The following is a 72089-nucleotide window of genomic DNA, read 5'->3' as shown; positions in this document are numbered from 1 at the left end:
ATAGATATATGATTATATATATTTGCAGTAACCTGGAATATCAAAAGAATATTGACATTGAAATACGTAGTCACAAAATGATACATAGAGTATGTTAACATCTATGTAAATGTTAAAATGCAAATTAAGACCATGTGTTATTTATGAATAAATTATGAATCTATCAAGGAAAATTATAAAAGCATGGACTGGAAAGATGTACACCAAACTCACCATAATGGTTGCCTCAGAAAATAGGATGGGGGAGGGAAAAGTAGAAAGTTTATCTTTAATGCCCTAATTCCTTTATTTAAAATACATGAAAAGTGACTAAATACTTCTTAAATCTGAACATTGTACATATATATTTATTTCACTATTTTCTGAGGTATTCTATATTTTCTAAATTTCTAGCAGTAAACATAAAAATAATCATCGCTTTAATGATTTCTAAGGGGTTTTATGTTTGTTTTTACTGCATAAATGTAAGCACCCAGAATTGCTGCTGATTAGATTCAACTTTGATTTGCAGAGCACAGATCTGGTCAGTTCATGGTGGTTTTAATTTGCATTTCTCTTATAAGTGGTGATGTTGAGCATTTTTTCAGATCCCTGTTGACCATTTGTATGTCTTCTTTTTAAAACTGTCTATCGGCCCGGCGCAGTGGCTCATGCTTGTAATCCCAGCACTTTGGGAGGCCGAGGTGGGCGGATCACGAGGTCAGGAGATCGAGACCATCCTGGCTAACATGGTGAAACCCCGTCTCTACCAAAAATACAAAAAATTACCTGGGCGTGGTGGTGCGCGCCTGTAGTCCCAGCTACTCGGAGGCTGAGGCAGGAGAATGGCGTGACCCTAGGAAGCGGAGCTTGCAGTGAGCCGAGATTGCGCCACTGCACTCCTGCCTGGGCGACAGAGCGAGATTCCGTCTCAAAAAAAAAAAAAAAAAAAACTGTCTATCATGTCCTTTGCCCACTTTTTAATGGGGTTATTTTTGTTGTAGTTGTTGAGTTGTTTGAGTTTCTCCTAAGTTCTAGATATCAGTACCTGTCAGATGCATACTTTGCAAATATTTCCTTCTATTCTGCAGGTTGTATGTTCACTCTGTTAAGTATTTCTCTTGCTGAGCGGAAGCTTTTTCAGTTCCATTTGTCTATTTTTGTTTTTGTTGCTTGTGTTTTTGAGGTCTTAGTCTTTAATTATTTGCCTAGACAAATGTTCAAAAGAGTTTTTGCTAGGTTTTATCTAGTATTTTAATGGTTTTAGGACTTACATTTAAGTCTTTAATCCATCTAGTGTTAATTTTAGTATATGGTGAGAGATACGGGTCCAGTTTCATTCTTCTGCATATGGCAATTCAATTTTTCCAGCACAAGGATGCCCTTTCCTCGGTGTATGTTTTTGTCAACTTAGTAAAATATCAGTTGACTGTAGGTATGTGGCTTTATTTCTGGGGTCTCTATTCTCTTCTGCTGATCTATGTGTGTATTTTTACACCAGTATCCTATTGTTTCGGTTACTATAGACCTGTAGCTGTGTAATTTGAAGCCAGGTAATGTGACGCCTCCAGCTTTGTTCTTTTTGCTTAGGATTGCTTTGATTATTTGGGCTCTCTTTCGGTTTCATATAAATTTTAGAATTGATTTTGTTTAATTCGGTGAAAAATGATATTGGTATTTTGATAAGGATAGTAACGAATCTATAGATTTGGTCTTTTGCCCTTCTACCTTCTGCCATGTGAAGATGCAGCAAGAGAGCCTTCACCAGATTCCGAATCCTTAATCTTGGACTTTGCAGCCACTAGAACTGTGAGAAATAATTTTTTGTTCTTTGTTACTTAGTCAATGGTACTCTGTTATAGCAGCACAGAAGAAACTAAGGCAAAAATTGTGTCAGAAGTGAGGTGCTGCTATAATAAATAATGAAATTTCTGGAAGTGGCTTTGAAAGTGGGTAATAGATAGAGGCTAGAACAGTTTCTGAGTGAACACTGGAGAAAGTCTCTTTTGACAAGAATAAAGCATTAAAAGTGATTCCGGTGAGGGCTCATAAGAAGAAAGCCTAAATCTTCTTACTTAAGAGGTCCTGACAATGGAAACTATGCTGATGAAGTCTCAGATGAAAATGAGGAACAAGGTATCGAACACTGGAGGAAAGGTCATCTTTGTTACAAAGAGGCTAAGCTCTTGGCTGAATTATGTCCAGTTTTAGGACTTAAGGAGCAACTTAAGAGGAACAAACTAGAATATTTGCTGGAAGAAATCTCTAAGCACCAAAGCATTCATGGTGCCTCATGGCTTCTCTTAACTTCTTATAGTAAACAAGAAGGGAGAAATTGTTTAAAGATGGAATCTATAATTAAAAGGGAAACCATACATAAAGATTTGGGAAATTCTCAGCCCAGCCATATGTAAAGAGTGAAAAACCATGTTTAAGAAAGAAAACAAAGAATGTGGACAAGTGACCATTTGAGATTATAATGGAGAGAAGAAAGCAAAGTGTTATTCATCAGGATAATGGGGGAATGACCCCAAAGGCATTTAGAGGTCTTCAGGTTGTTCTTTCCATCACAGGCCCACAGTGTTAGGGCCTTAAGGGCAGAAAGATTTAAACACATGGATCCAGGGAGCCCTGGGACCTCAGGGCTTACTGCAATTGCTGCCAAGGAGCTCTGCTTTCCACATTCTGGCACCATGCCTTTTGGGCACTCCAGCTGTGGCTCAAGCAAGCCCAGGTGCAGCTCAGGCTGCCACTCTGGAGGTACAAGTGGTGAGCCTTGGCAGTGTCCACATGGTGTTAATTCTGCAGGAGCACAGAGTGCAAGAGTGTTGGAGGCACGACTTTTTCCACTTAGATTTCAAGGGATGATGAAGAGTCCCCACTAAGGCAATGCCAAATGCAGCTATAAATGTGGAGCTGCCCCCAAACCCCCAGTACTGTAGAACCACAAGCATGTAGTGCCAGCCTGGGAAAGCCACAGGCATGTGAATTCGATGCATGAAACCTGAAGTAGGAAATGCTTTCAGCAAAGCCATCAGGCAAGGCTACCCAAGTTTTTGGGGGGCTGAACCAACACCCTATTGTGTCTGAAAGGTGGGACATAAGACCAAAGATGAGAATCCTCAAGCCTTAAGATTTAATGTTCCTTACCCTCTTGGATTTTGGATTTACTTGGAACCTGGTACTTCATTCCTCTTTCCTAGTTCTCCTTTTGGGAATGTGTGAATGCCTATCCCACCAGTGTCTCTGGAAAATACATAATCTGTTTGACTTCACAGGCTTGCCTCTGAAGGAAAATTTACCTCAGCATGAATTATGCCCTGAGTCTCACCTATATTTGATTTAGATAAGACTTTGTGCTTAGACTTTAAAGTTAATGTTGGAATGAGTTAGACCCATTGGGGTGGAATGAATGTATTCTGTATGGGTGAGGAACATAAATCTTGAGGAGCAGGAAAATAATGCTATGGTTTGAAAGTTTTCTGTCCAATATCCATGTGTTGTCAATGTGACAGTATTGGCAGGCAGGGCCCAACGCCCTGATGACACTTCCTCCGTGAATGGGATCAGGTTCCCTTACAAAGGGGCTTCACAGAGGGAGTTGGTCCTCTCTTGCCCTTTTTCCTTCCACCATGTGAGACTGCAGGAAGAAAGCCCTCGCCAGATGCTGGCACACTGATCTCGGAAACCCCAGCCTCCAGAATGGTGAGAAATAAATTTCTGTTCATTATAAATTACCTAGTCTCTGGTATTTTGGTATCAGCACAAAATGAACTAAGATAGCAATGAAGGAAATAATGCTTTCATAATGGTTAAAAAATAATAAGGAAGGAAGCCCCCTGGGAAAGAGCATGAAATCAGGTACTAAGACTGAATGATTCAGAATGTTTAAGTTAAAGTGATCTGAGGGGTGAGTCCAAATGATATGGTTTGGATCCATGTTCCCACCCAAATCTCATGTCAAATTGTAATCCCCAGTGTTGGAAGTGAGACCTGGTTGGAGGTGATTGGATCATGGGGTAGCTCCTTCATGAATGGTTCAGCTCCATCCTCTTGGTGCTGTTGTCATGATAGTGAGTGAGTTCTTGCAAGATCTGGTTGTTTAAAAGTGTGTAGCACGTCCTCCCTCTCTCTTGTGCTCCTTCTCTGACTATGAGAAGCGCTGCTCCCCCTTCAACTTCTGCCATGATTGTAAGTTTCCTGAGGGCTTCCAAGAAGCCAAACAGATACCAGCATCATGCTTTCTGTACAGCCTATGGAGTCATGAGGACACTGAACATCTTTCTTTATGCGTTACTCAGTCTCAGGTATTTCTTTATAGCAATGCAAAAATGGCCCAATACACTAACCTTTCACTTTATACATACAAACTTCACGGATCAAAACTAAAATAAGTAATTCAAGCATGGTTACATAGCAGGTCTTGCAGATCTATGACTACAGCCCTCTACAGCAAATGTAATACGACAGGATGGAAAAGGGGACATTTACTCTTGAATCTGTGTTACTATAACAGGTCATTCAAGCTACTTTGATAGTACTTTCCATATATTAGCTAATCTGTTGAGGTTAGAAGGAATCAAACTTTCCATGGATATCTTATCTGCCTCAATCACAATTTTATATAATATAGATATATAGATAAATTTGTATAAGAGCTAAGTTTTTTTAAATAGATACCAATGAGATGAGTAAGTCCTATAGCTCAAGCAGAGCACTTATAAACCTGTGCTGTGTATTAAATTCTAATATATTTCCCATTCTCTTGCCTTCAAAAAAATCAAAGTTTAAGCTGGAAGCACCAGTTAGAGAACAGTGGCTCAAATAACCTTCTTCCATATCAAAAAGAGACTCATTAAAACTTTTGTCAATCTGCTTCTGCAAGGGAATTGACTGAGTGCACAGGAGTTCTTATAAAATCGTACTCAAGCAGAAGTGTGATGGTAGACTTCTGGAAGGATTACAGTCAATTTGATACTACAAGGGGCTCTCTAATCCCACCTCATTAGGATGACTTTTCTGCAAACTGGTATGTATGTAATCAACCAACTAAAATCAGTTACATATTTTCTGTGTTCAGTAAATATGTAAAGTTTTTACATATTTACAGTATGTATATTTCTTTACAGTATGTAAAGAAATATAACTTACACAGCCAGTATCAACTAGAGACAGTGAAGCAAAAAAGTAGTTTAACAGAAAAAAAATATTGGCAACTAGCTTAAAAAGAGAGTTGAAAGGTAAGCGAGGGGACAGGAGGGCAATTCAGAGACGAACAATAACAGACAGCTTCTACCGTCTTCTACTCCACCTTGAATTAGGGTTGGGTAAAATAAGGTTGAGACCTACTGGGCTAAATTCCCAGGAGATTAGGAATTCTTAGTCATAGGATGAGATAGGAGCACAAGATAAAGGTCACAAAGACCTTGCAGATAAAACAGCATGCAGTAAAGAAGCCAGCCAAAACCCATGAAAACCAAGATGCTGATGAAAGTTACTTCTGTTCTTCCTCACTGCTCATTATGTTAATTATAATGCATTAGCATGCTAAAAGACACTCCCACTAGTGCCATGACAGTTTACAAATGCCTTGGCAATGTCAGGAAGTTACCCTATATAGTCTAAAAAGGGGAGGAACCCTCAGTTCTGGGAATTGCCCATTCAGTTCCCAAAAAACTCATGAATAATCCACACTTGTTTAGCGTATAATAAAGAAATAACTATGAGTATACTCAGTTGAGCAGCCCATGCCACTGTGCCTGCTCTGCATATGGAGTAGACATTCATTATTCCTTTACTTTTTAAATCAATTTGATTTCACTTCACTCTGTGGACTCACCCCAAATTCTTTCTTGCGCGAGGTCCAAAAACCCTCTCTTGGGGTCTGGATTGGGATCCCTTTCTGGTAACACTAGGATGAGGTAGTCAAAGGAAAGAGGTTGTTCCTAGAGACCAGGAGCTGGCATCTCCAGGTAGTTGCCAAAACCACTTCAAGGACAACCTGCCAGGAGCTGGAACCATAAAAGAGACGCAGTCACACAAGACATTGCCTGATGCACAGAGAGAGAGATAAATATCTTGGTTTGTCTCCTACTCTCATCCTCAAGTCTACCCAATAATTACTGGCTGAAACTACCCTCAAGTCAATGAAAAATGTACTTTTTATGAGTTTTTCTCTTGCATTCCAGTTATCTATTGCTATGTAGCAAACTACCTAAATACATAGTGCTGTAAAACCACAACCATTGCATTATGCTCACAGAGAGGTGTGGCAACTACAGCTTGTCTGCTCCATGGTGTATGGGGCCTCAGCTAGGCTAACTGTAAAGGCTGTGGCTGGAGGATAGCCTTTCAACACAACATCTTCATGCACAGATCTGTGCCTGCATTGTGATGACTAAAGGACCAACACAGCAAGGACTATCAACTGAAATACCTGCAGGTAGCTGCTACAGCATTGTGGTGTCAGGTTGGCCAAATTTTAAACATAGTATTTCAGGGCACCAAGAGTGAATCTGACCAGCAAACGAGGCTAAGTCTACATGGTCTTTTATGATACACTGTTGGAAGTAGATTGTGGTTTTACAGCTCTGTGTTTTTGGTGGTATCACTTTTGCTGTATTCTGTTAATCAAAGCAATCACAAGCCTACCTAGATTCAATGTAAGAGAGAATGTAGGCTGCCTCCAAATGAGGATATAAAAGAATGCATAGACATATTTTAAAACAAATTCCTCTAGGCACAAAGAAAACCAAAATTCAAAAACTAGAACAAAATTCAAATAAGAATGCAAGGACTAAGAAAAAAATACTAGAAAAGAGTACAACAATGTACATCACAATGGACCTTGAATTATGGCCAAAAAGTAGCAAAGGCAAGGAATGTTTCATGAGATGTGCAGAGAAAAATCACTGAAAAGAGTTAACCATGGCTTCCAAAAAGCACTATCCAGTTTTCCTAAAGACAAAGTAGAAAATGATAGAGAAACCCTTTATTTCCCCCAAACTTTTACAGAGCAGGTCATACAGAAGTTAGGTACAAACCTAGGTGAATTCTAAACTTTTGCAAGTTAGTCCTTCTGTTTACCTAACACACATGTAATTTTATCTTCAGAAGTAGCAATCTGCACTAATAGTTTGACTTTCATCCTTAATATGAAACTACATCCTTTTTCTCCAGGTGTGCAGAACACAAATTGTTATGCAAACATGAAGCTCTCTTGCTTTATCCTGGCCCATCCTCTATACTCTTGATATTGGTTCTTTCTTGTTCTTCCCTCCTCCTTTTCCTTCTCTCCTTCAATCAACACACATCCTGACTTGCAGTCCTTTTAGTTTTTTGGCTTACTTTGTGTTCTTAGCCTCAAATTCCAGTGGAACCTCTTAGCCTAAAGCAGCTATTACAGTTTTTGTAGGATGTGGTGAGTCCAGCAGTCTTCAGTTACCACTTGTAGACCTCCAGACCTCTCTGTGGTGAGGGGAGGAGGACCCAGGCCATTCTCTGCCTGGGATAGATGACTAAAGCAAAGCACATGACCCAAATTAGCAAAAAAGAAGCAGAACACATGGAAAGAATTTTCTTCAAACAAATAAAAGTTTTTTTGGACTCTTCTTTTATGATTCAACTCTTCTGTTGTTCAGCTAGAAGTTGGAGTCATGGAAAAGGGAGAAATGGCTGGTGCGTGGATGAGAAAAACTTAGAAACTGAAATTGATCACCTTTGCATGAAGAAGATAAAAAATTAATGCATATTCAAGAGGTATATTCACATAGGTTTGTCATGTAATTATATATAATTAAATAACCCCTGTGCCCTCTGTTCCATTTGGGTTTCTATTTTGGTTAGCACAAAAACACTCATGACCACAAGACTCTTATTTTATGTGCAAACAGAGGGCTCTAGTGAGTGTTCATTTGTCCTCTGATTAACAACTATACAGAAATAGAGTAATAAGACTTGCTAGGAAGCAGCTTTCCACTCCATCATATATTGAAGGAAAATGGCAAATCTGAAAGCCTGCTACTAACCACCACAGTGAATTAGGAGAGGATGAAGGCTGGCATTAAGCGATTCCTTTAAATTCAGTAATATTTGACAGGTCTCAGCTGTTGGGAATAGCTGTGAACTAAATTATTGAAAAAAAAAAGAAATGATTTCCAAGTGATCATGTGACTTAAAGAAACTAGCCAAAGTTCAGCCCACATTCAGCTGTCAGAAACACACCGTCCACACACGGAATAAAGTGTGTAAATTCTAACTCTACAACCGAAGTCTCCTGCTTCTGATCCAAAAGTATTTCAACCCAATTCCTATGCCTTAAGGCTCAGGGTAGGTGTCAGAGTGGCTGGCTCTCTGGGGTGCTTTCTTCATGAGGCCAGATAGAATAAAGAGGAAACAGGACCACTGTTTTAACTCATTGGCTTTGTCTTTGAATATATGCTTTCTACTTTTTAATTTTCATTTTACATTCTCTTCACAGTGATAACCACATGTATTTAAATGTTCATTCCATTTGAGTAAGAGTTTCTTTGAATAAGAGCCATCTGTTTCATTTAATCTGAGGATGGGTATTTTGTGCCTGTTCCTCTCTAGGTAGAGTATTAGGAAGCCCATGTGTTGAGTCAGACCATGAACTACCAATTCCTCTGTGTAATAACAAGCAAGGACAGTAAACCTTAGCTCAGCAAATCAAATGTGCAACACCCACCATCACATTGAGTAGCAGAGGAGAGATACCACAAAACTTTAACAGAGAATGTAAATGTCATGAAGAAAATGATCTCCAGAGGCATTTTCATAATACGTAAATTCAGACAAGTTTATTAGAGCCAAAGACATTTACTTGATTTGACGTTGCTGCACTGGTCCCTAAGGGCAAATTACACTCATAAATTCTGAGTGTCCTTGCTGCCACAAGCACACTTTATTTTGCAGAGAATCGTTTGTGGACTCATAGCAGTACCATCACCGGACTGGAAATGCTTTGCTTAACTATTCAGCAAGGTTTCCAGAAGATTCTGTGACCTGGGTGTCCATTAAAGTTGGAGAAGCTTTGGCATAAGAAATGCACTCCAAATCTGCTGCCTGGAGGTGAAATGTAAATAAGTCCCCCACCTGCTGGTTACAGAAAGGGTCTGCTCACCTGTTAGAAGGCAAGCTGTAGACTAGAACAGACAGTTACATAAACCAAGGCCCCCTGTTAATAGTCACTTTGGAAATTCCCAAACTGTGAGTCGGATTAGTCCAGAAGCTGTGGTTACCAGGCAAGCTGATGGCCCAAACCACCTCAGAAAGATTCCAAAAACACACTCTGTGTCACTGTTTCAAAACAAAGCTAGTAATATTTTAATCCCCTCACCACAAGGGCATGTCTAATATAGCTTGTCATGAGGCCAGTGACTTAGAGAAAGGAATCTGGACTTCCCCAGTTCTATCAGCTCTTTGATATTGAAAAAATAAACTAAAATGTGTATCGGAACTGGAAGCAAAGGCAAGCAGTTTGAGCAGATCACAGGCCTGCCTCCAGCACTAATGATAGTTCAAGATCATTCTATGGGTTTTTAATGTTAGGCCTTCTATCTTGTTCACTTGATGATATCACCACATGCTTTGAAAATCCTTTTAAAAATTACCATTATTCTTTCATGGAAAAAAACAAACACAGCCGAAAATGATCCTTTTCCAAGGGATCTGAGGACTTTTAAACCCTGACTTCAGATTCATAAGTACCATGCTTTTCCTGTGTCTTTGGATCAGAAATATTAAAATTCTTCTCCAGAGACATTTTCCATTTTGTTTGTAGCAGTTTTATATTAAGAAATTAATGTTTGTGGCAAAGCCTGAGACAGTGATAATGCCCCAGGTAAATCAAGAAGGCTAAATCAGTGGTGATGAAGAAGGTTGACACTAATTTGGTTTTTTTCCCAATAAGCAGCACCAGAAATCAGGAAGAATAGCATTCACAGCCTCGCCTGAGTGTTTGCCCTGTGTGTAATTGGTCCTTGGGGTTGACTCACAAATGGAGCAATGACTTGGACTTGACTTTCTGGGTCTCCACTGTACCTTGCTCTGGCCTGATTATTCTGGCACTCTGGCCTCAGTCTGCTTACTCCTCACACTTTGGTGACAGTGGTTCTTTGACCACAAGTCAGGGAGAGTTCCCTCTTTCATCTTCAGGTCCCCTTTTATGGAAATTAGTTTTGGCTTCCATTCTTAAAGGATTTACCATAACTTTTCCTTTTAGTATTAAGAAATGTTTTAACAACCAGTGGTTTGAGTGTCTGAATCCACTCTCCAAAACAACCAACTCATTGCCTTCTGAATTAGTTTCTAGTTATTGAATTTGGCCCACTGCACTTCCATTCCACCTAAAGTGACCAACTCATTATGTTTGCCACTGAAATATCCTGCGTCCCGAGAAGCCCCTCAGTCCCAGGCAAAGCAGGACTTTAGGTCACCCTGAATACTCCTCCGCTTTTATCACTGTCTACTCCAACCCATATGTCTGATCTCCACTAACAAATACACACACTCTTTCTATGCACCATGGTGTCCATAATGTGCTGGTCCTCTCTCTTTTCCTTCCTCTCTCCCTCTTTCTCCCCACACTTTCTTTCTCTTTTCATTTTCCATTTCATTTGCTAACCCTTTCTCTATCCTCAAGAAACAGAGTGTGAAGGGGGTAAAGAGAGGGAAAAGTATGAAAACATTTATATGCAAGCTACATTAATATTGCTAAGAATAAGGTAATGTTGAAAGTATGATCGAAGTTATAAAAAAAAGAGCTAACATGTGTCTCACCAATCACAGTGGTATATTTTGCAGCAGATAAGATACAAAAAAATTTAGTGGGGATAAGGCTGAGGGTGGGGGAGAGGACATGTAAGTGTGATTTTTTTGTAATATTTCATCTAGGAGAATTTATACATGTTCTCATTTCATCTCCAGATAAGAAAAATGAGGTAGGTGTTTATAAAAATTTAAAGATGAGAACTTTGAGCTGCAGGAAAATTAAATAGTCTGCTGATGGCCATCAAGCTGATAAATGGAAGAACTGGGATTTTAGAACTAGATCTCTTAAGGAGTTACTAGTTTTATTCAGAAGATAGAGGAAAGAAAACATGAACAATTATGAATATGGAAATTATTTGGTAAATTTCCAGGTAGGTGAATCAATTCTGTTAGTTTAGATGTCACAGGAGGAAGCAAACTGCAGATGAGCTGGCAGAATGAAGGACTAGATGTCATGAGAGCCATATCTGCCTGAGTAGATTGGGGTGCAGTGGCATGGAAATGGCATGGTTGGAAGTATAGACACATCCTGGAAAAAGGACTGATGAGAGAAGAAGGGTACCCATGGTTGTCAATCTCAGGACCATCAGTGATGTGAGTTGACAGCATCCCTCCATACAGCGAAGGGGAAAGAGAAGTGGGATGTAGCACCTTTAAAAAAAAATTGCTAGATTCCTTGAATAAGATTTTTTTTTTTTTTTTTTTTTTTTTTCCCCAGACAGAGTCTCGCTCTATCGCCCGGGCTGGAGTGCAGTGGCCGGTTCTCAGCTCACTGCAAGCTCCGCCTCCCAGGTTTATGCCATTCTCCTGCCTCAGCCTCCGAGTAGCTGGGACTACAGGCGCCCGCCACCTCGCCCGGCTAGTTTTTTGTATTTTTTAGTAGAGACAGGGTTTCACCTTGTTAGCCAGGATGGTCTCGATCTCCTGACCTTGTGATCCACCCATCTCGGCCTCCCAAAGTGCTGGGATTACAGGCTTGAGCCACCGCGCCCGGCCTCCTTGAATAAGATTTAAAAAAAGAAGAAGCCACTGATGTGAATCTGTTAAAGTCTGGCAAGTTAAATATATATATCTGGAGAAGTATTAAACATGACATTACATATTTAACTTTAATAAGAAAAACATTTGTAAAAATGTAACGAATTAAGCTGTGGCCATTGGGATTAGTAAAAAGACCAAATGCCCTGTAATCCCAGCACTTTGGGAGGCCGAGATGGGCGGATCACGAGGTCAGGAGATCGAGACCATCCTGGCGAACACTGTGAAACCCCGTCTCTACCAAAAAATACAAAAAACTAGCCGGGCGAGGTGGCGGGCGTCTGTAGTCCCAGCTACTCGGGAGGCTGAGGCAGGAGAATGGCATGAACCCGGGAGTCAGAGCTTGCAGTGAGCTGAGATCCGGCCACTGCACTCCAGCCCCGGCGACAGAGCAAGACTCCGTCTCAAAAAAAAAAAAAAAAAAAAAAAAGACCAAATGCTATGGTTTGAATGTGTCCCCTACAAAATTTAGGTGTTGAAACTTAACAGTTAATGTGATGATATTAAAACCACGGGTCCTATTGTGGGGAGGGGTGAGGAGGGAGGGATAGCATTAGGAGATATACCTAATGTAAATGACTAGTTAATGGGTGCAGCACACCAACATGGCACATGTATACATATGTAACAAACCTGCACGTTGTGCACATGTACCCTAGAACTTAAAGTATAATAAAAAAAAAAAAAGGTGGCCCCCTTAAGAGGTGATTTGGTCATGAGGACCCCTTCTCTCAGGAATGGGATTATGACCTTTATAAAAGAGGCTTCACGCAGTGTTCTGTTGGCTTACCCTGCAGCTATTCTGCCATGTGAGGACAGAGCCTTCCTCCTATTGGGAGGATGCAGCAATAAGGTGTCAACAGGGAAGCAGGGATCAGCCCTCACCAGACAACCAAACCTGCCACCACCTTGAACTTAGACTTCCCAGCCTTGAGAATTGTGAGAATATAAATTTCTCTTCTTTGTAAATTACCCAGCCTACAGTATTTTGTTGTAGTAGTACGATGGACTAAAATACCAAAAGGTTGAAAAAACTTAATTTCAAATGTATAAATATATTAAAGTGCATCCCAAAACCCAAATGAAATATACCAAATTTATATAGCAGAATTTCTCATTGGCTTTTCTTTAAGGAATCTATTTTAAGAGACTTATATCTAGCCTAACCATAAATACATATTTGCTGAGCTTCTTTGCTCTCTGGTCTAAACAAAGGTATGGATCCAGGGGCGAGAGGCATGGCAGAATATAAGTTGTACAATCTAGTTAGGAAATCAGAACATACATAGGAAACCAATAGAGAACAGAGTAATACATATGGAACCTAAATATACTACTTAGGAAGTTGGACTCTCAAGACAGAATAGAAAAGATGGATATAGTATGCTAAAAAATCTTGGTATTGAAGAAAGTCTGATTTTCTTAAATATTGTAATTTTCTTAAATATTGTAAGCAAGTCCTCAACAATATTGTATGAACTATTTTAGAAAAATAATAATAAAATTTGAGTTCTAATTACCTGCCAAGAGTCATGCCAAGGGTTTTATATGCATTATTTAATTTACTTTTTCCAACAGTTCTAGAAAAGAGTGTCATTACATCCTTGTCTTTAAAGGAGACAAAATTTAGGAAGTGATAAGTTAGTAGTTGAGAGATAGGGGCTAACTTGTCCAAGACTGACCCCTGCAGCCTGGCTTCTCAGAAAGGGAATTTTCCTTCTGCAATGTTCTATGGGAAACCCACTTTGAGCAACCTTTAAGCCAATCGGTACTGAGCAACGCTGAAGCTTGAACCCCAACTCTCCCTCCTCCCACCCTCAATATGCCAGAGGAGAGGTTTATGCTTCAAGAACCAATAACACCAGTGTTGTTGCTAGCTTACTAACAAGAACACCTCTGTCCTAGTTCACCATGTAATCCACCTGCAATTTCAGCTTCTGGAATCTTAATGACAGCAGGATAGGAACTTGTGCCTCCCTCCACTGCCAGTCACCACTACTGAGCTGGTAGAAGAGGGGCACAGTTTCTGCCACATCATTTTGCTATCATATCCTGGTCCCTAATCACACCAGGAGAAGGCCAGTGCTTCTCTAACCATGCAGCTTCAGAGCTCCATGGCCCAAGGGTCAGAATCACTCTTGCAAAGTCAGAAATCAGGCTCTACCGAATCTTAGGTCACTGCCTCAACACAATGAGGCTACCAGGGGATATGAACACCTACTACTGATCCGAGGGCAGTGAATTTGTCCAGTGAGTGCTGCTCCTGCAGACCTGTGGGTAAGCACTGCTGAGGTTTTGCCCTAGTTTGTGCTATTGTCACTTACCCAAAGTCTCACCTTCAGTAATGTCACATCCAAGGGGCAAATATTCCAAATTGATGGTTATTAAATGAATTAGCAAATATAATCGAGATTGTTATTATCAATGAGCTGATAATAATGTTGATAAGCTGACATCCTTTACATTATTTACATAAACCTCTAAAGGCAGTCTAAGATATTTTCAACATGTCTTTACAAACAGAATCTGTGATTTAAATGTCAAAAACTATTTTAAAAGGCCATGATGTGTGGAATTGAGGGCTAAGATTATGTATATTTTTAAAACATGATCAGATCAAATAAAGGCTCCATTTAATGCCACAGTTCTATATGGGGAACCTTCTCCTGAATTTCAGTACTGCTGAACATAAGGACATCATGACCAGATAAAGCTGCCTTCATAAACCTTAAAATCTAGTGACAGTTCTTAGACAATAAAGAAATGGTTCCAATCTAGCGTGCTATGTGGTAAAAAAGGAGTGGTCCTGCATGCCATGAGGACAGAGAAACAGTTTAATCCAGACATGTCGGGTCAGGAAGAGCAGGTGAAAAAATCAGGGGCTCCTCACCTAGAGCCATGCACTTGGATTAAGACAAATATTACATCTTTATTTTCAATAACTAACTTAAACTTAACGTTTCCTTCTGTAATGACTGTAGGCAACAAACCACAGTAGCAGCAGAATCTGTGATCACAGAATAAAAATTATAACTATTTTCACATCACATCACAACTATAGGAAATAGGTCTAAACATTATTTACGCTTATTATCATGTTGAAATTAGAGAGGTTATTAGTTCCACCACTACATGGTGTTACTTAAAACATTAATAAAGATGCACATAGATCAAATTTTATTTCCTCTAGTATTTTGATAGGTTTATTTCAATAGGACCTGTTCCCTTTGCTTAGTTTCTTTATTTTATGCATTTAGAACACTACACTGGGAAGGATTCATCATCATGACCAAATGTCACATGGGTCTATGACGCCAAAAGAGTAAGAACCCTTGAGGGCAGTAGGTAGGTGCTTGGGGGACCAGGTAACGTACGGGATTGGAAGTGGAGGTGGGAAGAGAGAGGTTGCTTGTTTATGAGAAACAAATAAATGGTGTTCCACGCAGAGGGAACAAGAGTGTGCAACATCAGAGCAGCAAGCATTGGGAGAGACAAATGTCCTGAGTCTCTGGATCCTGCCAGAGAGGAAGAGCATGGAGGGAAGCAATGTGGTAAAGAGACACAAGATAAGCAAGGAACAGGTCCTGTAAGCTCTGAAAATGCATGCAGAGGAATGTAAATTTCATCTTAAGACACTGGGTAGTGAAAAAAGGTTTTGAAGCAAAATTTTCAAAATTATTTATTCCTCAATTTTTTTAAATGTTCTTTCCAAATAACTTTTTTTCCCCTCAATCTTGTATCTTCAATATTTGAAATGATCCTGTGGTGTAGAGTCACACATCTTCTTATACTACATACAGATGAACAGAGATAACAGAGCATTTTAAGTGATTGTTTTTACAATTGATTTGATCTTTCTTATGTACAAATGTCAACTTAAACGTGATATAAATATCATATCTTCTTTTTCTCTAATTTTACAGCTGCTCCTATTTGCCCATTCTGTGTTCCATCTCCCCCTCTTCTCCCCACACAGGGAGGGCTCTTGTGTTCCATCTTGACTTGAGGACATGTGTGTGGTGGCAGGGGAGGGTGCTGTGATGACGTCTGGCTATCCAGGAGCTACTATGGCAATAAGGTCTTCAATCTGCCTTTTCATTGCTTGCCTGACTAGCATTACTGTGATAGTTACTGCTCCTGACTGTGATCCATGCTTTCTAATCCTAGTCAAAGAATGATGTTCCCTCCTGTTGACTTAGATTTTTCTTGGCTTTTGCTGGCAACCTTCCCACAGATGCCTGACCATGACTCTTGCCCGATCTCAGCCAGGCAGTCAACCCTGAAACTCTAGACTACAGAGGTTTCTATTTCTACCCCATGACGTTCCTCTTCTATAGCTGTCATCGGCAATGGCTTCCACTCCATAATGAGACAAGCGGGAAATTGCAGCTGCTACTGCATCATGCCTGTTCACACACACACATACACATACACACACACACACACACACACACACACACACACAGAGCAGGTCACATTGCTAACAATATGCATCTCCCTCTTACCGGGATATCCTGAGAGGCAGTGTCTTCCCAAAATCTCAAATGGGAAAAATAGTAATGGCACTTGTTTTCCTTCCTTTAACTGATTGAGAAAGGCACCCTACAAGATTTGAGACAGGAATGTAAAGGCACTGCATGAATCTGACCTGCTGCTCTCCCTCCTCACTGATTCCCTTCTCTTTCCTACAATCCACACAGGCAGAAGTTCTGGGATGTTCCCATCCTATTCCCTTCTGGCTGGCATTTCCCGTCCTACCCTCCTTCCTACTGGCATGCTAAAGTTCAAGGCTGAACCTAACTAGTGAAACAACCTATGATTTAGGTAAAGCAGACATGACCTCAGTAAAAACTGTCAGACACCTTGGGAATGAGGACACTGGAGGATGATAGCCCGTGAGTAAATATTATAAAAATAATACTCTCAGATCATTTTTCCTTGAAAATCATTTCTTTCAGTGTGCTACGTAGAATGATCTTAGACTCCCAATGAGCCTAGTCTCCCAACGAGCGAGAGCACAAGGCTCAAACATCTTTGTGTCTTGTCCTTGATGGAGATTCCTGCTCAAGCCACTGGCTCAATGTTGAGGAGACAGAATGTAAGCAGGCAGATCTGTACACTTTTACATGACACCCATCACCTCTCCTCTCGTGTCTCTTTCTCCCCCCTCCTCTTTTTCTCTGTTTCCCTTTTCTGTTTCCCTAAACACCCCAGTTAACCCTTTCCCTGTCCCCTAGTCCTTGTCCACACAGGAAATCTGGTTCTAGAGAACAGTACTCAAACAGCCTCCAACTAAAATGTATTACATGTGGTAATGCGAAAAATTATTAGAACAGTTATTCTATTTAAAATATGACTCCTATTCACTGCTTTGGTTTCCCTGTCTTTGTGCTTCAGGCTAAATATTACTCAGATTTCTGCGAGGCCAGGTGCTTTCTCACCAATTATCTGAAAGGCTCAGAGAATGGTACTTACATCAAAGCCAGTCCTAATGACAAAGGACACCTGGCCACAGCAAACACAAGCATCTCTCAGCTCCTCGCTCCATTTGGCAAAAAGCTATTTCCATCTCAGTCACAACATAACAAAGGACTAATTGATGGGAGCATTTTTTCCATCTTTCAAAAAATAAATTGAGCCAACCCCACGAGCTCATCTAGAGGAATTAATTAGGGAATAGGAAATCTCCAAAGCCATCCTTAAATTGACATTGAACAAAGCCCAGGGAACAGATGGCTTTTCATCTGAATTCTTTAAAACCTTTAGCACTCTGCTAATTCCCCTATAGGAATGAAAAAAAATTGCTAAATGAATTTGAGCAAACCATTTCACCAGGTGTTCAGTTCCCCTAAGATTCCTTTTGCACTAAGAAAAAAAGAAACTACAACAGGTATCCTCTCTACTGATATTACCATAATTTCATTTGTACATGTGAGTTCTTCCCCCAGGGCTCATTCTAAACTTCCCCTGCATTTCTGACTACCAAGCTGGGGGAATGATTCTCTTAATTGGTGCAGCTGATCATGCACAACTGCTCAGAGCAGGAGGACAGTGTCAATACGCACAAAGTCGAGAATGAGGCCATTGTTCAAGCAAAATAGAAAAATAGAAAACAATTTTTTGTCATTTTGTTTCAGATATCTGGAGATTCCTGGGACAAGGGCTGATGTATTACCCCAATAGTTGAGTAGATTTTTTTCCCATATAAATTTGACATGTAGAAACATTGTGAATAAGAGAGACATTGCCTCTCATTTGCATAGTCAATAAGCTGTCCTATTGAAGCCTCCAGAAGGATGAACTGCTGGAATTTATACTTTATCTATTCAAAGGATGTCTACATACAATCCTCCATGATAATTTGGTAGAAAAGTTTGAAACATTTTTTTTCTTTTTAAAATTTGACAGATAAAATTGTATATACCTACTATGCACAACAGGATGTTTTAAAATATATGTACATTGTAGGATAGCTAAATTAAGCTAATTAATATGGCACATTACCTTACATAGTTGTCATTTTTGTAATAAGCATATTTAAAATCTACTCTCTTAGCATTTTTCAAGAATATAATACATTGTGATGAGCTATAACCTCTGTGTTATAGAATGGAGCTCTTAAATATATTCTTCTTATTCAACTGAAGTTTTGTAACTTTTTATCAACAGGTCCCCATTACCCTCCTCTAGCACCCCAGCCCCTAGAAACCACCATTTCACTCTCTGCTTCTATGAGATCAACGTTCTTAGACTCCACATGGGAGCGAGATCATGTGGTATTTGTCACATGCCTGGCCTATTTTACATAATGTCCTCTAGGTTCACCCATGTTGTCACAAATGGCAGGATTTCTTTCTCTTTTATAAGTGAATTGTATTCCATTGTGTATATATCCTACATTTTCTTTACCCAGTCATCTGTTGATAGACACTTGGGCTGATTCCACATTTTGGCTATTGTGAATAGTGCTGCAATAAACATGGGAGTGCAGATGTCTCCTGGGCATACCAATTTTCTTTCCTTTGGATGTGTATCAAGTAGTGAGGTGGCTGGCTCATATGATAATTTTATTTTTAAGCTCTTTGGGAATCTCCATACGGTTTTCTATAATGGCTATACTAACTTACATTCCCACCAGCAGTGTGCAAGGGTTTCCTTTTCTCAACAAAAGACTTACCTTTTGTTGTTTTCTTTTGAAGACACGGTCTTGCTCTGTTGCCCAGGCTACAGTGCAGTGGTTCAATCATGGCTCAAGCAGTACTCCAGCCTCAACCTCCAGAGCAGCCAGGACTACAGTAAGATGTGATCTCACCATGTTGCTCAGGCTGCTGGTCTCTAACAACTGGGCTCAAGTGATCCTCAGCCTCCCAAAGTGCTAAGATTACAGTTGTGAGCCACCATGCCCAGCCTTTGTCTTTGTGGTAATAGCCATTCTGACAGGTGTGAGATGATATTTTGTTGTTATTTTAATTGGCATTTCCCTGATAATGAATTATATTGAGCATTGTTCGTATACTTTAAAACATTTTTTCGTTTATGATACATTTTGTTTTACATTTTAGAATGAATAATTTTACTTGGGATTCTGATATTTCACTTGAATATCTGAACATTCCAGTATACGTTCCTTTGTTTTAAACAATTTCCTTTAAACATAGTTTGTACCCATAGCCTGAAACCATGCAATCAGGAAGGGTCTAAGGGGCCAAGGAAACTCTAAGATAACACATGTCTCATGTGTGCAAATTCTGATACATGAATTAAACATGCACTGAGGGCTGAGCACGATGGCTCACACCTGTAATCCCAGCACCTTGGGAGGCCAAGGTGGGAGGTTCGCTTGAGGCCAGGATTTCAAGACAAGGCTGAGCAACACAGCAAGACCTCATCTTTACAAAAAATAAAAGAAATTAGGCAGGCAAGGTGGCATGTGCCTATAGTCCCAGCTCCTCAGGAGGCTGAGGCTGGAAGATCACTTGAACCTGGAAGGTCAAAACTGCAGTGAGCCACGATCGTGTCACTGCTCTCAAGCCTGGGTCACAGAGTGAGACTCTGTTTCAAATAAATAAATAATAAAAATTAAAAAGAAAAAATATGCTCTGAGTAATTCTGTGGTGGAGGTAGTGAAGAAAAAGTAAGCCCCTAAAGGCAAGCCTCTAAATCCATCAGACTGTCCACTTTCTTTTCACCTTCCAGCCACCTGCCCATCAGAGCTACTATGACAGCAGTTGTCTCCACACCACACAACCTGGCATACAATCTCCCCAATCAACTTTACTCTAGACAAAGGTCTGACCATAAAGGTGTTCACTTTTATCATGGCAGACCTATGGCAATTTTAGAGCCAAGAGTCTTTTGTTCTAAAAGTAAGGCTATTAAGTGAAACTACTGGGAGCAGAAGTTGCACTAAAATTAAATAAATGGATACAGTTACATGTACACACATATATACTCAACCTATTGATTATACTACATCTTCATTCAATAAACAGTCATCACTCTGCCAGGAGTTAGGGAAAAATTAGTGAGTAAAATAGAAATAATCTATGTCCTCTTAAGAGTTCTATGCTGCTTTGGGAGAGACAGTCAAATATCTCCACATGTATGTAATTATGAACTATAACAAATTCTATGTGGATTAAAGGATAACACCGTATATAAAAGTAGAAACCAGTGTAGGCTGGAATGTCAAGAAAAACTTCCCTGAAAAATAAATTTTCAGACTGATATCAGAAAATATGAGTTGCCATTAACTGTTGTGAAAGTGATACAGGGTAGAACTCAAACCAGTGAGGGGAAACAGTGCAGGCAATGGCTCTGAGAAAGGATCAAGCTGAATATCCTAGAGGAATTGGAGGAAATTTACGGGACTGAAAGGAATTCAGCAAAGGTGAAGAAGGACCCTGGAGGGGTTTAAGACTGAAGGGCTTTGAGAGACAGTAGAAGTCTCTTGTCTTCGTTTGGGTTCCTCAGAAGCAGACCATGAGACAAAGGTTCCAGTTGGAGGTGAGCCCAGGAAACACCAGAGAGAAGTGATAGAGAAAGGAAGATCAAGAATGGGTTACCAAGCAAGTCACCACTGCGGGCACCTGAGCTTCCTCCAGCTGCCAGGGAATGGGGATCCAGTGAAGGGCACATACCTCAGAAGTATCTCACCCAAGTGGCAAAGCAGCCGGTGTCTTTACTCATTATTTCTCAGTACTCTTGGATTGAAGGGTATTGTGTAGGGGAGGGTGAAACATTAATTTCCCAGTACCTCGCAACAGCATGCCTATAGTTGAGCAGACTATGCTCAAAGTTCACCAGAGAAAACCCTCAGGCACTGGGAAGCTGGGCCATTGAGCATCACACAGGTGAGGTGGAAGGGACCTGAGCAGGTCGCTCATGTTACCAGCTGCATCACGCCAGGTCCACTCTTGTGTTCTCCTTCCTGCTTACAGAGCAGCACGAGTAACATCAGAAAGCAGCAGAATTTATATCTCCATTTTTATTATATTCTTCACACCCTTCTACATTTATATAAGGGTACTGCACTTTGTGTAAGTACTAAAGTCTCAACTACACCTATCTGCAGTAGGCAGAGGTTATCACTTCCATTTTACACACTGGAAAATTGGAAATTACTGAGGCAGGACAAACTGCTCAAGGCCATATATCTAAAGGACAAGCACCTATGATTCAAATCCAAGGCATTAGTTTCCACAGTCATTTTTATTCCCACCATACCATGGTGACACAAGTGACGTATGACAAGAGAGTCTACACATTCGATTAAACCTTAACCATACAATTGACTTAAGGATCCCTAGAAAAAAAGGGGTCACCATTACTTAGTATTCCTATTTCTAAAATGTATCAATTTTGAATGATAAAACATAATAGAATTAAAATAAAAGGTATACCTTTCCTCTCTATTACATTAATATTTAACAGATTTTAAGTGATGAGCAAGCGTATTAATTACGGAAAACAATGGAAGATAAGGAGAGGGGTCGAATACGGTTGAATTCAACACCATCTGAAAGTGGAGGACAAGTACATAAACCAACTCTCTTAGCATGAAGATAAATGTCGCCGGGCAGGTCTTATTATATTTCTATTAGACCTAAGCTTCTAGTTCTTCCGCTTCATAGGTGAGAGTAAATGAAACTGAACTGGGAGAGAAGTATGGCTTTCTGAAATTCTATCTATATATGAAAGGTTCGCCAATTCTCCTCAGATCAATTTCTGAAACACATGTTTGGGAAGCAGAAAATAATTTCTCAAGTGCAAGTATTGCAGGTCAAATGTCAGCTTCGGGGACAGAGGTTGTGTTTTATAGACGCATACTTTAATGTGATTCTCATACTCTGGTTTATGATTTGCCTTTTCAAAGTGAATATTTCCACTCTGTTGACCACAGCGCTGGTCTTGCTGTTGATTATGTGTCAAGTCTTGAACATCATCCCACATTGTCTGAAAAATGAGCCCTTCCATGGCTTTGCACTGTGCAATGAGATGAGAATGTAAAGAATAACCTGGTCTGAGAATGTCCAGTATTTAAAAAGGAAGAAGAGAAACCTGTAAGTAAGAAAGCAGATTTTTCTGAGTGCCCATTTTCTGAAGGAATTTCTGCTGACTTTGCAGCCCAGCACCACAGTTCCCAATAGGCCTAACTCCATTTCCTGCAATGCACCATTTCTACATAAGTGTTGTCTCAGAAGGGTGGGAATGTATTTCTCAATATGACAAAATATTTCTTTCAAAGGAGATACTGCAATAATAAGGATTACTGCAGTTTCTTACAAGAGAAATGTTTGATGTTGGGGTAACATTTTTTACCATGCTTTGTTTGCATATACTGTAAATTGTGTAGCACAATCTATTTTCAGTATTCTCTCCACCTGGCAGTTAAAACTAATGTCAATGTGGTGGGAGGAAACTTGTACCCCTGATAAATTTCAAAAGCCTGTCCCCCTTCCTGAGGAACAGCCTATAACCATGTTAGAAATTCTAATTCCTTTTTAAATAGTTTCACTTTAATTTAAAGAAAGCTCAGGCATATAATAAAATGCCCACTAATTATGGAATCTAAATTTCTCTATCAAACTCACATTGAGAATGTTACAATTGTATATTGGACCTATGAGAAATGCAGATAAACAATTTCATACTGGAATTTGCAGGCTACTTAATTTGAGTTTATCAACAGTTATTTATCTTGTTAAATATAAAATAATTCCTTCTAGTGGTTTATTTTCCTACTGCACCTTTGACATATTTGAGAATATTAAGTGAAATTATATTTATTTATTTAGTTAATTAATTATTTATTTTATTTTGAGACGGAGTCTTGCTCTGTCGCCCAGACTGGAGTGCAATGGCACAATCTCAGCTCACTGCAACTTCTGCCTCCTGGGTTCAAGCAATTCTCCTGCCTCAGCCTCCCAAGTAGCTAGGATTACAGGCGCCTACCACAATGCCAGGCTAATTTTTTGTATTTTTAGTAGAGACGGGGTTTCGCTATGTTGGCCAGGCTATTCTCGAACTCCTGACCTTGGGTGATCCACCCGCCTTGGCTTCCCAAAGTGCTGGGATTACAGGCATGAGCCACTGTGCCTGGCCAGGATATTTATTTTAACTTGTCCCAAATCAGCAATACATTCTGACTCCATATTTGTTTTCTTCAAAGTTTGTAGTAGATATAATGTTTGAGGGTAGTTTAATTTGATTCTAACTAAATACACATCAGTTCCATTTAGTTAAGTGAAATTAGAGAAGTGACACTGGGGATAACGCCAAAAATATATTTAACAAATTAATCCCCAGAGATGTTACTTGATCTCAGGTTCTTGTCCTACAAAAGACGAAAATGTTTCGTAAAGATATTACGTACTAAATCCTTGCTATTACCTGCAATAGAGGAACTCCTCAGTGGTCCTGGGTGGTCTACTTTTTCCTCTTTATACTCTTGTCCATGCCATGTGTCACGAATGTAGATATTACAGATGGAAATTCATAATGCTAAGAAAACAAAGATGACAGATGCTCTCATTTTGAAAATAAATAACAGTGCCTGCCATTTTTCAAATGTACTTTTACCTGTTTTTTGGGCAGATCGTTTTATTAAAAAAAAAAAAAAAAAAAAAACAATTACAGTTCTAGACATCCGTAGATATTTTGTGGTTTTGCCACTGGCCACAAACCACATTTAAAGAAAATTCTTGCGACTTTAACTGTCACTGATTTGGCGAGACTTTCAGCAAACAAATTGTTTCAGGACATTGACGTCAGTAAAGTATGGTGCGCTGGATGATGCGATATTTCTCTTGTAAAGAGTACTCAACATGTTGCTCACTCTTCAGTCAGATTTGGTAAACATTTTTACTGTTCTTAGAGACAAAAGGACATGTGAGCAAACTTTTAAAAATTGGAATTTTCAACATGATTATGGGCACTAACATTTTTCATTCATTGATGATTTTAAGAAGAGGATATAAATTATTTTTATATTGAAAGATATGAAACTCAAGCCTGTCTAAATGGCTTCAAATTGTTTAAAGTATTTACTGAAAGAAAATTAAGTTTGTAGAATTCAACTATTTTTCATTGAGCCAACTGTTACGTGATACTTAGAAATTTGTTTTCACATCTCTCATTTAATCCTAAAGTCCACCTTTTTGTAGATGTGTTATTACTTCCATTTTACAAATAAGGAAACTAAATGCCAGATAAAGATATTATATGTTAGAACAGTGGTTTTCCACAGTTACCTGCATATTGGAATCACCTGGAGAGCTTCAAAAATATTGATGCCTCCATCCTAGCCCTACAAATTATGGTTTATCTGGTCCAGAGTGTAACCTGGGCTTTGGAATTTTTAAGAGATTCCTAACTGACTCCACTGTGAAGATAAATTCGGAAAATCCTTGGTCACAAGCGAGAATCATGTAGTCTTTTATGTGGAAGTTCCTAGAAATTATTCATGTTCTACATTCCATTAAATGTAATCTGGGGTATTTATCAGAACAGTCTAAAAACTGAGGATACAGGACTACTATTCTCAATATCACACTTTCACAAGATTCTTTCCTTCTGGCTTAGTGATCACCTACATGCCTACTACATAGCTTTGTAATTATATATGGTCACAATAATGTCTAAATTTGATGAGTACTTCCTCTGTGCCAGACTTGACTTTACATGTGACTTTTCACGTGTTCATAATGCTGTAAGAGCATTATGAACTTACATTTACTATATATTCCTTTCGCATGTGGGGAGCCTGAGGCACAGACTGGTGCTGTAGCTTGCTAAAGGCCCCAGGGCTAGCAGAGTGGCAAAGACAAGATTCAGATCTAATCTGCCAGAATGTCTTGCCCATATTCCTGATCACCACACTGCCTAATATGACTTCTATATCTGTGGATGATAATCATAAAATAGTTTCAAGTAGGAGTGAGTTGCACAGCTAATAGTCAAGTGTTCTTGTAAAATCAATCATTGAGGCTATTTTGACTTAAATTTCTTTTCTAAGGCCTCCAGTTTTCCTTCATTCTGGCTCAGAAACCATAACTGGGTGCCTGATCCTGCTTCTTCCTCCCTTTCTCAAAATACCTTACTATGTTCCCATTGACTGTTCATTCATTTAACAATGAAAGAAAAAAATAGAAGCCAGTTCATGGAAGCTACTGTTATTTGGGATTTCTGTCACACACAGCTAATGTCTTAAAATTATTCACAAGAGATGAAATTAAATATAGACAAGGCTCAGTCAATACAAGGCACAAAAATTTCATGAAGAACTTTGAGAAAGACACCCACATGTCCATTAGCAGAGCAGCTGAGTAGAAAGCAAATAGGTCCCCTGTGAATTTCCCCACAGCACACTGAACTTCAAGAGCTTTTCCACTGTGTTTCATGGCCTATTAAATCCTAAATCAGTGTTTTAAGAAACTATATAGAAAATAACACAGACATATTTTCTTCTTAGGAATTGTTTGTGCGTGTGTTAATGACCCACATAGTATCTAACAGAATGGACTTCAAATCACATATTGTACTACTACACACTATACTCTATAATCCTGTGTGTGCAGAAAATTCAATGATATGTGAAAAAATACAGCAGTTTAATATAAAAGCTCAACATTTAGTTCAAGGACCTAGGAATGCCAGATAGTAATAAAAATCAACCTACAATTAGATGAATGGTGACTTATTTTGTGTTACTTTGAATACGAAGATAATATTCTACTAATAAAAGCTTCCATGCAGAATAAAGTGAGAGCTATTGAGATACCATCAGACTTTTCTTCCACAGCACTGTATAAAATGGGGCACTGGAGAAGTATTTTTAGAGTTTCAGGAGAAAAGTTTATGACCTAAGATTTCTAACCTCAGCCAAATCAACATTCATTAGTGAGAGCAGAACAACCTTCTCAGACACAAAATGACTCAAGAAGTATGCTACCCATTTATCTGTCTTGAAAAGATTACTCAAGGAAGTACTTCATTCAACCAAGAAATGAATCAAAACCAATAAATTAACTCAATTTGAGGGTATGTGTGGTTCAAAGGAAAAGGCAGTGAGTAATGAACTCAACACAGAGTTGGTGTCTGAGTAATTGTTATAAACATAGTTATGAAACTTGACAAACGTCAAAAACTAAATCATGGATGGAAAAGAACATATTGTTAAAAACAAATTAACAGCAATATCCAGTTTTATTTCAATAAAATAAGAAGAGTAACAGGACTGAGGAAGACGGAAGAAATAAAAGTATTCTAAACTTCTTATTCTGATACAGTAAATGAATTATGTTTTATCAATAATGTTTATTGATTTATTGACCCATTTAGCAAATACTTGTCCAGCATTTTCCTGTGCAAAGATCTGGCTCAAAGTTGGTGTGGCAGAGATTAACAAGCAGGACTGGCTCTCTATTCACAGTGCATACAATTTAATTAACAAATTAGGTTGTTTTTAATGTGAAAATAAAGACGGTAAAGATAGTATATATAACTTAAAATCACTATAGGGAGTAAAGAGTTAAGTAAGTTTAAGCAGTATCTCAAAAAACAGAAATAAAGATCAGATGGGAAACAAGGAAGCAATAAATGCAAAAATCATGAAACGAAGTTCATGAGAAATTTCAGTAAACTTGTATAGATTTGACATTTGTTAAAAGAAAGTGATTTTTAGATTACATTAAACTATTTTTAGATGTAAACAGGAGACACTAATAAAATGTGATGACAATATTTTCAGCAAAATAGATGAATGGGCAAACTATGACAGGAAACTGTAGACAAAAAAACAAAGACAGTGAATCAATACAAGAAAAAGTAGAATTCTAGGCAAAATTATTAAATTAAAAAAGAGGAACAATTTACATTGATAAAGGTATAGTTCACAGTGAAGAAGTAATAAACTGTTAGGCATCAGATAACATTCAAAATATACGTAAAACACAAATAATTACACTTAAGTAAATTAAAATTATACTTATATATCATTAAAATGATCTGACATTGCTATATCTTCATCAATGCTAGATACAACAGATAAAAATTATATTTAAAACATCAGATACATTTCATGATTTTTAAAATGAGCTGATTAGCTACATACACACACATCATACACATATTCATGAAACATATGTAAAAATCAATTCTACTGTAGTTCAAAAAAATCTTATTATATTCTAAAGTGTAGAACTTAGCCACATACTTTGATCATACCGAAATAAAACTAGAACTTAAAAAGAGAAGAATCACGGTTAAGACTCAAACTACTTAGAATGTTAACAAATAAATCTCCTAAGTAAATATTTGGCCAAATAAAAAAATCAAAGCTAAAGCTTTAGAGAATTTAGAAAATAACAATAATGATAATTGTTAAGGAATATTTATGCAAGGTTTTGTAAACCTATACTCAATAGAAAATAATATTTTAATAATAATATTAATATAAATAATCTAAGTATTTGATCCAAAGAGCTGGAAAAATAAAAATTTGATATACTGAAATGTAGTACATTTACAATCTTTAAAAATAATTATGTCTTTTTAAATATTATAACTTGATATCAAAATATTATAACTTTGTATATAATCACCCAAAGAATTGCGCATTTCAATAGTGGCTTTTATAACATTAAAGAAAAAAATATGTGGCTATTTCTCAGGTCAGTTTCAGGGAAATAGTTTTTCTTTTCCTCAAATTTGTTGGTTTATGATTTTTAAACCAAATTTGTCTTTAAATTTTATGTGCAATTTACAGCTTACTTTAGTTTACACCCCATTATCCTCAGGTTAATCATCTATTTTGCACTGTGTTTAATTTTTTTTTTTAATTTTTTACTCATAAAATTTAACTTTTAAATAAGTCATCAAATATTACATATAAAATATTATCTTACAGGTAAATTCAAAGAAAAAATTATGAGCAACCTAAATTCAACAGTAGATGACCTTTTCTAATTAACTTTTTTTTTTTTTTTTTTAAAAACAATCCCAAATGGACTTAGTGGCATGACAGTGCTCGGCTAGTAAATGTTTAACAGCCAGGACACTGTGTGTTGGGGGTGAGGAGGTGTGTGTGGTGGGCGGAGGGCACTGCTGATTTACAGCGTTTGCTACTTTCTGTGGTATAAAAAGAGTCTCGCTATGTCCAATTTCACGCTACCACCTTGAGGCTACTGAATGTAAAATTGGGACAAGATGCACAGAATTAGCTCTTGCTATCTAGTGCAAACACACCACTGCACATATACTGAATGTACGAGTACCTAATGATGGGTGGATGGATAGATGGGTGGAGGGAGGCAGGGAGGGAGGGACGCAGGGAAGGAGGGAAGTAGGGAGGAGATAAAATTGTTCCTTGATAAGGATACCAAATTAGCCAATATATTCTGTTGATTAGTTTTTTAAAAAAATTATTAAGCTATGTCTTTCAATGCCATTTCTGAGCTAATATATTTTATTGAAAACCTTTAAACAACTATTAGGGACCACTAAATTTTAGTATCAGGAATAAACAGAATTCTGTTATAATCAGATACGGGTTTGAAATAGATTCGAAAGTTTCTCTTACAAGTACTGGTTAGTACTCTGCTCCTTCGTTCAGCAACCAATTCACTGCACTCTCACAGTTCTTAACTAACACTTGTGTACTTGCGTAACCTTAACTACTAGATCGGATAGTTATCGTTGATAAACTGCCCAAAGTTCTAAAACATTATAGTTCTATAATTGAAGGAACACTACAACTTTCAGCAACTCCCTTAAGTAAGACAAGGAAAGTAATGATTCTATTCTTGATACAATTTTTAAAGGACTAACCTATGACAGTCCATTTATGCCTAGTGTTCCATTATTGGAACTCTAAGCATGGGGGAGTTATTTATATCCTACTGCGCAAGGTCACAGTCAAGGTCTGATTGCAAAAATTCAAAAAATTGCAATCTTCAACATACATGGGTTACATTCTTAGTTAAGTGGTGCACATTTACGTTTTATCCCCACTATATTGACTAGAAATCTGAAGGCTTGAGAGAGCTCTTATGTAGTGAATGACTGACTGGGTTCCTTGACTCAGAAGAATGAGATGCTAAGCCCAGTATGCAAACTTTATAAATGTTTTGAACTGATCTTGTTGCTAATTAGTCTATGTTCTAGATTTATTAAATTGAGTTTGTATATATACACACATATATATAAAGCAAATATATTTAGATCTTAACATAACTCAACCATTACAGGCCACACTATTTATTTCGTTTGTCAAGTCCTAGTCCCAGTTTGAAATTTTAAAACAGTAAAATATTATGAAATTCACATACAACTAAAATCGTTAAGTTCAACACAGTAACAAAAGTATTCTTTGACTACAATATTATTCTTGGTGAGAAGCACAACTAATCATTTGATATAATTTCTATTGCTTGTTTTTGCTCCTCTTAGATTGTTTTTCCTCCAGATTTCATCTTACCCCTCTCAAGATGCTACCATCAAATGTGAAAAGAAGACAATTTGTGATCCAAAAAAGCAAACCCCCAAAGTAGTAAAGTTCGTTACATCTTAAATCTTTCCGATTACACCTCCAGCTACTAAGTGGTTAATATTTTGCCTTCTCTACAGGCCACTATCAAACGTTCATGGAGATGACTTGGAGCAGTTGTGCTGGATTTGCAAAGCATATTTGCAAAGATATGGAGGAGATGATAAAAACAGTTGCTTTGTTATCAAAATATACACATACGTATAGTATGATGACACATATCTCTTCGAGAGCCTGATTTCATTTCCTTTGGCTATACACCCAAAAGTGGGATTGCTGGGCCATACTGTAGTTCTATTTTTAACTTTCTGAGGCACTCCCCTACTGTTTTCCATAACTACTCCATCTTTTTACATCCCTACCATATGTGACCATATGGATGAACTTGGAGCACATTATGCTAAGCCAGTCACAGAAGAACAAATGCTGCATTATTCCACTTAGAGGAGGTATCTAAAACAGTCAAACTCATAGAAACAGAAAGTGAAATAGTGGTTGCCTGGGGCTGGGGGAAGGGGAAATGGGAGGTTGCTGTTCAATGGATATATAGTTTCAGTCATGCAAGATGAATAGGTTCTAGAGATCTGCCGTACAGCATTGTGTCCATACTTAATACTGTATTGTGCACTTAGAGTTTGTCAAGAGGGTAAATCTCATGCTAAGTGTTTTACCACAATGAAAAATGTTTAATTAGAAAATGCTAAATAAAATACTAGCAAATTTTAAAAATAAAGATGGAGGATATTATCTAAAGAGTTTCCAACATTATAGAATAAATAAACGATTATTTTAGAATCACTTTACCCATATTCCACTTACACGTGCCAAAGGAACTTTCTGCTAATGAACATGTTAATAACTAGAATATCATGTTCAAATCTGCAAAGAAGGGATGCAACATCTATTTAAAGGAAAATTCTTATGTATTTCTATGTAGGCACTGAAAATTTCTAAAAGAGCAGCTATCAGAAATCGTAAAATTTATAAAAGAATGATGGAATAATTCAGTGATTTATGGAAGCCATGTTGCAAATAACTAAAGACCAAAGACTTAAGTTTAAAATAGAAAAAAGTAGGAAGTGCCTAAATATCAATATAAAAATTAATAAAAAGTGGAGTTTTTTTGTCTCTTCTATCAACTTAATATTCCAAGCATCAACATAGCTTGATGACTCACTCTAACATTAAAAAAGAGGAAATAATAAAATAATTGAAAAGAAAAACAGAAAAAAATAGTGAAATGCAGTCACTTCCACCACTGCGAGTTTGGTCCAAGTCTTCCTCATTTCCAGTCTGGATTACGGCAATAGCATCTTAACTGGTTTCTCTGCTTCCAAGCTCATACATTACTATTCTGTTCTCCATGTGGTAGGTAGAATAACCCCTACACAACTAAAAATCAGACAAAGTTCTTCCTGTGGTTGAAACATCACATTCTGGATTAAATGCTTTCTGTAGTCTAAAATGTCCTAGGCATATAGGACATTTTACCTTTTAGACTTCATCTCCAATGAGTCTCTCTTTTTCTTTCAGCAATTCAGTTTCATGGGCCTTTTCATTATTCCTTAGATGTGCCAGGGATGCTTTTGCCCCCTTTATCTTTGTAGCCTTTCTTTCCTCTTCTCAAAATATTATTTTCCCAAATATCTGTGGGGCTAATTCCCTCACTTTAATCCAGCTCTGCTTGGGTGTCACCTTGTCAGAAAATCCTTTCTCAATTCCACTATCTAAAAAAGCCCACTCAGACACTCTCTATTCCCTCGTGCACCTTTATTTTCTTTAAACGACGTTTTAGCTGATCTATTATATGTTGACTGGTTCATTACTTGCTTGCTCCCTTCTTCCCAATAAGAATGTAAACTACGTGCTAGATGGGACTTTATGGCTTTGATTCACATCGATGCCCCCAGAACCTGGTGCCTTTACTAAAGTAGGTCTTCACATATTTGCTGAATGAATGAAGTAATAAGATCAAGTGATATGTTCACACAATGGAAAAGTACACAGCAGTTCACATCAATGAAATAAATAAATATTATCAGCCTGGAAAATATGTCAAACCACAATGCTGATAAAAAGCAAGTTGAAGAATACTATGTTGAAATTGAAGACATTTCAACCAAAGTGGCCTAGTTTGGAGAATCTGTATTACTTCCTCTACCAAAACATTCTAAGTTTACACACACACACAAACACACACAACAATTATTTATATTTTTAAGATGAGAAAGCTGAGTCCCAGGAAGTGTGATCACTTGCCCTAAGTCACAGAGCCATGCATGAGTAGTGACATGGGGCAAGGACTGAAAATGACCAGTTCACTTGCCTCCTTCATTCTTCCAATGACCTTAACAGTGCTAAGAATTTTATTCAAAACACCACTCAGATATGAGCTTCCTGAGAGGTCCTCAGTGGAATCAGGACCACCACTATTCTCACTTTTCTTCTTTCTCACCCTTACTATGGTGAAGTGAGTATACATATTACTTCAAAAATGTGAATGCAAAAAGGAAATCATTTCTTTCTTTTTCTTGTATCTTATAGGCCTTATCAATGCCCACCCTCCCCTCATACCACTTATCTGTGAGGGCTCAGAGATTGTACATAAAGCAAAATATTCATGCAGGCCCTTCAGCCATCCTTTGGTCACCCTGATCATCATAGAATGGCTTAATGTCCAGGCTTGCATCTTTCTTGCAGCCCCTAATTAAGGACGATGTTTGAGCAACATGCAAGCTCTGTGCTCTGGGGAGCCTTGGAATGTTTTAAATCCACCACCTGGACAGTGACTCTTCTACCTCTTTCCATGGGTTCCCATCACTCATAAAATCCCCCAAATTTTGTCAGAGTTGCCTTGGGAATACCTTCTTCTTACCTCACCTGGTGGTCTCGCCTGCCATACAGATCATGCTGTCAGTTGCCTTGGGCTAATGGGAAAAGAAGGTGGGCTGGGATGGGGAGAATCAGTGGGAAGACGGGTGGAAGGCAGATCCCAAGTGCAGTGGTGCATGAGGCCCACACATTAATAAAAGCCAAGCTACACCTGTGATGTAAGCAAGGAAGGAGCAGTTCATGACGCCATGAGGGACTTTGCAAGGATTTCTTGAGAAATTCCCAGTAAGCAGAGACCTAAGGTATAAGTAAGGGTTAAGAAAGGGCAGGAGGATGAAGAGCATCGGTGGGGGGGGGGGGGGGGGGGGGGGGGCGGGGGGAAGAAGCTGCTGCAATGAAACCAAGTGGGAAGGAACATAGTGCACATGCCATACAGTAAGTGCTCAGTAAATGGGCGTTATTGTAATAACAACTTATTATTATCACTATTTAGGGTGTATATCCACATAAGATATTTTCCTCTGTTCAGAACAAAGATATTTGGAAAATTAAGCATAAATAGAACTGAAAACATGAGAAACATCCAATACAGAAAGCAAAAAGAGAGAAGATCAAAGCCATGGATGTGAGCCTGACAGATTTCACCCAGCCCTAACTAAGAGAGGGAAAGGACAGCACTTGTGAACAGCCAGATCAGAGGGGAAAGAAAGACTTCCTGAGAAGGCTGAGTGTGTAAAGGAACATTAGGGAAAGACAGGGAACAATGTGATAAGCTGCATTCTCACATATTTAAGATACAATTCCTTTCCCCACCCCAACTCTCCAGGTTTCCTGAATTAATTGGAAGGAAACTGTTATATTTCCTTAATTCCTGAAGTGGGAGTTAAACCTAACAAATGATGTTTTCTTTTTCTTTCTTTCTTTTTTTTTTTTTTTTTTCTGAGGTGGAGTTTCACTCTTGTTGCCCAGGCTGGAGTACAATGGCACGATCTTGGCTCACTGCAACCTCTGACTCCCAGGTTCAAGCGATTCTCCTGCCTCAGCCTCCCAACTAGCTGGAATTACAGGTGCACACCACCATACCCAGCTAATTTTTTTTATTTTTAGTAAAGACAGGGTTGCACTACGTTGGCCAGCTGGTCTTGAACTCCTGACCTCATGATCTGCCCACCTCAGCCTCCCAAACTGCTGGGATTACAGGTGTGAGCCACCACACCTGGCCAACATTTTCTTATTTCTATTTTTAAACTAGTAGAAGTTTCGACTGACCAGTCTCCAGTAAATGATACACTAAGCCAAGATATTTTAATTTTCTCTAATAAATGTTTTCACTTCTTTTCTTTTCTCTTTTCTCTTATCTCCCAAGCACACCCATTCCACCACAGGAAAATAGGAAAAAAACTTAAAATTTACCAATGGACAGGGCATCAGTACACTCCAATAGAAAACAGTTAAGTGCTGCAATGTGTAGCAAGATCTGCTTATTGTATCTTTAGTTTCCTTCAAGAAGACATAGGGTTGCATTCAGGAACCTATTTCTTCTTTCCCTTGAAACTTACAAAAGAGTGGGGCACGACTTCCTCTTTCCTTCTCTCTTCTCCCACTATTCCCTATCCACACAAGCTCCTGCCCACCACCATAGCCTCGGGCTCCCAAAGTAATGAGATCACAGGCTTGGGCCACCATGCCGGCTGAAGATACACTTTTAAGGGTAGATGGAGACCCTGTCATTGGCGATTTGACTCCTGTTTTCTGGTCAGTTCTTTAGAAGCCTGTGCTAAATATAACCGCAGAATGTACCTTTTGAAACTTCTCCAGCAATTGAAGTAGGTGATAATCTAAACATAAAAGTACTTAGAAATTCCAGTTATCATTTTGAAACAGTGTTCCTTTTGTTTCAAGATTCACATTGGATTAGATTAGTTTGGCCCTGAGAGTACATGTTGCCTGCCAGTGATCTCCAGACATCCTTAACACTGCCCCAAAATAAAACCAGACCCCCAGCCCTAGGAAAAGATCAACATTGATATAGGACACAGCATGGTGTGTGTTTGCTCAGGACGTGTGTCTTCTTAATTAAATATTTTTCAGCCCCTGTCTCAGAAAACGGAAAGCACAATTGAAGTAACACAAAGCATACAGTGTTTTAAGTCTGTCTATGAAAAGGAAACTAAAGGCCATAATATTATACTGTAGCTATTACTAAGTACCTTCAAGGCTATTCTTTGAGAACACAAACAGTAGACCAGAAAGTCATAAAATGTGTTAATTTTATTAAACAAAAAAAAATTATGTAACATTTCCTAAAAGTGATATTATCATTATATAACCCTCACTGATAATAGTAGATGGGTGGATCATTTTAATGTGTTTTAAATAAAAGGGTAGTCAGCCCTGATTTAACATGGGATGTATTCACTACGAGGCTGAATCACTCCTGTCCTTTATCATGCCACCTAAGTCTGTCCCAGGAATGTTGCCAAAGAAAGTAATACTAGTGACTCCCAGTGTCCTGTAATTTCTCAAAAGTTTTTCACAGAACCATACTTCCAACAGCTGAATTGTTTGGAAAATAATTGGCATGCTACTTACTGAATTACAGGAGAGTCTATCTGAAATTAAATTTGAAATCAAAACAAAAGCCTTTGTAGGATTCCAGCAAAATCTGAAAGTGAGATCAAAGGCAGTGAAATGTGTAATTATATCACCCAAAAAACTTTTTTTCAATAAATAATTTGCACATGTGAACCTACTAAGTGATAAATGCTAATCACATATTCACTCTTTTAAGTTCTAAATTCAATCTGAGACAAGCGAGATTGCATTTTTAAATATTAACAATCTATTTATAGACTTAAAGTTTATAACTGATTTACTTTCTAAATTATATTGAGATGATTTGCAATAATTTTAAAAGTAAGATTTTTCTTCCTAAAATGCCAATAGAATCCCTTTGAGAAATACGGTACTGCCTAAGAAAATTCAGGGTTACATTACTAACAGCAAAGTGGTAGGGAAGTATAATTTGGGGAGAAGAGTGGAAGAAGGAAAAAAGTCTACTCGATAGATTATCAGCGGTGACTACCATGGGAGGGTTATGGAGCTATTCCAGAAAAGTCTTGGCCCAGCTGAAGCCCCATATCCTGTTGATTTCTGATTAGGACATACTCCCTGTTTGCTCACCCAGGGTGAGTCAGAATCAAGTTTTGTCATGTGGTGAATGGGATCCATTTTTACAACTTGAATGCCACATATTGCACCAACTACCCTTTTCTTACATGGGATTTAATGTGCAACTTTTGGATCAACCTAATGATTATACACCTTTGGTTACTTTGTATTACATGATTAATTATGACATAACAGAAGTGGGTTGAAATTGTCCCGCTACTAGGGTGCCATATAACGTAACAATTTAAAACACAGTCCCTGGAATATAACTGCCTGAGTTCAAACCCTCACCTATGTTGCTCTGAAAAAATTCCTTAACACCAGAAACTCAGTATCTTCATCAATAAAATTGGAAGTAATAAGCAGTGATTAAATGTATGAACTCTAAAACTAAATGCCTGATTTTAATGTTGGCATTTTCTACTTATATTCTGTGTGACCTGAAACAAATTATTTAATTTGTTGCATATGCCTGAATTTTCTCATCTATAAAATGGCAATAATAATAGCACCATAGCCCAAACTGTTCTTAAGACTAAATTATACACTATTATATACCTAATTGCCTTTCCAAAAGATCATTAAAAATTGCCCCTATTCTTGGGTACTATCAGTTTTATTTTTAACCATCTGATAGAAAAGTCAACTGAATTTTAAAAATAACCCTGACTGGATGAACTTTTTCTCATAGATATAATGGCCTTTTTTAGCATCTATTCAAAATCTTTGCAACTCTGTTTATTAACATTTCCTTGTAATTTTGTGGAAGCTTGCTATAAGTCAAGAACATTTCATCTTTGTCTAATTTTTATTCATTTGTTAATTCTACAGATATTTACTGAGTGCCTACTATATACTAGGAATTATAACAGGTGCTGGGGACACAGCTATGAACTAACTAGATCAAAATCCCTGCCGTTAGGAAGCCGATGTTCTGACATTGAGACCAAAAATAAATGAATCAATAATTGTATGCTCTAGAAAAAAAGCAACAAAGTGATATAGAGTGCTTAGATTGGGGAAGGGTTACTTGTTTTAACTAGAGTGGTTAGGGTGGGCATCATGAAGAAGACAACATCTGAGCAAACACCTCAAGTAAGGAGAGGAGACACTGAGATCACTGGGGAAATAACATACAAGGCGCAGCAACCAGCAAATACAAATTAGACAAGAATTTGGCTGAGATGTTTAGGAACAATTAGCCAGCAGTGCAAACAAGAAAAGGCGGGGCAAGAAGAAATAAAGGAGTGCAGGTGTATGATGTGTACGTGATATTATAAGGTTTTTAACTTTACTTTTGAGTAAGATAGAAGCAATTGGAAAATGTGTGGCAGATTTTCATGGTGTGACTTACTTTTTAACAGGTTTACTCTATGATCTTGACCATAGACTATGGGGCAAGGACAGAAGCAAGACGACTAATTAGAAGTTTATTGTAATCGTTCAGGAAAGAAATGATGGTGTCGGGCTATGACAGTAGCAGTGAAATGTTAAAATGTAGTAAGTTCTGGATAGGTAGAGCCAACAGAATTCACTAACATATTGGATAGAGGGTATTCAACAGAGTGGAATCAAGAATGACTCCAAGGATTTTGGCCTAAGCATTTGGAAAGATAGAGTTTTCATTTACTCTAATGGCAAAGACTATGAGAAGCATGAGTTTTAGAGAGAATATGAGGAGTTCAGTTCTGGGCATATTAAGTTTAAGATGCTTATTAGATATCCAAACAGAAATAATGTGTGAGAAGCTGGATGTAAGAGGCTAGAGGTCACGGGAGAAGTCCAGGCTGGAAATGTACATGTGGAAGTCAACCAGTGGAGGGTGCTTAGGCCATAAGATTGGATGAAATCTAGAATGGAGTGGAGGTTAGTAAAGAAGAGATCTTGAAGACTGAGCTGTGGAGCAATCCAGTGTTACAAGTTCAAGGAAATAAGTCAGAACAAGCCAAGGCAATGGAGAAATGAAAGCCAGAGACTGAGGAGAAAACCCAGGAGAGAACAGTGACGGGAATTTCATGAAGAGAACGCCAATGGTGCTTATAGGTCAAGTCAGTGAAGACTCAGCATCACCAGTTGAATTTCGTAAGATTAGAAGTCATAGTGACCTGGGTAACAGCAATTTCAGTGGAGTGGTGGCAGCAAAGGCTTGATTAGAGGGAATCTGAGGTGGAAAGGGAGAAGAAGAATTGAAACATTAGACAATCATTTCTAGACATTTTGCCTTAATGAGGAACAGAGTTGTGTTACAGTAGGTGGAGGGTGTATGACATCAGTAAAGGATGGTATTTTTAATGGGAAAAAAATAAAGCATATGCTTTTTATGGAAAGGATTTAGTTGGGAGGGAAAAACTGATGATGCAGAAAAGAGATGGAAGGAAAGCTGAGCTTTTCCCTTGAGGGGTTGAAAAAGAATAGCATTTACTAAAAAAGTAGAAATATTTGCTTTGGATACACAGACAGAAAATTATTAGAAATAGGAGAGTAAAAAGCTACTGATGTTGATAAGTAGGTTTTTGTGCAGGTGGGAAATTCTGCAGTTTTCTATCTGACTTTTTCTATTTTCTCAAGAAAATAGGAAGCAAAGACTGTCAACTGAAGGTGAGTTTAGGGCTTGAGAATAAAGAAAAAGTTGTAAACAGAGACCTGGATTGAGTAGGAGAGTGAATAATCTAAAAAAATACAAAATGACTGATGAGCAAAATAAAGACCCATTGAAGTTAGTGGCAATAAATTTGAGGCGAAACCCATCAGTATAGCTTTTGTCTTTCCAGTATTCATTTGCCTAGGTGCAGGTGTATAGTATGATAAGTGATGGATTTAAAGGAAACTGGGGTTTTGAATAAAAAAGAAAGAGATGTCAAGTTATGATTGGCTTTGGAGTTTATCTGATAAAAGAGGGAAGCGAGTGAGATTTTGTAATGGTAAGATTGATGATAGATAGGTCCTAGTAGTGGTCAAGGGATGTTTAGAGTTTGGGCATTCTGCAGCTGTGAGATGGAAAGAGATGTAGAGATTAAAGAGTAATACATACTAACAGTTCATGAATGTGTAACAACCTATCCCAAAATTTAGTTGTTTAAAAAAACAACCATTTTACTATTATATCTCATGATTTGCAGTTAGAGATTTGGGCAAGACTTAGCTAAATGATTCTTCCACTCTGTGTTGTTGTTGACTATGTTCATCTGATGGCTGTCCTCATCTCAGCCAATTCCAAGACAGCTCAGCTCACATTTCTGGTGCCTTAATGGACTTGGCTGGAAGGCTAACCTCAGCTGGACACTCTTCCATGTGGCCTCAGGTCCTCTCCAGGTAGATTCTGCAGAATGGCTCTTAGCCTTCTTAGATGCTAGCTCAGTGCTCCAAAGTGAGTGTTTCAAGAAACATAAAGTGGAAGCTGCTAGTCTCTTAAGGTAAGGTGCCAGAAATTGATACAGCTTTACTTCTGTTGTATATTAGTGATCAAAGCAATCAAAGGACCTGCTGAGATTCAAGGGAAAGGGAAGTGCACCTCACTTCTGATAAACATAGTACTGTATCAAAAAAAGTATGTCCATATTTAATCTGCTATCACAGTGACCTGGACTTCTTGTGGTAGGTAACAGAAATAGAGTAAAATATCTCAATGCAATTAATGTTGATAGTCTCAACATACAAAATGGAGGCAATGCTATGAGTGTTCAGGGACTGAAAAGATGAGGGTCTTTCCAATGGCAGGTAAGAGTTCTTGGACTTCTTCTTGACCTTTCCTGAGGAAAGTAGGGGACCTGGGAGAGGTGTAGTATTATACTAAAAAAGCTGTACTGCCTCTTAAAAATCTGCCATCAAAGGATTTGGGTGATACTTTATATGTTCAAATTATTTATTTGTGTCTCTCTATCCATTAACTGTGCTTACCTTCTACCTATATTTTGTTGTCATATCTTATTGTATTTTATTTGGCTTCATTTGTTCTTAAATATAGTTCAATTCATTCATTCTTTCATTTATGGACTATATTTGTTATTACTTATATTTTCCCCCACTCTAAGATTATAAAAATTACTAAACTGTATTTTCTTCTGGTACTTGATAGTTGCTTTAAAAATGTTAAGTATAGGCCGGGCGCGGTGGCTCAAGCCTGTAAACCCAGCACTTTGGGAGGCCGAGACGGGCGGATCACAAGGTCAGGAGATCGAGACCATCCTGGCTAACACGGTGAAACCCCGTCTCACTAAAAATATAAAAAAAAAAACTAGCCGGGCGAGGTGGCGGTGCCTGTAGTCCCAGCTACTCAGGAGGCTGAGGCAGGAGAATGGTGTGAACCCGGGAGGCGGAGCTTGCAGTGAGCTGAGATCTGGCCACTGCACTCCAGCCTGGGTGACAGAGCGAGACTCCGTCTCAAAAAAAAAAAAAAAAAAAATGTTAAGTATAACAAAAATTAAGATATATAACACAAGTTATAATATCATTTTGGAGTAATGAGTATGGCCAGTTACCCAAAAGACCATTTCATTCCCTGTCCTAATCACCATTGCTCTTCAGCCAACCAATATCCTACTGATGATGGCAATCTCTGCCTTGGTTTTCTCTATAATTTGGCACCTAAACATGCATCTCTAAACTTCATGGCTTTCATATCCCCATGTCTGTGTGCGCACATGCATGCATGTAATACGTGTAACTTTAATGTAATAATTTGGTTTGTACTCTTTTGTGGCCTGTTAATTTCACACAAAATTGTGAAAGTCTTCTCAACTTTTGTTTGCAGCCTGGGTTCATACATTCCCACTGCTGTGTGTATTATTTTGAATGAATATATTACAATTAACTTATACAATTGTTGACTTGCATTTGGTTTGCTTTCAGTTCGGAATTATTATGAATAATAATCTGAATTTTCTTGGTGCTCATGTGCATGCATTTCTGGAGTGGTACTGAAACGGGTCTAAATTAAACATACCTTCCATTTGGTATCTGAACATCAAATGCTGGCCCAATGTAGGTGTACTGATTCACACTCTCGCTGCCATGGGGTAGAAGTGCCTTTCCACCATATGCTCCAACCAAAATGACCATGAGTCATTTTCATTTTAGCCCTTCTGTGTGTCACAGTGTCTCACTGTGGTTTTACTTTGCACTTCTCTGATTACTAATGATGTTAAAGTGCACTTTCATACATTCATAGACCATTAGGAGATTTTGTTTCTTGAGGTTTATTGTCAATTTTCTGCTAGGTTGTGGCTCTTTTTCCTGTGGATTTACATGACTTTTTCATATATTCAGGAAACATTCCCTTTGTTGAATATGTATTCTTTTTATATACTCAAGTGTATTTATCTTTCCCTGTATTTTTAAAGAAAACATATCCTTTTAGCAAAGCCATGAATATACTCTCCTGTATTTCCATATAAGATTTATTGTTTGGCCTTTTACACGTACAGCCCACATAGAATTAATTTTGTGTGTGATGCTGATGTGGATTAAACTTCATTTTTTCTGTATTGATATGGACTTTCCCAATTCAACTCACTTTTCCAATTCAACTAACTGAATTTCAATTCAATTCCCTTTCTCTATTGCTCTAGAGTGCCACCTTTTTTGTTTTTTGTTTTTTGTTTTTTAAATCAAGGGTCTATATCTGTGAGTTTGTTTTAGGGTCTGTGGTATTGGTCTATCATTTTAGGTGTAATTAGTAAATCTTTTAAAACAAATATTTATAACGGGTAAATCAAGTCTCTCTGGACTTCTTTTTCTATAATAGTGTCTTAACTAATCCTGGCCCTTTGCATTTTAAAATAAATGTTATAATCAACTTGTTAACATATAGCACATTTTAAAAATAATAACTATTACGATTTTGCCTGAGAGTGCCTTGAATCTCTAAATCAATTAGTATGAGAACAATTAACATATTTATATGCTGAGTTTTCTAAGCATGATCTTTTTCTCACATTTATTAACTATTCTTTGACTTACCTCAGCAATGGTTTATAATTTTCCACGTAGAAGTCTTGTACATCTTTCTCAATTGTAGTCAAGTTATTTGACATTTTCACTTTTTGCAAATGGCACCTTTTTCATTTTATTTTTCTGTTTGTGGCTTATATACAAATTGCAGTCAGCTTATATCTAGAAACCTAGTTAAATTTGCTTATCAATTTAAATAATTAATCTTTGGATTCTATTGGTTTTCTACATTCAAAATCATATTACTCAAATAAAGGCAATTTTATGTCTTTCTTTCCAATCCTTTGACCTATTTTTAGCCATCCTCTTGTGCAGACACTCCATGCATCATACTCAGGAAAACTTGTGCAAGCAGAGTGGTCATCTTGCTTCAGGGTCCATCCCAAATATAGAGCTTCCAAATTTACTATTAACAGTGTTTGCTGTTCACACCACATATATATAAAGTTCCTTTCTCTTTCTAATTTTCGAAGGGCTTTCATCATTAATATATACATTAAAATTTATTCAACCCTTTTATTAAATGGCAAAATTAACATATATATTTTTTCCCTTATTGTTACTATTGATATTTACATTTATGGAGTTCAAATATTAAGCCAAACTTGATTTTCTAGAATAAAACACAATTATTGTGATGTGATACATTACTCTTTAATTTTGTTTTTTCACTAAGCTTTTAATTACGGCTTTTGCTTCTGTGTTCATGCTGGGATCCAACCTCTAATTTTCTTTTCTTGTTACGTCCTTGTCAACTTTTGATATTGAAGTCATGCTGATTGAATAAACTGAGTCACTAAGTTGGGAAACATTCTTTTTCTTTCTTTGAAACAGTATAAATGTTTTAATATTTATATTTTCAGTTGTTTGTTTCTAATGAATGATAAAATTCTCTGTGGAAACCACTGGCCTGGAGATTTCTTATGGAAATATCTTAGTCATATATGCAATGTCTTTAGTAGTTATAGGCCAGTGAGGTTTTTTTTTCTGCTCATTTTTCTATAAACTTATAATGTTTCATTTCCCAGGAATTTGTTATTTCATATCATATTTAAATGTATATAGTATCTATGTCTTATTTTATTACCCACAGAATATGATTTATTGTATTTATTTGACATTTGTTATTTGAGCCTTTTCTCTTTTGTCTTAATTAGTCTTATAACTGGTTTATCAATTGCATTAAATCTTTTTAACTTGCTTTCACTATTTTATGTCTGTCTTCTAGTTCATTGAATTCTGCTCTTACTTCTATTATTCCCTTTCTTGTATTTTGTTTCTGATATATTTTGCTAATTTTTAAGATGGATGCTAAATTTATTGATTTTCTTTCTTTTTTCCAATATTCATTTAAAGCTATACGTGAAATTACAATTATTACTTCAGAACTATCCTATATACTTAACCTTGTATTAGGTCAACTTTGCTCATCATATTTTTCAAATTTTCTTCATGCTTGTTGATTTTTTATATGATTATCTTATCAAATACTTCTAGGAAGGTATTGAAATATCCATTATAATTGTAAATATGCTTACTTTTTCTTGTAGTTAGTTCTAAGGCCATGTTTCAGGTGAATACAGTTAAAATTTTTCACAATTTCTCATGATAGAAAGTTTATCAATGGAAATTATCTCTCCTTATTTTAGATAAATTTTTTGTCTCAAAAAGTACTTTGTATACATTTTTTTATGAATTTTTTCTTTCTTCTTCTTTTTTTTTTTTTTTTTGAGACAGAATCTGACTCTGTTTCCCAGGCTGGAGTGCAGTGGCATGATCTCTGCTCACTGCAAGCTCCGCCTCCTGGGTTCATGCCATTCTCCTGCCTCAGCCTCCTGAGTAGCTGGGACTGCAGGCACCTGCCACCATGCCCAGCTAATTTTTTGTATTGTTAGTAGAGACAGGGTTTCACTGTGTTAGCCAGGATGGTCTCGATCTCCTGACCTCGTGATCCGCCCACCTAACCACCCAAAGTGCTGGGATTACAGGCGTAAGCCACTGCGCCTGGCCTTTTCTGATTTTAATGTAACAAACTGTGATCTATGATCTATTCTTTTCCACCATCTTAGTTTCAAACTTTCTGTATTTTATTGGTTTTCTCCTTAAGTGGCATTTAGTTGGTCTTGCTTTTTTATTTTAATCTATTTTCAATATAGATAACTTTTAATTAGAGCAAGTTGTCTTGAATTCTACTTTTTCTATTAGTGTTGGTATTATAATTTTTTTTCCTATAATTGTCTTGCATTGTTGTATTAGTCTGTTCTCACACTGCTAATAAAAACATACCTGAGACTGGGTAATTTATAAAAAAGAAAAAAGAGGTCTAATAAACTCACAGTTCCACATGGCTGGGGAGGCCTCACAATTAAAGTGGACGACAAAGGAGAAGCAAAGTCACGTCTTACATGGTGGCAAGCAAGAGAGCTTGTGCAGGGGGATTCCCCTTTATTAAACCATCAGATCTCATGAGATTTATTTACTATCACAAAATCAACACGAGAAAGACCCACCCCCATTATTCAATTACCTCCCACTTGGTCCCTCCCACAACATGTGGGAATTATGGGAGCTACAATTCAAGATGAGATTTGGGTGAAGACATAGCCAAAATATATCAATAGTCAATTCCTTCTCTTAATTTTTATTCTTTTTTCTTTGTTGTTTTAGCTTAGATGAGACTCTCAAAAATCAGCATAAGAGAGTCTCAGATATTTTTGGTCAGATAACAAAGAAATTTAATATAGTTCAATTTATTCTCACTAATGTTGTTTTCTTCTCCCATCACATTATAAACTCAGAAAATGTTTTGATTTTTAAAAATTGCTACAAGCACTAAGATCAGGATATAATTTTCTTGCGCTCACACTGACTTTGCAGCATGATGACCTAGCGATTTTGAACTAATTAGACATAGCATAGTGCTCAGCAAAGAAATTACGTACTCATATGGTTTGTTACTGATGGCATGGAGGAGCAATGTGAGCGTGTGACAAGTGTACAGCTGCCCACCATCATACAAACAACCTTCCCAACTGGGAGTCAAGAATGTGCTTTTTCAGCTGCCCCTGAAGATAAGACACAGGGGGAGCCAGGTTTCACAGAGCAGATGCACCAAGATGATGACTTCCATTCACAAGAAAGTGAAGTTAGGAAGGAAGCACCAGAAATAATACATTATTTATAGTAAAGAAATGAAGGATGGCGAAGTCAGTTCCCTTGGGGAAATCTCTAGCATCATCTCTTAGCATCCTGGATGTGAGTTGCTGGTTTCTGGGTTTCAGCAGTGGGTTATTTGTTGTAGCAACTCTTATGTTTTTTGTAAGTTTTTCCTGGATGTGTAGCTCCTATCTCTGACCATCTAGCCCACTTGGAAATTCTCTGAGCTATCAAATATCCTAAATACCCTTTCTGTGTAAACCACTCAAAATGGGTTGTCTTGTTTGTCACTAGAAACTTCAGCTGATATAAGTGAATGGAAGCAAACAGGCAGCAAGATCTGTATTTCAGACCATGAGCAAAGGATAACAGAAACCCATCACATCAATTCCAATGCTACCCACTTTGAGTTCAGCTAAGAATTCAGATCAACTTCACTTGCATTATTTTTTTATTTTTAATTTTTTAATTTTATTTATTTATTTATTTATTTAATATTTTGGCAGAGTCTTGCTCTGTCACCCAGGCTGGAGTGCAGTGGCACAATCCCAGCTCACTGCAACCTCTGCCTCTCAGGTTCAAGTGATTCTCTTGCCTCAGCCTCCCGAGTAGCTGGGACTACAGGTGCGTGCCACCACACCTGGCTAATTTTTTGTATTTTCAGTACAGACAGGGTTTCACCGTGTTAGCCAGGATGTTCTCAATCTCCCGACCTCGTGATCTGCCCAACTCGTCCTCCCAAAGTGCTGGGATTACAGGTGTGAGCCACCGTGCCTGGCTACTTGCATTATCTTAATGAAAAATAATTGTATCTTCTAAAACTATTACTTCTGGTTTTGCTGAGAATGCTAATCACTTAAAAATGTAGATAGAAGAAAAAAAAAAGGTAGTGAAGTTGTGTGTGGCAGTAGATATGTTGAATTTATGAAATGCATTTAATAATTCTCCAGGAAAAGAGTTCTCAGCCTCAGCACTATTGACATTTTGTACAAGCTAACCTTTATTGTGGGCAGCTGTCCGCGCATGTGGTGTTGAGTAGCATCCCTGGACTCTGTCCATTCAATGGCAGCAGAGCCCTTACCAACCAAACACATCTCCACAAATTACCAAACCTCACCTGGAGGTCAGAGAGGCAAAATTACCCCCCTGCTAATAACCACTGACACTGAATGGTAAATATATGACAAGAGTGCTGCCCACTGCCCTTCCCATACATATCAGAATTATTGATAGTGCTTCCTAGCACCATTTTCTCTTGAATCTGATTTGACTCAGAACCCTTCTCCACACAGCACTGTATGCAGCTACCATTAATTAGGAGGAGCTGGAGTGTAAAACAAAACCCTATGGATATCCCTACTGTTGTCTACTCCTTGGTGAATATCCGACTTTCCAAATTCCCAGTTCTATGCTCTATACTCCTGCTAAACCAAAATTTGTCTGGGATTCAAATTTCTAACTCAAGTTGAAAAATGAGTATTTAGGATTAATTGAAGGTGCAGTGGTTTGCCCATTACTCATTTTGCTTCTCCTACATAGTCAGGTAATGAATGGGTCCTGCAGAGAAAAGTTACAAGATAGTGGCAATGTAGGGACAAATTAATTTAAGTTATGTAGCAGTGGACTCAATATAACTGAGGACTGTTTCCTTGGGAGTGTTTGAAGAGTTTGGCAGCAGGAAATAATAAAAAATCCTGCAAGAAAGGCTTGCAGGATTAATGGTGGTAATTATTAATGTTAACAGAGTGCCTGCCACCTCTTATTAAAACCTTATTATCACTTTTAATGTTTAATCCATTATTTAATTGTATAATAGACACCAGTCAAAATACATTTTAGTATGCTATATATATATTATATATATATTATATGCTATATATATATGGACATCTTGCAGGTTTGTGAAACAAAGGTCTTTTTAAAGTGCCTCATCTTTAAATATTACCTTTAGTATCCCTTGAGAACATCCAAAGAGGTATTTTTGAAAGTTGGGAAAACAGATTTTTGCAAGTTGGTCTCTTTAACCCTTTGAATCTTTTATGGCATATTTGTCATTGGTGTGAAGTATGAAAAAAGAGGCATTTGGGGAAGATCTGCATTCTGTATTAGACTCAGACTCAAATACAGTTGTCAAACAACACATCATATACAGTACAGTACTTCTGTGGTTTGAGTAACAGAAATCATCATACCCATTGCTACACTATTTACAGGAATATTAACCTCTTGACTTAGTATGACAATTACATCATATTTCCTGAATAAATATTTATAAAAATTGAAGTTTCTTCACTTCTTTTGACTTACCACTTGTTTTACAAGAGACATTTCACATCTCTGTGCATATAATCCTTTGATTTATTTTCCCTATGATCAATGCTCAATATAAGCTTCTATTTTTAATATCTAATCAATCATTTGCACAACTGATAACTGACAAACTGAATGAAGGTTTTCCAAGAGAAAGATGGCAGAAATCAGATCATAACAATCATCACACAGCAATCATCATCTGCCCCTGCCGCTAACATGGGCCAGTCATCCCTCTGTATTGAGCAATAACCACAAGGCCCAAGAGTTGACCTAGAACCAGTAGGAGGAGGTAGAAGGTCAATGGGTGATTGGTGAGCCAGCCTCATGCATTGCCTGCTGGCTTTTAGTCAAGACGGCCTACTGAGGCTTAAGAGAGGATGAAAAAGAAGAGAAGAAATGACAAAGGATGGGCAGACTTCTTTGACTTGTCACCAGCCCTGGTATATCCATGACTGATGAAAAGCACCTTTGGGTGTTAAAATGAATATATTCTACATAAGGCCCTCACTAATTCGTTCCATGCAAATCCATTGAGTTCTCACTATATGTATGATACACACACACACACACACACACACACACACACACATACACACAGGTATATCTGCTGAAAGAGACAATCATGCCTGACTTCTCAAAGGTGAAATTCTTGTGAATGATGTTTGCTTGTAATGATATGTTTTGCATAAAGCCATGAGGGGAAAGGTAATTTTTCATATCATTGTATGTATAAAAAATTTCGAGAGAGAAATACAAAGGTATAAGGTTGTCAAATCCCAGCAAAGAACTTCAAAAGATCCTTGTGGACAGTGTTCTCCAGTGTATATAGCATGTGTCTTACTGCCTGAGAGTCTTCAATTATGGGCAACAGTGCTGAGGCTATTGGCTTAACAGAAAAGATAAAGATTGGGCCTGTTGTGGGGTGGGGGAGGGCGGAGGGACAGTATTAGGAGATATACCTAATGTAAATGACAAGTTAATGGGTGCAGCACACCAACATGGCACATGTATACATATGTAACAAACCTGCACGTTGTGCACATGTACCCTAGAACTTAAAGTATAATAAAAAAAGATTACTAGAATAAAATAAGTAAACCAGAAAACAAAATAAAACACATAAAACCAAAATGGAGTGCTGAAGATGGCAAGTAGAACAATGTGACAATGTGAGAAAAAAGGAAAGTATGAATGAATGATCAATAAATTACACATGTAACACTACTTCCGAAGAATACCTGAATCTTTGAATGAATAAAAGGAAGAGGCTGGGCATGGTAGCTCATGCCTGTAATCCTCGCAGTTTGGGAGGCCAAGGCAGGAGGATCACTTGAAGTTAGGTGTTCAAGACCAGCCTGGCCAACATGGTAAAATCCTGTCTCTACTAAAAATAGAAGAAAAAATTAGCCAGGCATGGTGGCGCACCTGTAATTATCAGCTACTTGGGAGGCTGAGACAGGAGAATCACTTGAACCCAGGAGGCAGACATTGCAGTGAGCAGAGATCATGCCACTGCACTCCAGCCTTGGTGACAGAGCAAGACTCTGCCAAAAAAAAAAGAATTTTCCAACAGTTAGGTATTCAGCAGTGGAACAGTAGGTTGGCTAAAACAGTGTGCCACATTAAGGCAGAATCTGATTACAAAGCATTGTGGGAAAAGTTAATTATTTATACATTCTAAAATCCCTAACATTAAAATTATATTACAACAAAATTAAACACACAGACAAGGGAGAACTAGTGTAGTCATATAAAATGTGGGAAAATCCACTATTGCCCTTGTATAGGCAAAGTATTTTCTACATTTTACCTTAATGTAAAATAGAAAATTAGGCTTTTTAATCATTTTTCTCAATGAGGTCAACCCACAAAGATGGATGACCCTGAAATCAATTTTCTTAACAGCTAATCTAAGTTCATTCCCTTGTATAGAAAATGGCAGTCTACTGAAAAATTCGCAAATGCATGTTGTAATTAATGTATGAATATGAGATGGACAATGATTAAGGCAATCAACGTGACTAGAATATGAGGCATCTCATTAATCATAGCCCAGCCAGATTTCAACATTAACAAAATGCATCATCTTTAATTTCATAGTTACCTTCCAATCCAAATAGAACAAAACATACAATTAAGTCATTTAAAATAGTTGGATTAGGTCATTGCGTTTTTTGGTCAAACCCTTTCCTTTAAAAGACAATGGATTTCTTCATAGGAAACTCCAGTTGGCAGGACTGCTTTTGAATACCGCCCACTGGTTTTTGGATCTTTCCTAAATATTAGAAAAGTGCCCCAGTCTCCTAAAATAGTCATTTATTTTTGAGGTAGTAGTCACAGAAAATAACATAAAAGATTTTCCACTATTTCCAATCTTAAGCTTTCAACATTTTATCATGGCATACTTGCTACTGGTTTTTTTTAAGCTACACCTAATCGGATTAAGGAAGTTCCCTTTTATTTCTGGTTTCCTAACAGTTTCTTTTACATATAGTTTGAATCTAATCATTCATGTTTTCTCATATCATCATATGATTTTCTGATTTTTTTTACTGTGGTGAATTGTGCCTATTGATTTTTAAAATCTTTAACTATTTATATATTATTAGAATGAAACCAATTTGATGATGATATGGTTTTATTTCTATAAATCACTGATATTTAAAGATATTTTGTTTAAGATTTTTGAATCAGAGAGATTGGCCTGTAGTATTACTTACATATATTGTCCTTGTCAGATATTGGTTCAAGATGACGCTGGCCTCATGAAGAAAGCTGGGAAGTGATGACTCTTTTTTATTCTCTGTAAGTTTATATACATATATATATGTGTGTGTGTGTATATGTGTGTATATATACACATATACTATATATACAAAGTGTATATATATACACATATATATGTGTGTGTGTATATATATATACACTTTATTTTTTTCCTTAACTATTTGATAAAAATTCACCAATAGTGAAATGTCATTATTTGAGAAAGCTGGATAAATTGCACACAGAATTCTGTAATTTTTTTTACAATTTCATATATGTCTGCAATTAATTCAAAATAATATTTTATTTTGAATTCACTGGGGGAAGCATCCGAGTCTGGAATTGTCTCCTCACCTCCCCAGTAGGTGAAATGTAGATTCTGTTTCTTTAATATGTGTGGGAGTATTTAAATTTTCTCCTTTCTGTGTCAATTTTAGAAAGTTTTTTTTCCTATATTTTTTCTTCTATATTTTTAGATTTATTAGGATAAAGTTGTTCATAATACTATTTTGTTGTCTTATCAATGTCTGCAGGATCCATAATGATGGCCCCACTTCATCCCTGATATTATTAGTTTTTTAAATATCCTTTCTCTTTACCAGTCTTATCAGTTAGGCATCATTTTATTTTTCCTCCCTGAAAACCATTTTTTTGGCTTTGTTGCTACTTTCTATTATATTTTTCAATTTCATCTATTTCAGCTTTTTCCCCCCATTTCCATCATTAAATTTAGTTGCTATTCTTTTTCTATATTGGCTTTAATTACTCTTTTTTTCTCTCTAACATTTTGTAATGGGTTCTTGGATTAATTTCAAGTGGTTCCTCTTATTTAATAAATGAATATAAATTTCCCTTCAACAATGGCTTTAGCTGGATCCTGAAAGTTTTGTTATGTAATGTTATTATAATTCAGTTCAAAATATTTTGTAATTTCTATTGTGATTATTTCTTAACCCCTGGGTTGTTTAAATAACATTTCTTAATATTTATGTTCTGGTTAATTTCTAGCTTAGTTCCACTATAGTAAATGAACATATTCTATATGGTTGCATTATTTGAAATTTGTTGAGACTTGTTTTACGATCCAGGGTTTGGCCTATTTGGTGAATTTTCAATGTGTGTAGGAAATCATGCACATATATCAGTTGTTAACATAGTATTTTATATTTACAAATTTGGCTGTTGACTTGGCATGATTAAATGTGTTGTTCAGAGCTTATGCATCCTTCCTGAATCTTGGTCCTTGTGTTACCCTGGAAGAGAGGCGGTAAAATCTCCAAATATGATTATGGATTTTTCTTGCTCCATAAGATCTGTCAATTTTTACACTAATTATTTTAATACCATGTAATTTTACAGCTATAAGTTTAAAATTACTATATTGTATCTTCCTGGTGATGTAACTAATCACCATTAAATATCTCCCTTTATTTCTTCTTCTTGCCCTGTTTGATACTAGTGTGTCCATACTAACTTTATTCTAGTTAATGTTTGTATGATATACAAACATTTTTCAGATGTTTTCTTTCACCCTTTCTACAATTTTTAAATTCAAGGTTTCTCCTTTTACAAGTAACATTTTAATATTTATATTAGAATATTTATAATATTCATACTGAATGGAGTATCTGATATATTTGAATTTCACCATCTGTTTTCCAAATTGTGTCCCTTATATTTTTTCTTTCTCAGTTATTCATTCATTAATTATTTGTATGCCAATAATATTGAAAATGCAGGCAAATAAAAACAAAATTAACAGCAAAAATAAGACTTACCAAAACCGAATTTTAAAAAAATCCTTTCTGACAGTGGTTGCCCTGGGGAAAAAAATGGAAATCTAAATAGACCTATACCCTTTAGAGCAAGCAAATCAGTTGTTTAAAACAAACCACAAAAATAAACACCAGACCCAGAGAGTTTACAAACAAATTTAAACTGACCTGTTTTAGAAAACAGAAAATGAAAGAATATACACAATTGGTTTTATGAGGTTTCAATGCTCAAACCAGAAATTAAATATATGAGGAAAAAAAAAGTCAATTTACACTATGAGCACAAATGCAAAATTATAATATTTTATTAGCAAAAAGTATATTAAATTACATTAATTATACTATTCAAATTAAATATTGGGTAATTATTAATCAAATTATTTAACTATTTAAAATTAAATATATTTTTCATCTATTTTACCACTTTTACACTAGCATATTTAATATTATTCACAAATTAATGAAGATAAAATTGTGATCTCAATAGATTCACAGAATGCATTTAATAAAATCCAATACCTAATTGTCTTAGTTTGTTTGTGCTACTATACAAAATACCTCATCATGTGTAATATATAAAGAACAGAAACTTATTTCTCACAGTTCTGCAGGATGGAAAGTCCAAGATTAAGGTGTCAAGAGGTTCTGTGCACTGACGGCCCAGTCCCTGTTTCAAAGATACCACCTTGAAGGCTATATCCTCACTTAGAAGAAGGGAAGGAAGGGCATAAAATGACCTCAACTAGTTCCCTCTATCCCTTTTATAAGACACTAATTCATTGATGAGGGTAGAGTGCCTTCATGTCTTAGTCACTTCCCCACAGGTGCCAACTCTTAATACCACCACAATGGGGAGTAAGTTTCAACATGTCCTCTGGAAAGGACACATTCAAAGCATAGCATCAGTCTTTATTAAAAACAAAAAAGCCTTTTAACAGACAAGTTCCCTAGCCTGGTAAACCATAAACCTGATCACAGGTAATGATAAAACACTAAAACCATCCCACTGAAAATATAAACAAGATAAAGACATGTGCTATCATCATTACTATCAAATCTTGTCTGAAGATCCCAGGCAATGCAGAAAAGAGACAGAGAGAGAAATGAAAGATAAGAGGATTGGAAAAGAAGAAGCAAAACTCTCTGTTATTCACAGAGTGAAACACAGTATGATTGTGGACATCTAAGAAGTCCGTGATCTAAGAAGTCACTAATGAAAAATGTGTATCTTGAATGATCTTTGGGAATTTCTGACAGATCCAACAATTTGACAGGTTTTCTCCAGTAGCAGTATTCTGAGACAGTTTGTTTACAGTATTATTGTGCTATTCTAAACACTGCAATAATAGGAACAAAAGGGCAATTAAAGCTTTAAGAGTAAGGGAAGATATTTTGAAAATTCAAGGATGTGTAAATGAAAGGGACACCTCTCACCATATGATACACCACCTTCCCCATCACCTTCTGCCATGAATATAAGCTTTCTGAAGCCCTCACCAGAAGCAGATGCCAGCTCTATGCTTCATGTACAGACTGCAGAACCATGGGACAAGGTAAAACTTCCCTTCTTTATAAATTATCCAGTCTCAAGTATTCCTTTACAGCAATGCAAAACAGCCTAACACAAAGACCTCGTATCCTCCTTCTGCCAGGAAATTTAAAGTCAATATAGTGTTCTGGTCAGAGTCTGCTTAGTAGTGCAGGCTATTACTATGCCATCAACATACTGTAACAAAGTCTCATCTTTTAATTGGAGGTCTCAGAGGTCCTTGGCAAGTATTTCCCCAAAGATAGTTGGAGAGTTTTTGAAACCTTGGTGAAGCACTGCCCAACAGAACAGCTGTTAGGCTTTAGAACATGGTATTGTTATTCCAAGGCAAACAGTTATTGGGACTCTGGATTCAGGGGAATACAGAAAAAGACATCTTTAAGCTCTAAGGCTGAAAACCAGCCACACTTACCAGGCAATGTCATGAGTAGCATGAAAGGATTGGGGACCACTGGATGGATGTCTTCCATAACCTGCTTATTGGCCCTCAAATCCTGTACAAATGTATATTCTTTAAGTCCAGGCTTCTATACTGGCAGAATAGGCATATTGCACAGGATCTGACAGGGTCTAATGTGCTCATATTGTAAGGCAAACAATAAAGGCTAAATGCCCCACTGTGCCTGTTCTCCCATAGTGTACTGTTTTAGGTTTGTCACTGTTACTCTAGCATAGCCTTGACTCACACTCGGAGTGCGGTTTTCACTTTCTCTGACCTCATCTGCCCAAGTTTCTGGACTCACCTCTTAAAGCAGTGTCCCCAACATTTTTGGCACCAGAGACTGGTTTCATGGAAGGCAATTTTTCCACAGATAGTGGTGGGGAATGGGGGTGGTGGTGATGGTTTCGGGATGAAATTGTTCCACCTCAGATCATCAGGCACTGGTTAGATTCTCACAAGGAGCACACAACCTAGATTCCTTGCATGCACATTTCACAATAGTTTGCACTCTGTGAGAATCTAATGCTGCCGCTGTTCTGACAGGAGGCAGAGCTCAGGTGGTAATGCTCACATCTTGCTGTGTGGCCCAGTTCCTAACAGGCCATGGACTGATACTGGTCCATGGCGCAGAGGTTGGGGACCCCTGTCTTATACCTCTTCAGGTGTGGGGGCATTTTCAATAACTTCTCTTTGCAATAAGGCAACCTGAAGAACACAGGCTTTTTTCTGGGGGCCCCTGAATGTTCATTCAATGCAGAAAAAAGGTAACTTAAGCATTTAATTTGGCCAGGAAGTCTTGTCCCAACAAACAAATAGGACATTCAGGCACGTGTAGGAAACCAGCTTTTAAATGAGTTTGTCCTAGTTGAAAGCACAACATTTGGGGAAGTAATCTTGTTAGTATCTTTCCAAAGACCCCAGCCACATTTATAAACTCAAAAGAAAATTTAGACAACTGAGTGTTCAATACTGAATAAGCAGTACTGGCATCTACATAATACTTCAAAAACTGATTTCCTATTGTCATTGCTACCCAAGGCTCCATATGGGAATACAGAAGGTATTGTTTGGGTCAGGTGGTAGACCTCAGCCCCATTCTTCCTGATCTGCTTCAAGTCCTTAGCCATCTGGGGCATTAGGTGGACTGAAGGCTAACTTTTCCCTGCATTGGGCTTTTGAGGCATGAGTAATCTTTTTTCCAGTCCTCTTTCTGTTTTGAATAGGCATACTGTTTGGGACCTGCAGTGAGGCAACCCTTTTTATTGACAGTTTGAGGCCAAGGTGGTCCTACCTTAGATGGTGTGCTTGCTAGGGTCCCTAACGGTCTAGGGACTCCTTGAGTCAAAGCCTCAACCAGTAAGTCAGCTGTTCAGTCATTTTTCATTTTTATTTCCATTTCTTTACCTGGATCAGTAAATACATTGAAAGCAATATCCACCAACTAAGACAAAGACATTCATAAAGGCCTGTCCACCTTTTTCAGCTTTTTCCAAGGATCTGTGACACTTTGACTAATAAACCTCATGTATGCCATTTTTAAATTGTCTGGGGTTTCTGGATCAATATCCATGTATTGTCTGAAGTCTTCAAAACCCCACTGTAAGAACTCAGAGAAACTGTCATTAGGTTGCTCTCTAAATTCCTGGAGGTTTCTTTGGTTGCGCACCTGCTTCCACAGACCAGCCAAAAAGCAATCCCAATCATGTTCAAGCTTAGGTCTATCTCCAGTGTTTATATTCAATCCTGGATCAAGGGTGGGCACTGCAACTTAGGCAGTTACTCTTACCAGATTGTTGGGTGAATCAGCATGCAATCAATCAGTTTCCTCCTGAGCTTTATCTAAACCCATTCTCTGATTCTCTGAGGTTAAAAAATGTTTAAAAAAATTTTAGACATCTGTCCATGTGGGGTTGTGAGTACCAAATATTGAGGAGAACAGATTCTCTACTCACTTTGCATCTTGCTGATAGGTGGGCATGTTGTTTTTCCAATTAAACAAGTCAGGGGAATTGTCCTCCCGGAGCCAAAGTGGCATCCTGATTGAACTGAGTTCCCTGTCAGGAATGAGAGGGAGAGACCACTTTTGCACTCCTGACTCCTGACCTTTGGAGGGTGAGGACTCCAGCTTAGGGGTCAGCAGAGCAGCTGCAGCTACCACATAAGGTGAAAATGCTGTGAGAACTGTATGCTTATTTCGTTGAACTACCAACATATCATTATCTTTTTCTTGTCAGTCAGCCAAACAGGTATTTTCCTTTGCTGAACAATGATTTTGCATTTCTTTTCCATTGGTTTATTTTGCCAAAGCAGCATAAAACATTATACATAAAGGATCTCTTCCCATTTCTCTTTCCTCTTGCAGTAAACTGCAGGACAGTACCGTAATGATCACTGCTTGCCTGAATCCAGCATGCATTGTGGCCAGGCAGTATTACAAAAGAAAATCACTTTTTATTTGTTTGTTTCATGCACTTATAGACAAAACCTTCTGAATTTTGCAGGCTGCAGCCCAAAAGACTGCTTCAGAGAACCAAATCAACATTTCCCATTCCAGCCAAGATGTGCACACACCAAAACACAGGTACTAGTCACTCTGTTCAGTGCCAGAGTTTGACGTGGCAAGGCTGAAACTTGTTCCTGTCGGTCTCTAGCACCACTGATGCACTCAAGGTCGGGAGGAATGACCACCACTGGAAGTTCAGTAGGTGGTCTCAGGGAGGATGGAAGAGCAGATGGTCACTCTGAGTTAGGCTGGTGGAGCTTTCAGTACCAATTCCTTCAGGGCTCACCAAATGTTACTAGCCATACAAAAAAGAGAGTTCCCTGAATTAGGCCTGCTGAACTTCTGCTAGTAATTCCTTTAGGGGATTTCCTCCATGGCCGTAAGTATACATAATAAGACAAAGATAAATAACAAGACCTTCCAAAATCAAGTTCCAAATTTCAGAAATCAAGAGTATTTCACCCAAGCAATGCCCTTTATTCTCTTTCCAACTGAATAGAAATCCCCTCAGACAAGGTCCTTCTTATTTCTAGGGAGGTTTGACAAAACTTGAAAGAGGCAAGAAGACCTCTAAAAAGGCCACAAGACCTTCAAGAAGGCCGTAAGACTTCCAAGGAAGCAACAAGAATGGAGAGGCCACAAGATCTCCAAGGAGGTCACAAGATCTAACAGGCAAGACATTAGAGATAGCCACTAGTTCAGTGGAACTGAGTGGCCACTTGGCTTGTCTCTGGGTCCATCCCAATGGAAAGGGGGCACTGAGCCAAATGTCCACAAGGGGCTCTTGAATAGCTCTTATAACAAAATTTGTTATAGGACCAACAGGTTTATATGCCCGCTGCACAGTAACAGACCAATTACACTGAGGCAGCAGGGATGCAGCAGAGAAAGAATTTAATTATCACAGAGTGCCAAGTGAAGAGCTGGAAGGATAACATCAAATCAATCTCCCCAAGGAGTTCTGAGCTGGCATTTTTAAGGAGATTGTGGAGGATGAGAGGCTGGAAAAGTGGGATCATTGATTGGCCAGGGCAAACAGGATGAAACCATCAGAATGTGGAAACTGTATTCTTTGGCAAATCAGCTTCTCACAAGGTTCTTCAGCCCAACTGGCATGAGTGGGGTCCTTCAGACCAGCTAAGTCTGTAGTTTCACCAGGACCTGAAGGAGTATCTCAAAGAGAAAACTTAACATCTCATAATGTTCAGGTTGTTATTTATAGACCAGTTATGGGAAACTATAATCTAGGGTCCATGTGATTCCAGGATAATCACCACCAAACAACTCCCAGGATGCAGGTCAAGGAGCAGGCTGACCTCATGATGAATGCTGGACATGCTGCAAACTTGGTTTATTTTTGTTTCTTCCTTCTCTTCTTCCCTGATTAATTTTATAAACTTTACCCAGGTGGTTTCAACACTTGGATCCAGTAAGCAGGACATTAAAGAGATAAGGTATGTAGTAACAAAGAAAGATAAATAGGTCAGTGGAAAATATGAGAGTCCTGTTCCTGAAACAGACACTTTGGTAGCTTAATATTGGACAGAAATGGCATGAAAGATAGTAAACAAACGATGGCTTATGAAGTAAATCACAAAAGGACAACTGGCCTTACATTTGGAGAAGAATAAAGCAAATGAGCAAAAAGCCTGGAATTGTGGATCATCCGTCTAATCCTAACACTTTGGAAGGCTGAGGTGGGATGATCACCTGAGCTCAGGAGTTTGAGACCAGCTTGAGCAACACAGTGAGACTTCATCTCTACTAAAATTAATTAATTAATAGCTGAGCATCGTGGTGCATACCTGTAGTCCCAGCTGCTAAGGAGGCTGAGGCAGGAGGATTGCTTGAGCCTGGAAGTTGGAGGCTTCAGTGACTTACGATAATGCCATTGCACCCCTATCTGGAAGAGAGAAGGAGACACTGTCTCAAACAAAACAAAACAATAAACAAACATTTACTGGATTTCAAGAGGAGACCAATCTTTACATGAGCAAAAGTGATGAAATACATTATTAAGGAAAACAGTGATAGATTTTGCTATAAAAATGTTACAAATTCTCTTAGGTTAAAAACATGTAAACCAAATAGAAAAGAAACAAGCTGGAAAACCTAGGTACATGGAATTAGTGAAGTTTTTACTAAAGAGAAAAAGCATTCAAACTATTCTGGAGAGCATACAAAGACCAAAAGCAGTAAATTTACAGAAACAAAATTTAAATGAGTAATGCACATAATAAAATATACTATGTACCTTAAAAATATATGACGTAAATATTATGTTATAAATGCTTCTATATGAATATGCTCTGTATTAGTCCAGTTTCCCACTGCTATAAAGAACTACCTGGGACTGGGTAACTTATAAAGGAAAGAGTGTACATTGACTCAAATTCAGTATGGCTACGGAAGCCTCAGGAAACTTACAACCATGATGGAAGGCAAAGGGGAAGCAAGGCACCTTCTTCATAAGGTGGCAGGAAGGAGAATGAATGCAGGAGGAACTACCAAACACTTATAAAACCATCCGATCTCATGAGAACCCTCTCACTATAATGAGAACAGCATAGGGGAAACCTCCATGATCCAAATACCTCCAGCTGGTCTCTCCCTTAACACCTGGGGATTATAGGGATTATAATTCAAGATGAGATTTGTATGGGGAAACAAAGCCTAACCATCATGCTCTTAATTATTGTTTTTTTCACTGTATCTTCCTTTCATAATATTGTTTCAAGGAAAACTATATTTTGAGTTTCCAGAAATGGGAAGGTGTGGCCAGAAAAGGCACAGGGTTTTAATGACTTATAGGTTAGAGAAGAGGAAAATCACTGGAGGAGACAATGAAATTTAAAATTTTTCTTTGAAAGAAAGGGTTTTTTGGTACATCTTCAACAGAGAATGAAACCACTCTTGTCAATCACTTTATATATGTTCTAAATTGTACAAACAGACGAGGACAATGCCACTCCCAAGATCATATGTATCTAGCAGACAGACAGGTAGCTAAGGCGGTGAGACATAACGAGATCTGAGCAAGCCAAGATATTTTCTTGCACAGATTCTTGACCTAGAACATTATCCAGAGTATGTCTTCCCTGACTGGGAAGCTGGTGTGGAGTAGAGCTTGGAGAATTGCTTGGTTCCAGAGTGGGTCATAGCCAAGTGTTAGCAAGCAATTGTATTTTTATTTAATTATAGACCCACAAGCCACTTGTATTCTTTACATTGCTAATCAAATCCAAAGCAGCCAAGATCATGCACCAGGACAGAAGTAAACAATGGGCTGTCACCTAAGGAGCTGGAAATGATGCTCCATTCAAGAGAAACTTTCACAACCCACCTCTAATTCACCGATGATGAGGATAACTCACGCTCTCTTTTTCCTCTATAAAGCACATTGACTGATGAACACACGTGGTTTCTAAGCCACACTATGATGTCCAAGAACTTCTGTTCTTACCTGTCTGGTTATTTGCTTACCAAGAAATTTGGTATTTGCTTACCAATAACACAGATTCGTGTTATTTGTTCCCAAATCTAACTGGGTCAGTTCTTACGCTGTGATCAGGTAACCGAATTAAACTTTACATCCAACTGAACAGAAATTGTGACATGCTAATTTCCCTGATCTGATCACTATACATTATACAATGGAAAATCAATATGTGCCCCAAGAATAGTCAATTTAAATAAATAATTAAAAATTAAAATGAATGGGAATGGTGCAATTAAATCAAGATATTAAAAATATTGTTGAAGACGAGGCTGGTGGGAAATGTTATAAAAATCTAAAAGGGCTGTGCAGAAAGATTTCTCTCCAAGTGTTTTTAAGGGCTTATTTCTCTTCAATCAAACTGAAAATGTTAATCATGGATCCCACATTTCAAATGCGGTTTGTGCTAAAAGATGATGTGGAACTCTGACAGGAAAATCTATCCTCAGAGAAAGCACCTAGGCCCTACCATGATAAACTGACATATCAATATTTATTAGTATTGTTTTTAAGTTAAAATAAAATGTGTATAATAAGCTTTTTGCAACACCTAACGAAACAACAGATCTTGGCAAAGACGGATGTGTGCTACAAACACTAGAAACATGTGGCAATTAAATTTAAATTAAATAAAAATTTCAGTTCCTCAGTCTAGCCATATTCCACGTGCTCAATAGCTACATGTGGCTCAGTGGCTACCATCTTAGAGCAGATATAGAGTGTTTTCATCTTCAAGAAAAGTTCTATTGGACACACTATTCTAGAACCAGCAGTTTGGAAATCACAGCATGTTAACACCTTACAGAAACAATCAGCGAAGTCCAGAACACTGGAAATTTTACAGGAAAGACTACACAGCTGATTTAACAAATGAATGGCTTTAAAAAGTACCGGAGCTGCATACATTAAAAATGATTTAATAAGCAGTGAATCTAAACACAATACAAAGACCTTATTTAAATCTTAATTTAGCAAACTAAATGTAAAGTGACATTTCTAACACAACTGAGAAAATTTAAACATGGACTAGGCATTAAAAGATCTCAAAGAATTATCATTAATTTCTAGGAGTGAAAATGATATTCTGGCTGTGCTTTTTGTTTTTAATTTTAATTATCTATTAAAGATATATGCAGATATGCAGATACAGAAATATAAAAGATCACACATCAAATGATAAGATGTTTGAGATATGCTTTAAAATACACAGGTAGAAAGAAAACTGTGCATGTGAATGCATTTATGTGTGGATGGATGAAATAAGAAATACCTATAATTGTGGAATCCAGGTTGCTCTCGCTACGTTGAGATATGTTTGAATATTTCCATATTATAGAATTCAGCATGTACACAGTGTGCATATATATTTGTGTCTGTGCGAGTCCATCTGTCGTAACTGATTTTTTAATTCACTATCAAATTACTAGGTCATGTAAGAAGGAATCCAGTGTATAATCCCCTTTCCTGAATGCTGATCTCCAAGGCAAGGCCCAGTGAGGAGAGTTTATGGGTTCTCCTGCCTGAGCAAATTATCTCCAGTCTCCTTACCAACCTCCAGACAACAAACGGCCTGTGTTAGACAGTGGTCACTTTAACTTATTTTCAATGTGACGGTTTGTTACAAACAAGGTTGATTTGAATGTGGCTGTTAATAAATCAGGGGCTGTCAATAATTACTTTTGATACTTTCAGATTTTTTGGAAACTCTATTTCCACTTTTAATGTTATTTAGTGTAGGCAGAAGGTCTATTCGAATTCTTCTTGCACTTCAAATTCTGATAGACTGATACATTTTAATATAGAGGAGTTAAGCTAGCCATTCATTTAAGAAAACGATCCATTTGGTCTCTCTAATACCCACAAATAAATACCATTAGAAAACCGTAGGAATGAAATCACAGAGTTAGAAATAACACCGTGCAAATCCCAAATAACTGAGGTATTAATATGAGAAATAGTTACAATCTGAAATAATAAATCAATAAAATAGGCAAACTATATCACCTATATACAACATGTCTGATAAAATAACGTTATTGGAAAGAAAATGTACGTGCTGTCCAGAGATAAGACTTTAAGCTCTTCTCTTCCATCTTTTTGCTCTTTGTCAAAGCAATTTACTTCCTTTTGATTCCATTTCTTTATCTTCAAAATTAGCAATGTCATATGTGAGACTGGGGTGGGGGTATTTTTAAGTATAATTTTTATATGCAGAAAAGATTATTCAGAGGCTCATTTTGTATTCAACCAAGTAATACTGAATTTACTAATATGAAAACTTCAAGAATCTAGTTTATAAGTTATTTTGAGTTTAGCTTGAAAATCCTATTCTCTAGCAATGTTTAAACGTTATTGCTTTTAAAGGACCTTTAAATAATGTTTTTATAAATAAATGTATTAAAACATCTTAAGCATTTTAACTGTTTTAAATATTTAGTTATTTAATTTTTACATATCTCAGTTAACCTCTAATTTATATAAATTTTATAAATTAAATTAAAATGTTGGTGAAACATCAATACTCTTAAATATTCCAAATCTATAAACAAAAAAATTTAAATAATTGCTCAATTATAAATTTTAAAACTGGACTCCTGTGCTCTACAAGGTTAAATACTCTTAAATACTAGAAAATTATAAAATACTAACCTAATATAGATTTCTTAATGAGATAATATTAATATTATGGTTTTAAATTTTCTAGACACTTTATAGGTAATTCTAAATCTCATTGAGCTTAAAAGTTACCTACTGAGGAAGAGGGTCTCCATCCCAGTTAATTGACACTGTTTCCCACCAAAGATTTAGACCAAGTATAGTATTTGCAATTACATAAACTATTATATTATGCCATATTTTTGGTTGGTGCCTCTCCAGTATTGTTTAGGGTAATAAGGACACGGAGTTTTTGTTCAACAAGTTGGCCGAATTCTTACTGTAGACATGAATGGATGCTCTAAACTCAATCTATAGTTGCTATATCAATTAACCCACAAATACATGAAGGAGCGGCCACTTAGTCCAAGAAATTTCTGGATTCATAATATATAACGAAGTTTGCAACTTCAACACGAGGTCATCTCATTTAAATTTGGCCATTTCTTTGCCTCTTAAGGAGTATACTTGTCTTCTCCCTGGGCATAAAGAGCTCTAAACATGGTGAAATCCAACATTTCTATCACTCCTTATTCTTGGGACTGCACAACCATTATATATTTTAAGTTACATCTGATTAAACTTTAAAAGTCGGTAAGGACTTTATTTGACAATTCAGTGATAATTTGCATGGTTATTCCACTAAGAGTATAGACCCATCACTAACCTGAAGTTAAAAAAAGTTGAACTTTATCTAGAGCTTCTAGAATGAATATATTTTTGCTGTGACCTGAACAGTGCTGCCCACTTGAATTTATTTGGGTGTAGATAGTCATTAGTATGATGACATCTATAGGTATTTCTCTAAGTAAGCTCTGAAATCCTCCCATTGAAATAGCAATATGTCAGTCAAATTCTCAATCTGCCTGCCTCACTCAACAACTGTACCCTGGGCACAAACTTAAGCATTGGGGAAGCTAAATGCAACGATTATAATGACTCTTTTTAGTATCCTCTGTTTAGAGTTCACGTTTGGAAAATTAGGGTACCTTTAAGTATTCTGACAATGGTACATGATCGCCAAACCTTAGAGGGAGAGACATATCTATGTTTTCTCGGTTATACAATAACATATTTCTAAAATAATTTTTAAAAGGAAATTAAGGTAGCATACATGTTTATGTAACCAGCATTATTTTCAAATACGCTTATAAGAATAGACAATATATTTGGAAGAACATAAAAGAAACTGGACACATTGGTTGCTTCTTTTGGAGAGAATTACTAGAGTGGCAGCAAAAGCAGAGTGGGAGGGATAATTCCTTTTCATCACATATTACGTTGTACCTTTTGGGTTCTGAAATATAGGCATAATTTAACTATCCAAACATATAAATAATATCTTTTTTTAAATTGAAGTTTGATATAAAACAAAATCAATTGAAAAAGTTATCGTCATTACTATTTTTCTTAAAGGAATGAATGAGAATCATTTACTAATTGTGACAACAATGATATCACCGGTAGTAATGGCTGATGCCCGAAGGGTCACACTCAGTTTGGAGTAAAAGAGGAATATGTTCTCAGGGATTTCTAATCTGCTAAATGTTGGGAAAGCCCATGTCGTCCTGTTCTAGAAGGATAAAAGTGGTAATCCCATTTTGGTGAAGAGCAGATTCCTGGCATCTTCCAGAATAAAATGTAGTATTCGAAGCACAATGCAGATTTAGGAGAAGCAGGGGTCATCTGGTCCCACTTTCTCTTCTAGAACTGGGCAGGTATGTTGCCTCTCAAGCAAGTAGACTCTAAGCTTGACTTTAATATTTCTGTAGGAAGAAAATGGGGTTCATCTCCGTGACTGTTTCTGAGAAGGGAGGTGCTGAGTGTTTGAAAAGCTGAAAACACCAGTCACGCTGGAACCAAACTAAATACAAACCTTAAAACAATGAGCCTCTGTCTGAATGCAGGTCTTCTGGTTCCCAGAGCGACATCTTAGCCAACCCATGTTCTGTGACTGTCCTGAGTTGCAGGGCTGAGGCAAGAAAATCATATCCACACTCACAGTTCTCTGCAGTATAGACTCAGTTCATTCTCTCTCTCTCTGTCTCTCTCTGTCTCCTTCTCTCTCTCTTCCCACTAGAATATATACAAGAAACTGATATACTTAAAACTGGATTATGACTGGGAGTCAAAACATGACCCTCAACCTTGCACACCAGATAGCTGGAGCTTTGTTGTTTTTCATCCTTATACTACAAGATTTCCATTGTCAAGATTTCCATTCCTTTCCCTTGTCAAGATTTCCATTTCTTTCCCTTGTTGAGAGAAATTATCCGTAGTGTATGAACAGGTAAATGGATTATTGTATGTTCATTGTTTAACAGCCCACCCAAAGATTATTTCATTCTGTAGGCCAGAAGTCAAGACACTTTTTCTGCAAAGGGTCATATAGTACATATTTTAGGCTCTGAGAACCATACATTCTGTCACAACTATTCAGCTCTGCCTTTGTGGCACAAAATCAGCCACAGGAAACAAACAAACGGGTGTAGCTTTGTCCCAAAGGAACTTTATTTAGAAAACCAAGTGGCCAGTGGATTTTGGTCTACTGTAATTTGTCAACACTTACTCTACTCTAGGAAAATAAACCTCATTTGATTTGCTATTTGCACTTGATTAGGGCCTAGTCTCCGAGTTAACCAGTTACCTTAATTAAAATGTTGAGCCTATAGAAGTGCAAATTACTTTTTTTCTGATTGAATAGACAGTCCCAAAGGTTATGATTTTATTGCCTAATAGCTCTTTAAACTGTTTTGTCTCTAACTCCAAAAGTAAAATTTTACTTTAATATGCCTTTCCCGATAGACTATATACACTCTTAATCCTCAAAGACCCTTTGAACCAGGTACATCATATTTCTGGATGAGTTATATAAGTTAACTAGTGTTAACTTACACTAGTTCACTAGTATAAACTAGTGAACTAGTCAATAAGAACTGCACTATATCCTATATATAAGAATCATAGTTTTATCTTTCTGACAACTAAATATTGACAATCTGGATTAGAAGCAAACACACCAGCATTCTATACATGATACCAAGAACAAATATCACAATCTCCTAGGAGGGAAAAAGGCAGGCATGTTGTATGAAGTCCCTCCCTTCTCTTACCAGATAAGCTCATGAGTTTTCTATGAGATGACATTGGTCTCATCTGGATTCCTGATGCCACCTCCTGGGAATTCCTATGTCTTTAGAAACAGTGGCCAGAAAAACAGTTTTAGATTGGTAAAATGGGGCAATTCATCAATAAAAATGAGGTCATTCACCAATATAAAGCTCTGAGGTATTTATTTTTCAGCTCTGCTATTTTACAGTAACAACTGCTTGTAGCAAAGATGATTCCTCAAAATCCTTCCCTTTTATGCACTCCATTCACACATAGAAGAGTTCGTTGAAGTGAAGGAATGATGGCCTCAGTTAAGAAAAGGGACATATGCTAGTCGTCTGAAATCTTTCAAGTTTGAAACAGAAAATAATGTTATTTTGATGACTGCTTTAAAAACGAGAAGAAATTTAATATAAAAATGAACTCTGAATTAGCCCTCAGTTTCACACACCATCAAGGTCAGATTAATTTTAGGGAGCATTCCAAAGCTGCCCTAGTACACTGCCATCCTTTCTCAAGTGTGTAACTTCAAAAGCTCGCTTCTGGTTCGTGCTGTGTCTCAAGCATCATTTCTATAGGGATAACTTCCCATCTCTATTTTCAGGCTACATGATTCGTCCAGGTATCAGTCTTCCATTTGCAAAAGACTTTGACCATCTCTTTTTTCCTCCAAGCTTGTTCTTCTTCCTGTCTTGTCCATACTATGGTACTCCCATCAGATGGCCTTCTTTGCTCAAAACCTTTAAAACTTCTTTGACATTTCCCTTCCCCTTAACCACCACCCCTAACATCCATTCAGCAGCTGAATCCCATCAGTGCTCCTCCACCCTCACCCACAGTTCACTAGTTTCACTTTCCTTAGCTTTCCTTAGCTTCACTTTCTTAGTTTCACTTTCTTTCAGCTGCTCAATGCCTGGTGGGCTCCCTTCTCAGAGTCCCACTCACTCCATTAATGGAGCATGCAGAACAGACTACTTTTTGTTTTTTTTAACACAGATTTCCTAGTGCTTCCATTCCTTACCCCAATAAAAAAGTGTTGACTGTTTCTTATTACTAGGCAAATAAAATCCAAATCCAAGACCCTAACTAACCTCCATACCAATATTGCCATCACTGATTCATTTCAACTGCCCCTAAGTTCTTGTTCACTCCTGTCTGCCTCCCTGCAATGTATTTTACTACAGCCGTTCCTTGCACTACTATGTTTCCACAGGTCCCAACCTTGTCTAAAGGTCTTTCCAATTATCCCAAATAACATTGGCCTCCTGCAACATCCATTATCTTTCACTGGTTCTCTCCCACATTCTTAAACTTCTTAAGAATGGGTAGGCAGGAATGTGTGTGGTAATAAAATGACAGTTTTCAGTTTGCACCCTAGCATTGACATTTGTCACCTCTGCGACTTTTACCAACTGACTACATGTCTCTGTGCCTCAGTTTTTCTATTATCTGTAAAAACTTAGGACAACAGCGTTTACCCCTCCAGACTCACGTAGATATAAATGAGTGAAAATGACCTACAGTAAATATCATTTACATGGATCTTATAACACTACGTCTTGAATACCTGAGTTTGCCTTTTGGTTAAAATTATTTCATGGAGGCCAGGCATGGTGGCTCATGCCTGTAATCCCAGGACTTTGGGGGGCCAAGGTGGGTGGATCAGGAGGTCAGGAGATTGAGACCATCCTGACTAACACGGTGAAAACCCCGTCTCTACTAAAAACACAAAAAAATTGGCCAGGCGTGGTGGTGGGCGCCTGTAGTCCCAGCTACTCGGGAGGCTGAGGCAGGAGAATGGCGTGAATTCGGGAGGCGGAGCTTGCAGTGAGCCAAGATAGCGCCACTGCACTCCAGCCTGGGCAACAGAGCAAGACTCCGTCTCAAAAAAATAATAATTATTATCATTATTATTATTTCATGGAGACCTGGAGAAGGATTCCTTTTGGTTGTGCAACATTCTTCTTTGGGTAACAGCCTTCTGGAGAATTATTTCCTTTCATTAGGTCCAAGCTGGTGAAGCTGTAAATCAAGGTGCCTGGCCTTCCTTGCCAACCTTGTGGGCACATTACTTAAGCTGAACAAACTGGACTTTCTGTCCTGGGACTTTGTACTTTGAATTGAGTAATGAAAATTTGAAAAAAAGGGGGGGGAATCTTTATTCCAACATCAGAGCCCCAACAATGCAGTTGCACAGTTGCTCTTACTGAGATTACTAGAATGCCTGGTTACATCCTTTCCAATGTTTCTTTCTTTTCATTCCCTTCCTGCTCATATCTTCCCACACAGTCCCCCAACCCCTCCTATAAATTTCTTTTCTCCTTGAGTTAGCAAAATTTAGCACCATTGCTTACAACCAAAGAACCCTAACCAGGAGTATGTCATCTACCAAAATGGAGATAGCCAAAGCCCAATATCTAGCACTTAAAATTCTCAGTAAATCTTTGTGATATAAAAAAATTACTAAACCTCCATCTCCCTTGTTGATATACACTATAGTTTAAGTTCATTCTCTTAATTCCATTAGGAATCAGAATTCTCTCATGTTTTATTTGCTTCCACTCTAAAAAATATTTATGCTCATTTTGTTCCAAAAATGACTTAATTGACATTTACATAGAAAATTGAAACAATGAAGGAAAAGTTAAAATGAAGGGTTGTTTTTCTTCAAAAAGAGTTATAAAACAAATTTGAAAGTCCATAATCCTGATCACCAGATTAATTTGTTTCAAACTCTTCATTTCTGATCTACTATTTTCTACTCTGGTTCTCCCTTAGACTCACTTAGGAATATATATATATATTTTTAATACATGTGACAAGCTCTCACTAAAGACCAATTTTATCTGAGTTTTATCTGAAAATCTAGGTGTAGGACCTGGGATGCAAACATTTTCAAATGTATCAGTTTAATTCTGATGCAAAATAAAGGTTGAGGGCTTGAGACCCAGGGATCCAATCAATCAGGCAAGATGCTTAAAATGGAATGTTGATCTTCACACGATACTTGTCAAGCACAAAAAACTTTGTTTGGATTTGGAAACAAAAATGTGAGCGTGAAGCTTCGGTAAAATAAACTCTCTTGAAAAACACTAATACTCTACAATTATTTTTCCATCAAAATAAAATAGCGCCAAGTACATGGCTTCTTCCAAGTAACAAATCTTTAAAACCAAAGTGAAATTTTGAAACCACTCCTTCAAATAGCATCCGTCCGGTAGACAGATGGCATGTTTTATTTTATTTCCCGTTTCTACTTGGTGGAGTTCATGGGGTATTTTGAGAATCAATGGGTAATTAAGAATTGGGTGCCAATTTAGGTATTTGATTTGGAAATTGAGTCTTTGAAAACCATCAATTCCAAATATAGCGCAAGTCCTCCTTATTATGCTATCCCAGAAACTGGTAATAAGAACACTCTAAAAATATTTAGAAATGCAGGAGCCAGATTTTCTGGGCTGCAGGTGGAGGACACACAGCTGCCAGGAAATGGAAGACACCTGCTATGTCCCTGAGTCCCCTTTGGCAGGTAGGGGATGGAGGACAATAGGGTCTGCTGTAATATTAAACTGGGTACTAAATAGTAATAAATAAATGTGAGTTAAGAGCATTATTGGGACACCTTTCTGAAAGAGCATGCACAGTAGTCCTTGGCAGTAAGGAATCAAGGCTGGTAGCCCTAAGCCATTTTTGTTAAATGTGAAGGGCGCTGAAAAACTTTCACACCTGCAACTACCAGTCAGTAACACCTTAGGAGACATTACTTCATCAGCCATGATTAACTCCTTGTTCTAGCGAGTTCAGCAGAAGTCTATAGAAATCTACAGTCTACGTGACATTGTGCCAGGCTGAGAGGCATCAACCTGAGACTGAAGTATGAAAAAACATCACTTGAAAATCTTGTTAAAAGGCAGATCTCTGAGGCTCAGCTTCAAATATTCTGATTTACAAAAATGGTAGAAGAATAAGGAATCTGTACTTTATCAAGCATTCCATGGGTACTTTTGGTACAAGTGGTCTATAGGCAACACTTGGAGAAACAAATAATGATTAATATCATGCCTGCATTAAGGAAACTTAATTTTAGGGAAAAAGAGTATTTGGAAACCCGAGTAAAGAAGGATCTGGCAGGAGTTTCTGGCTCAAGTAAAAAAGCCTCAAAGAACAGGGAGTGATAGGTAAGTCCAGATTGCAAGATATTCCACAAAGAAGGGGAGAACCAAAGAGAGGAGAGGTGAGCAGTTGCTAGGAACAAACCTCATAATTACAAAACTCTTCCTAAGATCTATTCTGGGGTGGAGAGCAGTTTGAGAAGAAAAAGACCATAAGGAAATATCGGATCATCCAACGTTGACCAAATGTTACTACCAGTCAGCATTGCACCAGGTGCTTTAGAAATATCGTCATCACTAACAGGTAGCTGCAGCCTGTAGGTAAGGTGCGTGGACTCGAGGGGCAGTGGTTGCTCAGGTATACTGGTTATATCTGAAGTTACCTGGGAGCTTTGATAAACGCTGATGCCAAAGCTCCATGTGGAGAGTTTCTGATATAATTAGTCTGGGGGGTAACCTGAGCCTTTGTGTTTTTTCAATGCTGCTGGCAAGAGTTGTGAACCAATGCTCTACAACAACATTTCTCAAACTTTAGGGTGTACCAGAAACACCTGGAGACTTAATAGAGAACACAGGCCTAGGCTTCTTGAGATGGAACAGAGCCTGCCCTCTTGTGTTTACCAAGTGCCCCGTGATTCTGACACCTGCCAATTCTGATAAACACTGATCTTGAGTGAGACTGTGTAGATTTGAATTGGGCTTCCCCACCATCAACTAGATACCCTGAGGCCAGTTACATACCCCATGGGCTTCACTTTCCACAACTGTAAAGCCAGGATAGTAGAACTCTGATGAGGGATGAACGTGAATGGCCCTGGAGACTCTTTCTTCCCCCTTTCTGGTGAGCTTAGTGGAGAGCGGGCTCAGCAGCTCAGTTATCTCAATAGAAGAACAGGCTGATACCAGCTTCAGCGCCTTCTACCCACCTCTCACATGGCCACTTACCCCAGAAGGGAGCTTCCGTTGTTTCATAATCTCATAGATGTTCCCTGCATATTCTCTCCCAACCCTGACTCCCACCACAATTATGTACAACCATAATTTTTCAAACTTCAGTGTGCAATGAACCACTTGGAAGACTTGATAAAACACAGATTCCTGGCCCCAATCCCAGAGTTTCAGAGTCTGTCGGTCTGAGTATAGCCCAATAATTTGCATTTCTAACAAGTTTTCAAGTAATGCGGATGCTAACCCAAGGTACACCTTGAAAATCACTGAAGTAGAACACATTGAGGACAGGGCTCTTCTCTGCAGAACCACTGGCCATGCTTAAGCTGTAGAATAATGAAAATCTGAGGACTGAACAAACTCTGCTACTTCTCTAAGATTTCTCCTATAACCTCTTTATGTTTGCACTGCAGAATGCTAATGGTATGTGTGTCTGTCACTATAGTGGAAATTTCCCATACTATCACCTGTAAAATTGTTTAGAAATGAACCTAACAAATAGTCTGGGCCCTTAAATGAAAGACAACATTATTTTTAATTTGTCAGATTCATCTTGAGCACCTTCTATGTGCTGGATATTTGGCTAGATGCTGCAATTACTATGATGAATGAAACACATTCCTTACATATCAGCAATTGATAGCCCAAAAGAAAATAAAAGCAAGTTCACAAATAATTATAATGCTATAAAATGCACAACAATATCAAAAAAAATCTCTGGTATGGGAAAGTGCCCATTAAGTTAATTATCATTAGGGAAATGCAAAGGCCATGATCTACCAGTATTTTTGCTATCCCCCAACTCCCACAGGGGGCGTAAAAATCCATCCCCTCCCCTCCCCACTCTCCCTACCCCTGATTTCCAGTACCCGCTGCAGAGATGTGCTGCACTTGTATAGTATTAGACTGCATTCAATTCATCAAAGATAAATATAGTGGAGAAAACAGCATTTGTGAAATCGCCATTAGATGTGGTTTCATCCTAAATTATTTCTGCCCATACTCGAGATGCTTGAAGTTTTAATCATTTTTATTATCATTTGGTATTTACATAGAATCTTTTTTCAAAAAACCACCACTACTTTTTCAAGTATTATCTTCAAATGTCACATTCCTGAGCAATTAAAAAAAGTCACTGGTGTCCTCATTTTGGTGAAGGAGTCAAGAGATGGAGAGACATTAAGCAGTTCACCCCACAGCAGGGGCCAGAAACCAGAACTTCTGAATCAGAGAAACAGGACTCCACCTTCTGCTGTGTCATAAGAAGTGAAAGATTTATACTCACCTAGAGGCAGCCCTCACTCATTAACCCCTCCATGAACAACCTAAGAGTGCCCAAAGGGACAACAGTTTGGAGCATAAAATAAAAATAATAATAAATAAAACCAGAGCAAGGTATTATTTTTTTAGAAATCATGACACCATTGGAGAGAGGCATATTGTTCTCTTCACAGGAT

Source organism: Trachypithecus francoisi, unplaced genomic scaffold (assembly GCF_009764315.1).
Source record: "Trachypithecus francoisi isolate TF-2019V2 unplaced genomic scaffold, Tfra_2.0 Lachesis_group21, whole genome shotgun sequence".
NCBI classification, from domain to species: Eukaryota; Metazoa; Chordata; class Mammalia; order Primates; family Cercopithecidae; genus Trachypithecus; species Trachypithecus francoisi.
This window is presented reverse-complemented; position numbering follows the sequence as displayed.